The 72,089-nt window shown below is 35.9% G+C and overlaps 2 protein-coding genes across 2 annotated transcripts; one reads left to right on the forward strand and one right to left on the reverse strand.

Moving 5' to 3' along the window:
• The first annotated feature begins 32,649 nt into the window (after positions 1-32,649).
• Positions 32,650-41,951, forward strand: LOC131056577 (alpha-xylosidase 1). Its single transcript, XM_057990885.2, has 4 exons — positions 32,650-33,313; positions 34,090-34,748; positions 36,063-36,293; positions 40,125-41,951. Exons 1-4 carry the CDS (start codon positions 33,102-33,104, stop codon positions 41,771-41,773), a joined length of 2,751 nt encoding a protein of 916 aa, XP_057846868.1. The 5' UTR covers positions 32,650-33,101; the 3' UTR covers positions 41,774-41,951.
• An 800-nt stretch (positions 41,952-42,751) lies between these two features.
• Positions 42,752-44,914, reverse strand: LOC131056578 (uncharacterized). Its single transcript, XM_059212711.1, has 3 exons — positions 43,922-44,914; positions 43,419-43,827; positions 42,752-43,302 (listed from the first exon to the last, which is right to left on the reverse strand). Exons 1-3 carry the CDS (start codon positions 44,912-44,914, stop codon positions 42,752-42,754), a joined length of 1,953 nt encoding a protein of 650 aa, XP_059068694.1.
• Positions 44,915-72,089: the final 27,175 nt, after the last annotated feature.

Genomic DNA, 72,089 nt, shown 5'->3' on the forward strand with positions numbered 1-72,089 from the left:
TATTAATGAGCCAATGATTTGGTAGTAGAGAGCTTACGTAGATAAATTAGTTGAATGTGAGTTTGATATTAAGACCGTGGTAATGTGGTTGGAGCTGAGTTTGATTTTTATAATAAATATTTATTATTTATTAAATATTAAATATTAATGGCTAAGTGATTTGACGGTGAAGACATGGGAAAAGCAAGGATACAAACACAAGGATTCAAATGCAATATATAGACCCCTGTTTTTCTTTTTTGCATTGACTTGAAGTAGAGTACACCCAATGCTCCACTTGATATGCTCACTAGGATGTATCGATGATGGACATATGGTTGTTTAGTAAACTAGTAGCATGACTTTAAAATTAGGATGAGTGGTTAAGAAATGGCATGATGATAGCATATGGATAGATGATTAAAAGGATAACATGATAGTATGACAAAATGGAAGGGGAGGCCTCAAATTTATAGATTTTCATAATGAAAATCAATGGCTAAGATGCAATGTTTGATGGAGGGCTATGATTTGAGAAAGATGAAAGAATGGATTGAAGGTTTAGCCTTGTGGCAAGCATTGCAAGAAAGAGAGAGGTGTTATATGATATGTAAGAGCTAAGAATGCTCACACATGTGTGAACAAGATGGCATGTGCAAGGGATATGCTCACACATGTGGGTAAAGGAGGGAATAAGTCAAAAGGTCAAGGGGTGAGTTGGAGACTTAGCATGCCTCCAAGCTAGCATGCTCACACATGATATGGATAAAGTTAGTATGCTCATACATGCAAGAGAATGGGAGAGGTGAAGTGGAAGTCAAAGATGCTTCCAAAAGTACAGGGTCACACATAATTAAATACACAACGACCAATAATGATGTGGATTTAAATATTAGAGAAAATAATAGTAAGCCATAGTTAATTAAAATAATCATGGGTTGATTAATTAATTAAGTTAGGAGAATTGGGGACTAAGGCAAATTTATTTAATTGAATTAATCAACCTTAAGAAAGAAAATTAATAATGAATGGTGAAAGCAATTATTAATCAAGAGACTCAATGTGTCAAGTTCCTGCCAATAGTGTGGTTAGTTTAGAGTACATAAAAGTAGAGATGAAGATAGAGGGGGGAAGAAAGAGGGAGAGAAATAGATAGAGAGTAGAGAGAGGTAGATGGAGAGAGAGAGAGAGAGAGAGAGAGAGAGAGAGAGAGAGAGAGAGAGAGAGAGAGAGAGAGAGAGAGAGAGAGAGAGAGAGAGAGAGGAGAGGGGTAACTAATGACACTCTTTTAGCACAAACGATTCAATCTTTCTCACTCAATGTTACTTAGCATGAAATCACTTATACAGTTCATAGATTGTAGTCACTAACAAAACAATTTCGAATGTGTGTACACAATCTCTATCCAAGATTTTTGTTAATCTATATTTGAAACTTGCACATGAACAACTAAAGTAAAACTTTCAACAAACATAGATAGAGAAAAGACTAGGATAGATATATTGAGTAGGACCATACTCTTTTCAAGATTTCTATCAAACAAAACTACGCGACAATGTAGATGCAATCAAATGGTGTCAAGTTTCTATCAAATCTCAAGTTGCTCTTTTCTTTCACTATTACAATTAAAATGATTTTTTGAAAAATTATAAATCATTATTCATAGTAAAAAATTTCGAGAAGCATTAAAATTACAAAAACAATAAACAAGAAATAGTTTTTCTATATTGATTTCTTAATAAATTTGCACCTTACACATTTGTTGAATGCCCCCATCCCACCAAGATATTGTTGTATCAATGCACTAAATATTATTAAAAGAATTAATATTTAAAGATACATAATTTATTGGTAAAAAAAAATTGAAAATATATTTTAAAAAATATATATTTATAGATTTTTTAAATTTCTCTATTAAAAACTAAATAAAAAATAAATTAAAATCATAATTTTATTCAACATAAGCTAATAAAATATTTGAAAAAACATTGATATTACTATTTTAAAATATAAACATTAAAAAAATTTCTACATGTTTTTAAAAAATATTGTTTCCCTCAAATTACTTAAATCATGTCTTAAAATGGTTTCTATAACTACAAAATCTTTTTAAATATATTGAAATAAAGTTGAACAAAATTAATAAACAATTAACAACAACCAAGACTCCATTGACAATTAACAATAACAACAACAATAAATTATAAATGAGACAAAAGGAAAAACCAATTCATTTCCATATCTCACATCTAAATTTACAAAGATAATAAAATCATTATTTTTACGATTATAAAATTTTCATACATAAAATATATTAAAAAATAAATTGATATTATTAAAAAATTTAATTATTATCAAACAATTATTAATTTTTTCACATATTTATCACAAATAAAATTTTACCGATTACATAAATCCAACATCACAAAATATAAAACTCAAATAATAATGTAAACTTAACTTATATTCATTGTAAATTAATTTATTAAATATAAAAATATAAATATAAACCTAATCTAACTCTAAACTTTTGAAATATTATAAGATTTTCATCCTTAAAAAAAGGTGAGTTTTTCTAGAATTGATAACCCAGCTCAAGTTCTAATAGAAGGAAATATTATTTTCTCTTGGTTCCACATCTATCATGAAATGGCGATATCCTCAATTGAATATACTTATCAATGTAATTATCAAGTCAAGATTGTGATTTGATTTTATTGTTTTTCAATTGTATACTTATTGATTGTTCATTTATATAATGGTTCCAACATACTTGTTATATTGTTAATGGGGACCGCCATCTAAACAACCAATATAATTCTATTGAAGAATTTGGCATTTAGTAAATAGGCTTTGTAGTTATTTTGATCATGTTTCAATTTGGTGTGGGAAAATAAAAATCTACTAATCACATTGAAGGCGTGAAATTGCAGAGTGTAATTATCGTGTACATTGCTTGTTATCATTGTTGAATTATCGATGCACATTATTTTATGACTATATAAAATACGAAATGATTAGCAACAACCTTTTGATTTTACATTTATGTATAAAAAAAGGAAAATAATATTTTAAAATCATTTAAAATAAATATTAAACATAGACATCAAAATTTTGGTTCAATTTATTAAATTCTATTCAATGATTGGTTAAACAAATGGAAAAATGAAATTCAATGAATGCAATAGCATCTTGTCATGGCAAGAATTAATAATGATTTATTTAATTAATTTGCAAGAAACCTAATATGATGAATTGGTGGTAAATTTTGGGGGTATACATTTTGCCCCTCTTTGACATGTTGTCATCGCTAGTAGAAGTGGTGTCATATCAAAGAAGATAAAAACATATTGGTTATAAATGAATGAAGTTGAGTGGTGAGATGCCCTAATCATTGGAAGGATGATGCTAGATAATGGGGGGGAGTTTAGTATGCCCCTTTGAGAGGATAGGCAAGTTTCAAGAACACTGATATGCTCTTGAAATATATGGGAGGACTAATGGAAAAGTGGTAGAGAAAGGCTTGAAAAGATAAGGATGGTAATGAACATGATAGTATAAGGTGGAAAGATTAAGGGGATGGATGGATGCGAGGTGAAGGGATGATGAGAGTCATGTTGCATAGGTGTAAGAAACCTTTCAAGATTTGATATTTTACTTGAACTTATGCACTAAGGTATAAGGAAACAGGGTGACATTGTGCTAAGTACATGATCAAAAGGTCAAATGCAAGCATATCCCTTATGACACCAATATATGAAAGACCTTGATGTTCCCATGGAAATATGGTACAAATACTATGATAGATACCAATAATAAAGATACACACAAGTAACAAGCAAGCATGCACACGAAAAAAAAAGAAAACCAAGATTGTGCCCCTAGTCAAGCTAAAAATTGAATGATTGAATAACGAAATGATGATGATAAGGATACTAATGCCCCAATATTGTGTTTTTAACAATAAGAACAACATGAGGATTGAGAATGATTTATCCCTACGACACTAATTAGATTAAAGTGGATCAATGAATTATCAAGTGATTTGAGATCCAATTCAAAGGATGCTTTTGGATGATATGCTAGACTGTGTGAGTGGATTGCATAGATTAGTATTGGTTCCATTTGTTCGATTTGGATTGGAGGGATGTGGGGAGATAAATGGATTGGATGGGATGTCATTGCATGGAGGATTGAGAAGAGGTAATATGGTGAATATGATGGCGAGGATAGTGGAATGGATGTGAACCAATGATAAGGGGGAACCTAGACTCTAGACAAGAATGAAAGGATGGAGTGATTACTTAGATAAGATACATGGAAAATAAATGGATGGATTAGAAGGCGAGGATAAGAGATAGAAGAATATTTAGGATGGAGGATAAGAGGGTGGAGGAGTATTGGATGGAGGATAAGAGGATTGCAAATTATTTGGTGGAGGATTAAAATGGAGGGATGAGAGGATATATCTCCAATGGCTATGTTGCAAAGGAACAAGATGATCCATGCTAATTGTAATATAGTTGATGATTGTGTTGATAAATATGTGAATAAATCTTGCAAACATTACTTAAAACTTATGTGTTTGCAAATCTAAAGATAAATATTAACCACTTAAATGTGTGATTGCATAATCAATATAAACATAAAGCAACAATACCATATATACAACTAGATTTATGTGGAGAAAACCCTAAGGGAAAAAATTCCACCAGAGAAAGAGGTGAAAGTATATTATTAATCCAAGAAAATTATACAACAATACACTTCTCTTGAAACCACTACAAAATCCAACAACTCTAGATACATGCAATTCAAAAAATTGAACAAACTTGATGAAGACCCTCTCCAAGCCACTTGTTGTATACAAAAAATGAGTCCTTCAAGTGATATGAATCTCATAAGCTAAACCCAATGCCTCCACCTAGAAATCATCATTATGTAATAAAAAATAGCCACTTATAGATGCTCTTATATATTTCATAAGGCATCTCACCTACATGGGCACATAGGGACCAAAAATAGCAATATTTTGTCATAGATGTTGCCATTAAATCTTATTACATCTATCATAACTATAAAAAATGCTCTTCCATTAAATTTTATTACATCTATCATAACTATCAAAAATGCTTTTACAACATCTTACATGTGTCCAAATAACTAGAATTGGAAGATTCCAAAGGAGATGCCTAGGTATTTTGTCCTTTTCCTAAGGTCTACACACAAAAAGTAACTTTGTCTTTACATGAGTTCTTTACCGATGTTGGTAAATTGGTTTCATCTCTTATGGGTAAATTAGAAATAACATTAGAGGAATAAAAAATACAAGGATTCACAAGGTTGATGGCACCAAAATTCTAATAGAATGATGGTGGTAAAGGATGCATGAGATAGAAGGATGGCATTGGTGAGTTGTAGAGGAAGTAGGGTTTGCATTTTTTAAAACATGCATGGACATTTCACCCCTTGTCCTTATCAAGATCAAGACAAAAAAGGAGGATGAAATAAATAAAATGTTGGCAAGGAGATAGGATGAGGATATAATTGAGGATTTAATAGGATGAAGGGGATGAAGTTTGACCCTACATTTAGAGTGCAAGAGGATGGAGAATAAAACATAATGCATGTTTGCCAAATTTTTATCACAATACTTGGCCAAGATGCCATGAGAAGTCGTTTTCACCATTAGATGGATTGTTTCTCTTTACTTGTTTAATTTATTTTTTTTTAGATGGATGGAGAAGGATGACAATACAAATGTAAATGGATGAGTGTGAAAGATAGGGATATAGGATAAAGAGATGTAGAAAGTGTTAGAATTAAGGTGTCATCTACCTTGCAAATATTATGTCATTTTTATGGTTCCAACATCCTTGATACATGTCCCTAGGCCAATAAAACATTCTGAAAAATATTTAAATTTTATTCTTTTATTTTAAAATATATAATTAAATATGCCACATGCATGAAAAGAAGTCTAGAATAAATCCACCAAATACTATTATTATAAAAAGAATAAATTAATGTCATAGTCAACTACATCTATCATCATGCATAAAAAATCCATAAATTAATGTCAACTCTAGACCAGGCAAGTTATTGGCATTCATATTCCTTAACTCCTCAAAGTTGGTGAGCTTAAAAAATGCTAAGATCTTTATTCAAACTTTAATAGAAACAATTGGAAATAGTAATTACCACTTGGAAATGGTCACCTGCAATGGAAAACCCATTCTAGTTGTTGAAACATGAAGCGGAGGTCTCCCATCGTGTTTTCAGTAACATAGGTGTCTAATGATGATCACAAAATATTTAGTTTTTGTGGGACAAACTTAGATGCATCAATCATTTTTATTGTCTAGTTAGAGTGATTAGTTGAATTTGCATAAGTTATTTCAACATTGCACTTGGACGATTTGCCAAGCTAGTGAATTCTTTATGTACTTATGATTTTATTTGATTGATGTTTGTATGATGATCATCAATGTTGTCAACTTATAAACTTTTCCTTGTTAACCTTATTTTTTAAAATTTGATATTGATGGAAACTCATGGGAGTGAGGAGTGCTATTTAACACCATATAGTAGATTATTTTTTAACAAGGTACGCTCACAGTAGTATCTAGGCTATAACATAAAAGATAATGATTAAAACTACTTTATCTTTTATCATTGAAAATAACAGTGAAGAATCTTTGAATCTCATTATTTGGTAGATTAAATGTTAACTTAACTAATATGCTTCAAAACTCAAGCACACTCTTATTGATTATTTTATGCGTTTCTTGTTTACATTCTAGTAGATTAACAATTGTGTTAGATTAGGTTCAATATTATATTGAAAATGCTCTAGAAAGGCTTTAGCTAAGTATAAAGGAATATATAGAAGAATGTAATAAATAATTGTAGTGTCAAAAATTGTATACCTTTGCAATTTCATCTATATCTCGTATTCACTTTATTGTCCATTCCCTTAGCATTTGTGTAGGCTCATTTAAGCCCTTTCATCAAATTTTTCCCCTCTAAGAATGTTTAGAATTCCCTTTCAACAACTACCTTTATGTGTCACTTTCACGTTAACCTTATTATTTTATCATCTATTATCATTTTTTAACGTGATTTATCTAAATACTAACACATAGCTAAGTCTAAAAGAATTTAAAACCATGTAAATACAATCACCCAATATTTATGCACATAATTTGTCCTCATATTAATGATCTTAACATGCAATTTTGAATGAACATATGTGAATAAATGGAAAAGGTTGGGTGGTGAAGATCAAATGAGGAGGCTAGAAGTAGTCAAATGTGGAATGATAAACATGAAAGGCATACAAATAGGCAAAGGAGATGTGATCAAAAGAAAAGTGTGATGAGTAGCTATCCCAAAACTCAGGCACAAAGTCCCCACGTCTAGTGTAGAAGATGGGGGGGTAGAAGCTAAAATTTTAGAGATTATAAAGAAGAAAGACTTATCTGAACTGTTGTTCCCATATCTCAAGCCTCTAACGAAAAGGATATTGCAAATTTGTACATATCTGATAGAGTTGTAGAAGTTTTCGTAGAGAGCATCCCAACAATTATCCCAACAATTAAAGCAAAGAAAGAAAGGCATTACCATCAGGACTAGAAAGCAATGAGTAATGGGTCTGATGGGAGCTTGATTAGAAGCTTGGAACTTATACGAAATACTGATACAAACAGTCCTTTATGTCAAGTATGGTTTGTGCTTTTGTTGCTTATGCATTGGTCATTTTCTTTTTCACTTCAAGCATATAAGGAAAATTTGTTTCAACATATTATTCCACTTTAGCTTGATAGTAGATCATTCAGGCAAAAAATAAAGGCCTACTAGTCCCACCTTGACTCCCCAAGTGCAGGAGGAGTTGATAAACTTGAAGGAAGTGAGAAAAATCAAAGTCATTAGACATTATTAATGTGTGTCTAATCTTGTTTTGTTTGGTTGTTCATATAGCTAGCCCTTTCCAAGCTTGGACCATTTATTGTGTGAGTAATATGATCAAAATTAATGCTCATGATGGATGGCTTCTTAGGGTACAATCAAGTGGTTGTTAAGGAGCTAGAGAAAGATGAAATGACATTCACTACTACTTTGTGGGGTATGTATGTTTATGTGAAGATTTCGTTTGGATTGAAGAGTGCAGGTCAAAATTTCAAAGCAAAGGATATAACTTTTGCTAGTCTTATTGATTGGTTTAATGATGGTATATTAGGATGATTTGACTACATTTTTAAAGGAAATAGATGAACACTAAAAACATCTTGAATTGATTTTTAAGATATACTTAGAATATGAGATTTCTTTAAATTCTAAGAAGTGTCAATTCGATGTTGAGGAAGGAAAACTTCTAGGACACATTGTGTCAAAGGATGGGGTGAGAATAGGCCCTACTATAGTTAATGCCATTAGCCATAATCCTCAAACCAATTCAAATTTCAGGACCTAGGCCCACTTAGACATAAGCATATATGCAAAGCACTCAATTTTAGAAGGGCCCCTTTAAGAATATACAAATGTATACAAAGTGGTTAATTTTGGAAGGCCTCTTAAGAACATTAATGTGCATGTGAAGTGATCTAAATGAAAGGGAGAATTATAAGGTATGAATTTTTCTTAGCATTTCCCTCACTTTGTTGTTCATGAAAATCGAAACAAATAAGAATCCTAAAGTAGAATTGATAAAAGGATATAAATATTTGTAACTAAGTTATAATTGTAGACATATAAAAATGACCATATTCCTAAATGAATATTTTATGTTCATTTCTCTATTTGATTAAATCCAATTTAATTAAATTATCCACATTCTTCTATTTTATTAAATAAATTATTCAATTTATTTAAATAAATTCACTATACCATTTAATGAATAAATCATTTTATTCAATTAAAACCCCCCTATCCACTTTTAATTAAATTCAAATTTAATTAAATAGTTATCCCAAATTGAATAAATCAAATTTATTTAATTACAACCAAATTGAATTAAATCATTTAATTCAATTAAATCCTATTATCCCTCCATCCACTTGTAAAATCCCAAACCCCTTTCTAATCCCTTCTAGAATCTTCTAAACACTTCTAATTAACCTAACCCTCCTCTAAATTTTTTCACATCCCTAAGCAAAGGGAAGTCACTTCTCAAATGACTTAAAGTCTTTGATAACCATTAAAGGTTTTCAACCTTCAACCACCAAAACCCTTAAAGTCTTTGAAAACCATTGAAGGCTTCCAACCTTCAACCACTTAATCCCTAAAGTCTCCAATAACCATTAATGGTTAATTCAAACCCTCCCACATGGTTAAAACATTTGTTTTGACTCAACCTCTATCCAACCCAAGGGTCTCATCAGGCCATTAATGCTTTGACCATGATTATCTCTTAATCATTTGCACAAAGGTTTATCCTTGGATTAACTCTTAATCCAGTGGGTAAGCCTAACTTAGACTTGACCCTTAGCCTTTAGATAACCATGAGGTATTCTCAGGCCTTTAATGCCTCCAACCTCTTCTCTTAACCCAACCCTATGTTGACACTTGTCACCATTTCATTGGTGCCAATTGTGCACATGGATCCCCAACTTTCAAACCTGGCCCTTGATTAAACCATTCAATCTTGACCATCCATTGCCCTGTTTGTGCTATAAATAGAGCTCTCATTCCTCCATTCAAAACAATCATCTTTCAAATTTGAAGCATCACACTTATGCTCAAATTCTTTCAAGCTTTCATTTTATATATGCTCATCATTTAGCCTCTTTTAGATCATAAATTAGACTAATATTGCATGTTTAGAATAATTTCTTTATCATTTTAGTTCAATCATAGACTAAATATAGTATGCTAGGATAGTATTCATACTAATCTTGTCATCTTATAGTTAGTTTATTGCATTTTAGCATCATACATAGCTTCATATCTATTTCATACTAAATCAATCAAAAGCATCTCTCATTCTCATATTTGCCATCCCTAAACCATTTTGCTCAGTGATCTGAGAGCAAAAATGTTGGTTTGAGGGACATTGTGAGATAGAGAACCATGGGACCCTCCTTGGGAAGCTGAGTAACACTACGTTACTCCATAGCTTGCATCAAGAAGTCCTCTCTGTGTGTGTGGACTAGTAGTTTATAACATAATTTTCACATATTTAGTTTTATTCGCCCTCTTTTCCCGCATACATTTCTGGCACCCACCGTGGGGCTCGAACCCCAATAACACATCATTTTTTTAAAATTGATCATTTTTGCAAGTCCGTGGGAAACGAGAATCAGCGCGTCAAAAAGATAAATTAGCGCATCCGCCTAACAGTTTAGCGCTTCTAGCCTACTGTTTAGCGCGTGGGATGTCTGTCTTAGCGCGTGAACACTTTTCTTGAGCGCATGATCCTATTTAACAAATTTTCCTGTAGGTGTCGACGCGGGCAAAACACATAATAGCGCATATACCTAATAGATTAGCGCATCCGCTCAACCTTTTAGCACTTGTAATACATCTTCCAGCGCGTTTAATCCTAAAATTAGCGCATCAGATTCAAACTTTTCCAGCATAACTGACCGCGGGAAAAAGCAAAACACAGAGTAGCGCTTACGACACATCGAGTAGCGCATCTGGGTAGCAGAATAGCGCAGAGAAAAGAAACTATAGCGCATCTGGAGCATATTGTAGCGCGTACAGTTTGTTCTGTAGTGCATCACAGACAAAACAAAAAAAAAAAAAATTATTGTAACCAAATTAAAATTCTAGACTTGTAGAAGTCCCCCGAATCAACTGATCATCTTATCGTTTTGTTTATTTGCAGGGTTTTAACAGTTTCTTGCAGGTAAAGCGAGGAAATTTGCTTTTACAGCAAAACGATTTTCTTTTGTTGACCTTCAAAAACATCGAATTTGCTTTGTTGACTATTTCTTTTTCATAGATCAAACAATCATTGCTTTGGAAGATTAAAAAGAACATCATGTTTTTGTGGAGCAACATCTCTGCATAGATTTTAGCAAATCACTGCTTTAAAAAGATAAAATAAGACCTCATTGTTTGCTTTGTCTCGAAAGTGGAAGGTATATGCTCTCCCCTTAACTGGGTGATCAAAAAGCCAAACCACTCTTACGCTTTCAGTACTTCACGCATTTAAATCCTTTAGCAGGCCTGCCTTCCCGAAGAGTTGCAATCAACTCTTAAAGCCGTTTATGGCCGGTGTGAAGGGAACGACCTAAGTGGGAAACGACTTTGACGCCAAGAATTCCAACCCACTATAATCAAATGTGGAAAGTGACGAAAGTCCTTTTCAACGGTTGCGCGCAGTGATTAGCCTTCCCCCAGTATCCTCGAGATACGTAAAGCCTTTGTTCTAAAGGTTGGGAAGCCTCCTAAGGGAGTTTATCACTGACGGCCGAACGGGAAGCCTGATTACGAACCATAGAATTAGAAACTTTGAGCCGAGTCAGTAACCAAACATTGTAACATCATAGTGCAAGGGTGGGGAAGAATCCGCCCCCAAGATTACTCACCATATATCTCCCAAGATAACTACTCAATTGTGAAGCAATTCACTTTGGGTTAACTTCTGGCAAAAGACAAAAAAACGGGCGCCCCCTAGGGGTGACACGGCTGTTTGAGCTGATGGAGTATCGAGACTAGTGGGCTATGATGTTATTAATGACCCTTGAATAAAGAGTCTTTCTGAAGTGTTTTATTTTGTATCCAACCTGTTAAAACATTGGGGATTTGAACACATCCTCGCATAACATACACTTTCTGTTAGATTAGGCAAAATGACTGTACTTTGTGTGCCGTGCTTGCATTTTTTATTTCAGAAAATCATCCATCATACTTGAAAATTTTCTCAACAAAATTCAGAATCCTCACAAAAACACACAAAAAAAAAAGAAAAATCAGGGCCGTTTAGCGCATAAGAGCAACATCTTAGTGTGTGTAACAGTTCTATTAGCGCATTCAAACATAAAATTAGCGCGTACAACTAAAACAGTAGCGTTTCAATCCTAAGGCAAAACAGTGAACAATCCTTTAGCGCATCCAAACCACATTATAGCGCGTATCAGAAACATATTAGCGCGTAGGTATCCACAGTTAGCGCATAAAACAAAACAGTTAGCGCATATCAGGCCCAGTGTAGCGTGTCTATTTTTCGAAACAAATTCCACAACATTTTTCACAGTCCTAGTTTAGCGCGTGGCAGCTACATCTTAGCGCATGGAATATATATATTAGCGCATTTGTCAAAACAGTTAGTGCATCTAAAGCCCAGTATAGCGCGTAGCAAATTTCAACAGCGTGAGTTTTAGCGCGTGAGACAAACAGCTTAGCACGTGGAAACCATATTTTAGCGCATTAACCGAAACAGTTAGCGCTTGTCAATCCCAGTCTAGCGCGTGAATTTTTCACCCGCTAGAGCAAAAAATTTCCAAAAATAAAATTTTAGCGCGTAATTAGGGGCAGATTAGCGCGTGTGCTTATTAGTTTAGCGCATTAGGGAAATTCAGTAGCGCATTCAACTTCTGTTCTAGCGCGTGATCCAAAACCAGAAAACAAAGAGTTACAAACTGAAAAATTTTGAAAAATTCAAAAACATTTTAGAGGACCTTTTCGTCAAAAAATCATCTTCTATCAAACCAGAGTGACACAACCGTTAAAAACTTTTCTCAAGTTCAATTTGTGTCAAACAAAGTTGTCAGAATCTGAAAACGAATCAAGCAATAGAGGACGTCTCTCCTATCATAATCCGGAAAAATTTCATCATCAGTATCAATCAAATCCTTTAAACATCTTACGGATTTTATCTCCAAAACACTTGTCTAAAAATTTTCAAATTGTCAAATCCAGTTTCCAGACCGGGAAACTTCTTATCAATATCATTTGACACACTTTATCGTGAAGAGATATCTAAACCTTCATTCTGATAAAGTAAAATTTGAAATTTTCAAAACAAGAATCAACTAAATCCAAACAAATCAAAGGAAATCATTGATCACTCATGCATGACTAATCCTCTTATTCTGAGAAGAAAGAACCTCTATCGTAACATCACGTTGAAGAAACAACAACCTAGTTTTTCGAAATTCATCAAGCAAAACAAGTTTTTATACATCAATCGTCAACTCTTCAAATCTCATCAGGTATTTCTTCATCACATCAAACGTTATATCCAAAACAAATCTAGCGAATTTGACAAAGAACCCCTGAAAACAAGAGCATACTGTCAAAAGTCTGCTTTTAATCAAAAGATAAACCGAGGTGGGAAAATCAATCCAGCATTCTTACCCGATGAGTGCATCACATATAACACATCTCGACCAGAACCACCAACGCCCGAACAACACATCGAAGAGGCTTTTGTTCCTTTCATCACTGAAAGCTTCTACTAAAATGCTTGTTACTCGCTCTCAACGAGACAAACAAAGCGAGGCACACGCAGAATCAAGTATGAATCAAAGATTATCAAATCCTTTTGAAGTTCCACCCGTAGAAGAACCTGAAATTACCGACACCCTTCTTAGAGAATGTCAAGTAAATCCCGCCTTCCAAAAACTTGTCGAAAAGCTCATAGAAAATGACAAGGAAAAATATTTGTTGATGCTCACAAGCAAGGGCGTTAAACTTCCGGAAGATTTCGACCCAAATCTTTTTCAAACCGAATCCCGACAATATGCATCTCAAGAACAAAACCGAGAAGAAGAAACTCACATACCTGAACAACATAACTTTGAACAACACATTCCAGAACAACGCATACCAGAAATGCATATACCTGAACTAGAAACACCAGAGCAACATATACCATTTACCACTCCCTTTCAGCTGAGAACCAATACAAGGCAAGAACTTTTTCCTCGGCAAGACAATGCACCCTTGATTGCTCTTACTCAACAAATGCAAATGTTACAAAGGCAAATACAGGATATGCAACAAGGGACAACAGTGCGGTACTCTTTAAACGAAATCTGTCCTTATCCATTTGACAGAAGCTTGAACATGGTACCTTTTCCTCCAAACTCAGACGTTCCCAAATTTGATAAATATGATGGGAAAGGTGATCCTCGGGATCATGTTCGAGAATTTTGCACCATGAGTCTTGAATTTGCTCATGATGACACTTATCTAATGAGGTTGTTCCCAAGAAGCCTGGGAGGACAAACAATGGAATGGTTATCCAAGATTACACCACCTGTCAGATCGTTTGACGAATTGGTTAACAAATTCATCACCCACTATTCTTACAACATCCAAAATGCCATAACCATGCTAGATGTTTGCAACACCAAACAAAAGAACAATGAAACATTCATGTTGTTCCTTCAGCGTTGGCGACGCATGGTATCCAGATATCCTCGCAATATTCCTGAAAAGGAGAAAATGGAAATCTTCATTGATAACTTAAATGGCGAAATGAGTTACAGACTCAAACTTCAATGCATACCATCCTTTGCCAAATTGATTGAAAATGGCATTCAAGTAGAGGAAGCTTGTGTCAAAAAGGGAACACTCAAATTCTACAAGGAAGGAACAAATTCATCAAACTACAATAACCAAAACAACACCAACTTTGACAAATATAGATTTTGGACTCGAAACAAAAACGAAAGCAACAATGAACCACATGATCCTAAATCGAAACAACCAGTACTTGCATTATCTGGAAATCCTCAGAACACGAAAAATACTAAAAATGCTACTCCCAGTGCTAATACGTATGCGCAAAACACTAATCAAGGACAAATCAACACCAACAACACCAACGATAATCGAGACAAAAACATGAATCCAGGACCTAACAACAATCCACACAACAATACAAACAATTTCCAAAAGCGTATCTTCACACCACTGGGACAATCACTAGAATCCGCATTTAGAGAACTTTTGGCAAACAAGGTTCTTTCTTTACCACCACTCAACAATTATGAACCCCCAGTCAAACCACCTTGGTGGAATGATTCACACTATTGTGATTTCCATTGCAACAAGGGTCATAGAACAAACGAGTGCATGAGATTGAAACACATAATCCAGGACATGATTGATCGAGGTGACTTAACGGTAGATGGTCTCAAAACAAATAATGATCACGACACCTTCAAAAATCCTCTCCCAAATTACAACAAAGATGGAGCATCAACTTCAAATGATACACGCGGAGCTCGTATTAATCACATTTACGATAACACTATCAATCATATATCAGCTGAAGATCATCAAGTAAATGTCATCACCATCCGAGATCAGCGTGATCATGAATCTGTCAATGTAACAACCCGCACTCAGAAATATGTCTTGAAGGGATATACTGCACCTACAACCACCACACCTAAAATCCAATATGACTTGGTTAACCAACTACGCAAGACTCCAGCTCAAATATCTATCCTGGAATTATTAAAACTATCACCCAAGCACAAAGACATATTGGAGCAAGCATTATTGGAAACAAATGTACCTCAAAATCTGGATATAGACAGATTTCAAGCCATGGTCGCCCATATGACAGAATCTCATAACCTCACCTTCTCAGAGCACGACAATACCTCATTGAGTCATCCGCATAATACCCCTCTCCATATTGAAGTCATTGTTTGCAAACACCGAGTCAAGAGAGTCCTAATAGATGGAGGAGCCGACCTTAATATCTGTACTTTAAAACTTATCCGTGCATTAGGCTTCTCAGAAAAATCTATTGATCCTTGCAAAAAGATTACCATAAAAGCATATGATGATGAGGAACGCTCCTCTAAAGGCACAGTCATATTACCTATTCAAGTAGGCCCAGTACAAAAGGATACTATTTGTCAAGTCTTAGATATTGATCTAACCTACAATATTTTGTTAGGACGACCCTGGATACATGAAATGCAAGCAGTCCCTTCTACATATCACCAGTGTGTCAAGTTTCCTTATGATGGACAAGAAATCTCCATATCTGCTGATCATAATCCATTTCAACATTGCAATGCAATGGGGGCAGCCCAGGACAGTTTGGTTCCTCATAATAGAGAAAAGCAGCAATCTTCAACATCAGATCCATATACAGCAAAATCCAACTCCTTATGGGGAGACTTCAAGTAGAAAACACAAATCAAAGACCAAGGCATGGGAGAATACTTTTTGGAACCTTTATGTTTAGCAAAATTGCCCACCTCATCTAGATCGCATGGTTTGCCTACTACATCAACACAACTGGTTACTCAGCCCATCACTAAATTTGATGGTACTTTCATCCAATTGGGTACTCTAGCACATGAATCAGAAGACAAAGATATTCTTAGCTGGTTATACAAAGATGAAGAAGAAAATCATAGAGCAGCTGCTCTGGACATTGTGCTACCAACACACATGTATGGAAAAGGCTACTTAATCATGAAGCAAATGGGATATGACGGTAAAGGACCTATTGGCAAACGCAAAGAGGGAGTTACTGAACCTATCGATCTTCCTTCACAACCTAGCAGAAACAAAGTAGGATTGGGCTCTAAACTCACGTTCCTATTAAAGCGGCCACCTCACCTACCTATCAAACCTCAATGGAAGGAAAAGAAGAAGTACAAAGAAGAATCTTGGCAGGAAGCACTTTTTGAATCAGCAGAAACAATCCGCAAGGCACGGGAACGTCAAGATCAGAAGTTACATTAGGAAAAACTTCTAAGTCATAAGAAGGTCCTATCTGCAGCAGTAGCTCATATTCAAACACCAATATCTCAAGAACAAATCAGGACATCTTCAAATATCGTTATTACTCCCCGAAGAAGCACAGTCTATGAACAAATCCAGCAAGTAGAAGATGGATCTGATACAGAATCAACATAAAATATCAAAATAGTATCCATCATCAAAGATTTGTTTTCACTGTACAACACCCCTGTTTACAGCACAGATAGAATCTGGGATGATGCCTATGAAACAGATTCCAATGAATATGAATGGGGTACCTGCTCCAATGCTACTACTGATATCCTGGATGATACTGATTCTATATCCCTTTCTCAGGAAGAACATAACGCAGAGGATAGACCTCTTGAATTTGGACCACAACATATCTATGACGCTCCGGAAAGTGAACAGAAACATTATGAACAAATCTATGTGGAAGATGATACCATCGAGGACCTCGACGAAATCCTCAATTTCTTTAAACCAAAAACCCAGCACAATGAAAACTCTATCCTAACACTTACGGTAGCCGAACTTGATCCACCCAACGATTCCTTACCACTTGTCTTTCCTGACCTAATCGACTGGGACGAACCTGAAACAAGTGATATACCTATTTTCCCAGATGATGCATCTATTGTCCATTACCTATGTACCGTAAATCCGGAAACAGGCTCTATCAGTGAACGAAATAATGATATCTGTCAATCAGGGAGTGCCAAGTCTCTCAGTCGCAAAAATGCATCAAATAATGAATCTAATCTGAAAACCAGTCAATGGCAGCTCTAGATCATAAAAAAGTAAAAATAAAGGACGCATCGGAGGGTGAAAACCTTTTTAAGGCACCTAACGATGGGAGACTTGACACCCTTCCTAAGCACTTTCATGAGCGATCGCCCATATTGATTGAGCCCACTCAATCAATCAACATTGGTACCACAGAAGCAGCCAGAAATATACATCTTGCAGAATCTCTAACAAAGGAAGAAAGATTGCCATTCATCATCTTCTTTAAAGAACAGCAAATCAACTTTGCTTGGTCATATGCTGATATGTCCGGAGTAGATCCACACTTAGTCATGCATCACTTGTCCATCTCTACCAGAGTTAAGCCAGTCAAGCAAAAGCTACGAAAGATAAATCCACAGGTGGCACTCATGGTCAAAAGTGAACTAAAAAAATTATTAGACGTCGGATTCATCCGACCAATTGACTATGCAGAGTGGATATCCAATATTGTTCCAGTATCAAAACCGGATGGTAGTATCAGAATATGCACTGACTTCAGAGACGTTAACAAAGCTTGTCCAAAAGATGACTTTCCTCTGCCAAGTATCGACATAATTGTAGATCTCACAGCAGGCCATGCAATGCTCTCACTAATGGATGGTTTCTCAGGTTATAACCAAATTAAGATAGCTCCTGAAGATCAAGATAAAACAGCATTCACCTGTCCTTGGGGGACGTACTGTTGGAATGTCATGCCTTTTGGCTTGAAAAATATGGGAGCCACTTATCAAAGAGCAATGACAACCATCTTCCATGATATGATGCACACATTTATGGAAGACTATGTGGATGATTTACTAGCAAAATCCTTTACCAGAGCTGAACATCTCGACATCCTAACAAAGATCTTTGCTCGATTGCAAAAATTCCAAGTCCGACTCAACCCTAAGAAGTGTGTCTTCGGGGCTACATCAGACAAGTTACTAGGCTACATAGTATCAGCTAAAGGTATTGAAGTTGATCCAGCAAAGGTACAAGCCATCATGGAAATGCCATCACCACGAAATATCAGTCAACTCAGATCTCTACAAGGACGACTTTAATCAATCCGGCGATTCATCGCTCAGCTAGCAGATAAAAGTCTACCATTTAACCATTTGCTACACAAAAATGTACCATTCAAATGGGAGGCTAAGTGTGCAGAATCTTTTTATCAAATCAAACAGTACCTGATGAATCCACCAGTTCTAGTACCACCAGTTGCCGGAAAACCACTTATTCTATATATCTCAACAACAGATATTTCACTGGGGGCATTATTGGCACAAGAAGATCAACAAGGAAAGGAACGTGCCATATACTACATCAGTAGAACATTGAATGGCTATGAGCTCAACTATACATTTATTGAAAAGGCTTGCCTAACAGTAGTCTTTGCATCTCAGAAGTTCTGACATTACATGCTAGCACACACCATAAAGCTAGTTGCAAAAATTGATCCTCTCAAATATCTACTCAGCAAAGCCGCTCTTACAGGTCGATTGGCTAAATGGGTCATGATTCTCAGTGAATTCGACATCCAATACACAGAAAGACGAGCCATCAAAGGACAAGCAATTGCAGATCAGTTGGCCGAAGCACCGCTACCAGACAAACAAACCATGGAGGTTGAATTTCCAGACAGGGATGTACTCGCTCTTTCTACTAAACAATGGACCCTATACTTTGACGGATCCTATACTCAACATGGTTCAGGTGCTGGCATTCTGTTCATCACTCCTGAAGGACACACTATGCCAAAATCATACAGACTTATGTTTCCATGCACAAATAATGTGGCTGAATATGAAGCACTGGTCATCGGCATCAAAATGGCCGTAGAATGGAAAATCACAGAGTTAAAAGTCTATGGAAACTCACAACTGGTCATTAATCAAATTAATAACAACTATCAGACAAAGGACGACAAGCTACTACCTTACAAACGAATGGTGGATGACTTCAAACAGTATTTTGTGCACATCACCTTCGAGCAAATACCAAGGTTGAACAACAAAGCAGCCGATGCAATGGCTACAATCGCTTCGCTACTACAAATTTTTGAGCAACAGAATCGTTATGAGTTCCTGGTAGAGCAACTGTTCTCCCCCGCCTATGACCACTCCGAATCCCATGTTATCTATGCCTTGACTGGTTCCGATTCTCCGCTATATGGACCGATATACGACTACCTCAAGCATAATATCTTACCCATTGACCAATCCCGTAACCAAAAACGTAACTTTATCCGACAAGCTGCTCGTTATACCCTTACCGCTGATACTCTATATCGTCGAGGTCTCAATGGTACTCTTCTTCGTTGTCTTGATCGTAATGATTCCGATTCAGCTTTACACGAGCTTCATGAAGGTATTTGTGGCACACATTCAAGTGGCACTACTCTTGCTAAAAAGCTTCTAAGGATGGGATACTACTGGCCTACAATGGAGAAAGATTCATATCACTTTGCCAAGAAATGTCCTAAATGCCAAATCCATGGTAATCTGATACATGCACCAGCACAGGAACTACAGCCCTTTACAACATCATGGCCCTTTTGTCAGTGGGGACTGGACCTAGTTGGCAAAATTCATCTGTCCTCTTCAAATGGACACAAGTTCATTATAACAGCAACAGAATATTTTACCAAATGGATCGAAGCGGTTCCCATGACCACAGTGATCGAGAAACAAATTGCCTCTTTTATCCTGAATTATTTGATCTGCAGATATGGTATTCCAAGTTCAATCGTCACAGATAATGGACGACCCTTCAAAAATCAAGATGTCCAAGAACTATGTGAAAAATTCAAAATCCAACATCGGTTTTCTACGCCATACTACCCACAGGGAAATGGTCAAAGCAGAAGCATCTAACAAGACAATCCTAAAAATCCTCAAGAAAACAGTGAATGATGCAGGCAAAGATTGGCATGTACAACTCAATCCAGCACTTTGGGCATACAGGACCAGCATTCGCACACCTACAGGAGCAACACCATATTCATTGGTATATGGATCAGAGGCTATTTTACCCTTAGAGGTAGAAATTCCATCTCTTAGAGTCTCTTTGAAAGGTTTAATCCCCGATGAAGAGTATCGAGTTAACCGACTGCAAGAACTGGAACTATTAGATGAAAGACGCCAACATGCTTATACTCATCTCAAAGCATATCAACAACGCATGTGCAGGAGCTACAATCACAAGGTCATTCCTCGCAACTTCAAAGTTGGTGATCTAGTCCTCAAAGAAAATCCAAGAAATCAGCAAGATCGAGAAAAGAAAGGGAAATTTGAACCTAACTGGTTGGGTCCCTATGTCATCATATCAGTCTATGGATCAGGTGCCTATCAACTAACAAATTCTGAAGGAGATGTGCTCGATGATCCAATTAACAACATTCATCTGAAGAAGTACTATACTTAAGGTAGCCTAGTGCACGAAAAAAAAAAAAAAATCTAGAAAAAGCAAAAATACCAAGTACAATAAAAACAAACGGTGAAAACCTGGTAAACAGGCACCCTTATGAAAGACCGGCTTATCTATCTATATCCATGCCATTTTATCCATCAAAACACTATCGGCCATTGCCCGACACTTAGCATATCCCCATTTAGGACATACTTAGCATAGTCACTATCCTGGGTTATCCATCTGTATCTATTCTCTTACCGCATACCACCATGACTTGAAATCACTATATGTATTCACAATCAAGAGGCACACTCAGCTAGGGGCATGTAAATCGTATCAATTTTGCAAACATTCAAGACATCAAGACTAGATGCAAAACTCGACAGCATGACATCCAACAAACACAACTACGCTTCATCACAACAACCAAAACACAAACAATACACAAGAATCTCAAGGATGGATGATTTTCTGAAGTACTAAATGTTGCATTATAGCATCAATGTCTTGATTATTTTGCATTTTGAACTTTTTAAATTATTGGAATCTTCTCCTTATCTCATAAAAAGCTTCAAAGCTGGAGATCATGAGGAACTTCCAATATTTTTTTAGTCTTCTGTCTGGGAGGCGATCACTTGTACTGTGTGAATACATGCCTCGTGACGTGATCCATCGAATATCACTGAAGGCTTGATTCTACTTCACGCATACAAATGATCAAATCTTGTCTGTTTACGCAATACGCACTCAGGTCGTCCTGGTTCAATTATACCTTGACGCTTGTGCTCTCTTGCAAAATTAATTATCATGTAAATTTTTCTCAGGTCATTATGGTTCAATTATACCATTATGCTTGTATAAATTTTCAACATACCCAAAATCAATAAATGCTCCATGATGATATTTACAAAGAAAGCAAATAAATGGTTATATCGGATGGCAAATATCAAATGAGAGATGCTCCAAAAACAATTAGTTGCATATCATTTACAATTAGTTGCATATCATAGTTGCATATCATTTTACAATTAGTTGTATATCATTCTTATCTCATTCATTACATATCATTTTACATCATTATTACATCATTTTTTTACATCATATCATATTACAATTAGTCACATATTAAATCATACATCTCACAACATATCAAAGCATACATCCTGCATCATACATTACATCATCTATGTAAACATTACATCATCATATAAAAAGCAAGTAGCACACATAACAATGCATCCATAAACACATCCCATCGATCAAAAATGGTGTTGTATATATATATCTCAAAAATTATCCAAATCTACAAAATGTGCCTCAACACTATGTCCAGTACACAGTATACAAAAGATCCAAAAATACAACAGAGACACTGTCTCTCAAGTATGACTATCTCTGGACGGAGATGGTCTCACTCCAGCTGCACTCACCCCTGGATCTCCAGGGGGGTCCTGTCTAGCTCCAGATACGCTCGCCCCTGGATCTCCAGGAGGGTCCTGTCTTGCCGGCCTAGTCACTCCTCGGCTCTCAGATCGTGTCCCAGCAGTTCGAGATCGACTCGATCTCGACTGTGCAAAACTCTCTACACGTCGGTCTCTGGGAACTGCAGCCTCATAATGCCGCCTGTAATACTCAACCTCCTGTACTCTCCGTGTCAGCTCTCTCAGGGTGTCTCTCAAAGGACCACCCGCCGCTGCTCTTTGCACAGTCGCTAAAGCCTCCTTTGCTCGACCCCGCCACTCTATCTCCGTATCTCTCTCAACGGTCAACTGCGAAATCTATCGCTGATAGGTCAAAATCTGTGCCTGCAGCTGCTGCACAGTAATCTGTAGGGTCCGGATCTGTGCATCCTCTACATGACCTGACACTCGAACCCGCAATGGTCCCTGTGCTGGAGGAACCCCTCCCACTCGCCCTGTCCTTGGTACTGGAGTTGGGAGTATATCTACCCTCCTCCTCTGAGCTGGTCTCACCATCTCCTCCTCACCCCCCACTGCCGCCAAAACCTCTGTCACTCTCCCCTCTCTCCCGGCTCCAATGGCCAATCCTCCTCTCCCCCTCTCAATCCTACCTTGCCGTACCGCTCTCTGCACACCTCTGCCACCCTGCCTCCCCCTAGCTCCTTTACCTCCTCCATCATCTCCCCCCTCCTCTCCATCCGAATCAAATGCTGGCCTCATCTCCTCGGGATCTGAGATCCTCGCCACTGCCCGCGCAGTAAACAAACGGGCGAACTCCTCTGTCATCCCGACATCCTGTATCTTTGGGGCATAGTCCCAGACCTGTCCAGCTAACCCTGTAAAATCCTCTATGGCCACAACACTATCAATAGTCGGCCCCCAATCGGCCACATCCTGCTGCCGCCGTGCATACAAGCACGCTCCCTGTGGAATCCCTTGCTGCCTCCCGAACTGCCGCAAAACTCGGGTCACCAAAAACCGCTCAATGTCGAACGGAGTCCTCCCAATCAGATACCTTGTCATGAAAACGAACGACATCTCTATCCCATCCTCTGCCCACACCTCGCAACCTGTATACGGTCTCCAAGTGACTGTATCTATGTCATCAAAAACTCTCCTCCAGTGCTCTAGTTTGCCCAGCTTACGCTGGACAACTAGGCCTTTGTATCCATAGGCGTATGCTGCACCTACGGGTCTATCTCTGTCTGCCACTGGCCTCGCTACTGGGATGTGCTCTCAGCACCATACCTGTAATAGGGTCACACCCGCTGATAAGCTCCCATAACCGAGGTATACTACTTCATGCAGGCTCTGGTAAAGATGAGCCAACATCGCTGACCCCCACGCAAATCTCTGACCCTGTGTAACCATCTGCTCCAGGACCAGCCCCCATCCTGCTGAAAATCCCTTTGACCTGCGATCAGGACAAAGGAATCCCCCAATGAATCCTGCCAATACAGATGGCAGCGGTGCATAATCCAAATCCAAAAACTCCTGTCAGGGGATCTCATAGCCACAGACACTCTCATCATGAAATATACGGCGCAGTGCCTCTGTGCCGCCCTCCTCGGTCTGCTCATAAGGTAAAATGGCCCCTACCACAGGAATGCGCAAAATCCGGTAACAATCCTCCGGTGTCACGGTCATCTCTCCAGTGGCAAAATGAAAGGTGTTTGTGTTGCTATGCCACCTCTCTGCCAATGCTGTCAAAAATCCCCGGTTCACAGTGAACCGAGGCATATCCAGAAGCGAGGTCAATCCACATCTCTCTATAATATCCAAGTCTGCCTGTGACAGACGTGGTATCAGCGTCCATGGTCTCGTGAATCTCTCCCTCGACTGTACAATACCTAAACGCTCCTGTCGACAAACAAAAACAAATCCAATATCAGTTTCCACATCAACACAAAGATATCAAAAATCAAACTTACATCAACAACATGAAACAATTTGCTCATCTACAATCAAAGTTCAGCATCCTATCATTTCATAACAACTTGTAAAACAACTCAAGTTCTCAAAAACCATATCAAAACTTGTAAAACAACTCAAGTACCACAATCACATAAACTTGTAAAACAACTCAAGTTTCCCACCCATATCAGCTTGTAAAACAACTCAAGTTTCCAACCCATATCGGCTTGTAAGACAACTCAGACTTTTATACACATTGAACTTGAAACAGACAACGCAAATACATCATATTCTGATCAAAACAACAGCTTGATAATCTATACATAACTTGGAAAATTGCACATCAAAACAAGTTATACAAATACTCATCTTGGATAGATACATCACAACGCGACAGACACACAAAAACACAACTTTTCCAATTTGATCAAAAACTGCAAAATTTTTTTCGGATGCGCTAAAACAGACCTTCAATACGCTAAAACAAACCTACGCGCTAGGCTGCTTGTCCTACGCGCTAATCTATATGTCCTATGCGCTAGAATATATCTACGCGCTACTCTTTTTTTCCATTGCGCTACCTAATCTGTCCTATGCGCTAGCGTATATCTACGCGCTACTCTTTTCTTCCATTGCGCTACCTAATCTATCCTATGTGCTAGAACCTATCTACGCGCTACCATATCCCTCCTAGGCGCTACCCTTTTAGCCCTATGCGCTAGGTTAGTCCTACGCGCTAAACCCCTTTGCCTATGCGAACCCCGGTAGCTCCTATGCGCTCGGTCATACCTACGTGCTACCCAAGCCTTTGCATGTGCTATTTTATCTACATGCGCTAACCTACAAATCCTATGCGCCAACTAAGCATTTTCGGACGCAACTTCTAAATTTAAATCTGATGCACTAGTCTACACTTCGTATGCGCTACTGTTGACCCTAGACGCGCTAAAACGAACTATCTGAACTTTAAAATTCAAAAAAACACCTGAAAACGACAAAATGAAAAATCCAAAAGGGGTCAAAAATGTTGACTTACTGGTGGTCCACGCGCTACTGGTCTCCGATATCTCCGGACGCGCTCGAAACGGTGTCTGTGATAGGGAATAGGCATTTTCTCTCTAGAGCAAATTCTCTTTTCTTCAAAGTCAATAAAGCACAAATGACTTTAAATCAACCCCTTTTCCCCTTTTATAAGAGGAAAATGAAATTAGGGTTAGCCAACTGGACCTGTAATATGGTCGCGGTCTCCTCTATACCAAAACAATTGTAATTTATCGAGAGATGAATCAATTTACACACTTTCTACAAGCATGAAATCCTACACATCATACGAACTTCATCAATTTAAATCAAAAAATATTGATTCATCTCCCGAGGGGGCATCACCATCAAATTTCGAATCTGGGGCATCACATCAAATCTGGGGCACGACTGACAAATCAAAAGAGCGACACAACAAAAATTGCATTTGATCATAAATCATAATAGGACATCATTTTCTTTGAAATAACATGTGCACACATGTCACTTCAAAGAGGGGCAAAATGTAGACATATAAAAATGACCATATTCCTAAATGAATATTTTATGTTCATTTCTCTATTTGATTAAATCCAATTTAATTAAATTATCCACATTCTTCTATTTTATTAAATAAATTATTCAATTTATTTAAATAAATTCACTATACCATTTAATGAATAAATCATTTTATTCAATTAAAACCCCCCTATCCACTTTTAATTAAATTCAAATTTAATTAAATAGTTATCCCAAATTGAATAAATCAAATTTATTTAATTACAACCAAATTGAATTAAATCATTTAATTCAATTAAATCCTATTATCCCTCCATCCACTTGTAAAATCCCAAACCTCTTTCTAATCCCTTCTAGAATCTTCTAAACACTTCTAATTAACCTAACCCTCCTCTAAATTTTGTCACATCCCTAAGCAAAGGGAAGTCACTTCTCAAATGGCTTAAAGTCTTTGATAACCATTAAAGGTTTTCAACCTTCAACCACCAAAACCCTTAAAGTCTTTGAAAACCATTGAAGGCTTCCAACCTTCAACCACTTAATCCCTAAAGTCTCCAATAACCATTAATGGTTAATTCAAACCCTCCCACATGGTTAAAACATTTGTTTTGACTCAACCTCTATCCAACCCAAGGGTCTCATCAGGCCATTAATGCTTTGACCATGATTATCTCTTAATCATTTGCACAAAGGTTTATCCTTGGATTAACTCTTAATCCAGTGGGTAAGCCTAACTTAGACTTGACCCTTAGCCTTTAGATAACCATGAGGTCTTCTCAGGCCTTTAATGTCTCCAACCTCTTCTCTTAACCCAACCCTATGTTGACACTTGTCACCATTTCATTGGTGCCAATTGTGCACATGGATCCCCAACTTTCAAACCTGGCCCTTGATTAAACCATTCAATCTTGACCATCCATTGCCCTGTTTGTGCTATAAATAGAGCTCTCATTCCTCCATTCAAAACAATCATCTTTCAAATTTGAAGCATCACACTTATGCTCAAATTCTTTCAAGCTTTCATTTTATATATGCTCATCATTTAGCCTCTTTTAGATCATAAATTAGACTAATATTGTATGTTTAGAATAATTTCTTTATCATTTTAGTTCAATCATAGACTAAATATAGTATGCTAGGATAGTATTCATACTAATCTTGTCATCTTATAGTTAGTTTATTGCATTTTAGCATCATACATAGCTTCATATCTATTTCATACTAAATCAATCAAAAGCATCTCTCGTTCTCATATTTGTCATCCCTAAACCATTTTGCTCAGTGATCTGAGAGCAAAAATGTTGGTTTGAGGGACATTGTGAGATAAAGAACCATGGGACCCTCCTTGGGAAGCTGAGTAACACTACGTTACTCCATAGCTTGCATCAAGAAGTCCTATGTGTGTGTGTGGACTAGTAGTTTATAACATAATTTTCAGATGAATGCTGTTAATTGGATCATCGAGCACATCTCCTTCAGAATTTGTTAGTTGATAGGCACCTGATCCATAGACTGATATGATGACATAAGGACCCAACCAGTTAGGTTCAAATTTCCCTTTCTTTTCTCGATCCTGCTGATTTCTTAGATTTTCTTTGAGGACTAGATCACCAACTTTGATTGTTCAGTTAAGATTGGCCGGTGCATAAACTATGGCGGCAGGTTGGGAGGAGCGATAAAGAAAGCTACCCGGGGGTGAAGGATGGAGAAGGTGGTGGCTGGCCTAGCTTTATTTCTTTCCTGTCGACAACCGGCTATAGCTTTACCATCTCCTGCTTTACCATCTCCTTCATTGGATTGACAACCGGAAGGAAGTAGCCACCATAGCAGTTGATCCAGTTGTTGGACTATAATTTCCAATAGCCCTCCTCCTAAATTCAAAAGCATCTAACAAGACAATCCTAAAAATCCTCAAGAAAACAGTGAATGATGCAGGCAAAGATTGGCATGTACAACTCAATCCAGCACTTTGGGCATACAGGACCAGCATTCGCACACCTACAGGAGTACTATACTTAAGGAGAAGATTCCAATAATTTAAAAAGTTCAAAATGCAAAATAATCAACCTCTTTTCCCGTATACAATAATCAACGCATATGAACCCAAAATGAAATTCATAATGATATGCCCCCTCAATTTTTGTTTGGATCATAACTGAGTGCACATGAAATGAGGAAAGAAAAATATTAGGTGAGAAAACTAAGCATGATAATAACAATCGAACTATGATCAAGCATGGTAGATTGATATGTAAACATGTTATAATATAATTATATGATCTAGCAAGAAATGCACATAGAAGGCACTTATGTGTGGCTAATGTGTACTGGATATGTAGATGAAGGTTGCCTCCACTTTTGACATAATTAGAGCAATCTTGAATGCAATAACATAAAAAAAAAAAAAAAAAACATAAAAAAAAAACAAAAAAAAAAACAACGTGCCAAAGATCAAATGAAAGCATATATCGTACATGAAATAAAATGTAACTAATATAGCTTAAAATGTTGTAAGTGCTGAGAAAGTAATAGCCAATAATATCATCATAATTGGGGGGTAATGGATCTATTTGAATTGTATCATAAGATGAATCACATACATCAATGCTCCCATGGAGGTATCATCTTATTTAATATCTTCATTTATAATATGATCATGAGATGTAGCTTGAATTCTCACTAGCATTAAAATAACTCATTGTTCATTGCATCATGTTGAGGTGTGAAAGATGTACTTCTATACTCAATATTATCATCCACACATGTGATCACATATTTGCCAATAAGCTCATGAAGTTTGTCTTTTAGTGTGATGCATCTACATGTACTAGTGGATGTGTCTAATGGAAATAAAATAAATATTTAGTTTTAGTGGGACAAACTTAGATGCATCGATTATTCTTATAGTCTAGGTAGAGTCATAAGTTGATTTTGTATTTAGTTGTTTCAATATTGCACATGGAGGATTTGCCAAGCTAATGATTTCTCTATGTACTTGTGGTTTTATTTGATTAATGTTTGTATGATGATCATCAATGTTGTCAACTTATAAATCTATCCTCATTTAATCCCATTTTAAAAATTTGATATCTATGGAAACTCATGGGAGTGATGAGTTCTATTAACACCATATAATGTAGAAGATTATTTTTAACAAGGGACACTCACAATGGTATAGGCTGTAATATAAAAGATAATCATTAAAACTACTTTCTCTTTTATCATTGAAAGCAATCAATTAGTGAAGAATCTTTGAAGCTCGCTATTTTATAGATTAAATGTTAGCTTAACCACTATGCTTCAAAAGTTAACCACATTCTCATTGATTATTTCATGTGTTTGTTGTTTACATTCTAGTAGATTGACAATTGTGTTCTTAGCCTCAATATTACATTGAAAATGCTCCAAAAAGGCATTTTTTAAGTCTAAAAGAATGGATAGGAGGAGGAAACTAATAAAACCATATGTATAGTCACTCAATATTTGTGCACATAATTTATCCTTGTAGTAATAATATTAACATGTAGTTTTGAATTAACATATGTGAATAAATGAGCCATTTTTGCAAATATGCATTGTAAAACTAGATGCCATAAATCCATCGATGAAGGACATACAATATATCACGTGCTAGGGAATTATGTAATATCTCACTTGTGAAATCCTTCTTCGGTGATGCAGAGCATCCAAGGAACTCAACCAATAGGGGAGATCTTTCTCCCATCTCACCTATACAATAAGGTGATAACCCTCTAAAACCTCACAAGACTCCTCACAAGGTACAATACATCAAAACCTTACTCATGCTTCTTAGCCCTCATCCATTCATTGGAACATGTTCAATTAACCCTCACCAACATGTATGAACCCAAATCAAAACCCCAACACTCAAACACCATATCCTTCCTACTAGTTACTCACTCAACACCTTACCCATTTAGGTCTCCAAACTCCATTCCCAACATACAATGGATACTCCAACCACATTTACCCCTTGGAAACCCCTAGAAGGGTTCCTCAACATCCACTAAAGGTTTTCAAATCACCCAACCACCCAACATGGTTACCCTTCGTTCACAATCAACACACTGCTTATTAGGACAATCAAACGTACTTTGGGACAATCATGTAGTAGATAGGGACACTCATGTTTGAATGGAATATTCCTTTCTTACCTCTTTTCAAATACAAACTATGATGATGGGGATCCATCCTACCACACCCTTGACACTCAAACCTACACCAAATCCACTTCTAAACATGTAAATGCAGTAATTTTCAACACATTGCCAAATTGTGACAACCAAATCAAAGGGTCAAGACAGTCATAAACTCCCATGGATTAATTGCCTTCCTTGTTCATAACACACTTGGATCTTGTCAAGGGGTCCTTCACGCAACCCTCTCTTCATTTGTAAACCTTCCAAATACCTTTGTTTCCTTTACACCATCCAAACTCATGCACACGCTGTGCTCTCAGACCGAGATAGTCAATTTCAGTCCTTTTCCATCATGATTGCATGTGTCAATTTCTTCATGGGTCCTTGCAAGACTTAAACATTAGAAAGCACATATATACAAAACATTTCCACCCATTGGAGTGGTTTATTTGACGTGAAAGAAAAATAAAAGCATTTTTTAACAGTCTCGGTTTACCCTAGATGAGGGTTTAGATTGATTTTACAAGATTTGAGATATCTTTCTAAAAACTCAACGAAGCTGAATGATACAAAAGCCAAATCAGAGGTAGTTCATCCCTCTCTCATCTCCAATGGACAATCAGTGCAAAATGAATGAATTTCTCAATGAAAATGCCTCTTATTAGACTGTCATGGTGGAAGAACTTAGAAAAAGTGTAGGGAACAATGAGATTCTTATTGATTTTTGATAGTTGTATACACACACACCCATCCAACTCCCAAATAAACATGGGAAAGGCTATTTAAATGCCTCCAATGCCTCCCAATTGAAATAACCAACTTTTAAATGTGTATTATTAAATAACACCTAATTACCTATAAGATGCACAAAAAGTTGCTTGAGCAATTTTTGACAACATTGACAATTTTGCTCCAAATTGTGATCCATGACTCCTATGACTCTTTTATGATCCAAATAGGTCCAAATAGACCACAAATACCCTTAGACACCATCAAACATCATATTTGACCTATTGAGACACATTTTCCACATTAGGCCAATTTCATCAATATGTGCCAACTTGGTCCCCATTAGGACTCAACAAACAAACCATTGGCCTCAATGACCTTATTACAACTTTCACACTTCAAAACACAAAAGATTCAAAATTTGCCTCAAAGAGGCTTGATGGTAGCCTAGGTGCTCCTACGCCATTTGGATACTTTTGTAAATCATTAATAATATTCTCTAAATTTTTCAATTCACTTTTAATGGTGGCTAATTAGTGGAAAAGGTTGGGTGGTGAAGATCAAATAACAAGGTTAGAAGTAGTCAAATGCAGAATGATACCTACATGAAATGCATACAAGTAGACAAAGGAGATGTAATAGAAACACATGGGATATATGTGGTCAAAGGAGAAGTGTAAGTGGGTTGACACATGCATAATAGGACTAGATTTAAGCAAACTTTAGAAGTAGGAATGTGGAGAGTAAAAATGGAGAGTGATTTTAAACTCAAAGAAAAATTAAAGAAATTACAAATAGAGTTGAAAGCTTGAGAAAAAAAAAATCATCAGTTCTTCATACAATTTACCAGTATACCATTTTTATTCTATATTTTTCCTTTCTTTTTCAAAATTTATATATTAAATATATTATCTTCTACTCTTTCAATTCCATTAGCATATTGCAATTATCAATAAAAAGATAATAATTTTAAAAAATTGATATTCTTGAATTATACCCATCTCTTTTTTTAATAATTATAACTACAACTATTAATATAGACAAAAAGTAATAAAATAATTCATATAATTGTTTAATTAATATTATTTGTCTCATCATTAATTTTTTCTAAATTACTCTTTATATTGACAATTTTTTTACAATAAAACAATCTATAATATTAGGGAAAAGTATCTAGTAGCCCCCATGTTCTAATAAACGTTTCACTCCTTGCATGCCTAACCTTCAATTACTATCTTTAAGAATAATCAATACATGGTAATTGAAAACCCATTAAAATATTTCACATTCATAAATAGTCGTTCACTCGTGCACCCAAAAGTTAAAATTTGAATGTTTAATTAGAGGGCTTGTGCAACTTTTTTGGGTCCATAGGGGAAGCATATCTATGACCATTATAACTAACTTTGTGCATCCACATATCCTAAACGGTACATTGGATTTCGACAATTTTCTTTTCGTTGTTTCCATATGTGACTTAACTTTTAGTAGTAACGATGCACGTTGTGGGATCCGTTATGTGTGCAAGGATCAAAAAGTGGTCATTTCAAAGTGTTACTTGATATCTTCTTAAAAATGCCCTAATAACCGTGCACTAGAACCACCTAAAAAATGACCAATACTTGTGCACAAATTTCCATGCTATGGATACTCTAACTACTTTAAGTAAAGTGGACAATTAATGGTACATATGACATTTATTAATGAACTTTTAGTTATCATTCTTTTGATTTCTTTAAAATTAATAATTTAAAGATCGACTAAACAAATATTGATTCGTAATTGAAACATGAACGATGAATGATACTCTTCCTCTACTAGAAATAAAACATCAAATTCAGTTGCACAAATGCATGATCCATTCACGAGAGCGTATCCCTAAACTCAGGCACAAAGACCCCACATCTAATGCAGCGGATGAGGGCTAGAAGCTAAACTTTTGGAAATTAGAAAAGACGAAACACTTATCTGAACTGATGTGTTCCACACCTAAAGAAAGAGCAGCTTGCAAAGGAGAATCCAAATGTGCACGTATCTGATAGAGTTGTAGAAGTTTTCGTGGAGTATCCAAACAAATCTCCGAACAATTAAAGCGAACAAACCAAGTCATTGGTCATCGGGACAATGAAGCCAGCGAGTAAAAACAACATAGGGAAAGATCTTAAAAGCAAGTTTTATCATCCTAACAGGAAACTAGCGAGTAAAAACAAGCCAAGGAAAAAGATTTTAAGCAATTCTTTACGACTTGGAAAGTCTTTTGGGTCCATATCTCAGCTATGGGCATCCGCATAGAAGTGTGGACGAAACCTTATCCTCGTTGGCCCACAATAGTCCGACAAGCTCACGTGTCAGGGTCTTAGATTAATCATCATTTTACTGTAAATCCCAATTTCTTAATCTCCCTGATTCGCCATTAATTCTTATATATAGGAGGCAGGGTACTGCAGCAGAGATGGCTACATTCACCACAATGGTTCACCTGGTTGCATTCTTGGTGTTTTTTCACAGCCTTTGGGCTGTGGGTTACTGTCAGGAGGTTGGCCATGGTTACCGTCTTTCTTCTATCGGTAATGGGCCTGATGGGAGCATGATTGGAAGCTTGGAACTCATACGAAATACTGATACATACGGTCCTGATATTCCTACACTTCGACTCTATGTCAAGTATGGTTTGCGCCTTTGTTGCTTATGCATTGGTTTTTTTGGGGTTTTCCCTTCAACTTCAAATATGTTTTGGGTTTCATCTCCATGTTATGAAAGTGATCGTTTCATCTGAGTTTTGATTGTTTGTTGTTTGGGTGTTCTGATATTTGGCTTTTCATGTGTCTAGTCTGCCGAAGTTTTGTTCAGGATTTGATTCATTGTTTTTTGTTTGTAGCTACTAACCACCGTGGTTTAGGGATGTTCTGTTATGCATTGGGTTTATAAAAGGTTTTCTTTATCCTTATTTGGAAACTTGTGGAAATGTGTTTTGGTTTGTTATGCATAGGAATCCGGATGCAGGTGGATTACTGGTATAATTAGTTAGATGGATATACCATTTTGGGTTGAGGATTTCAATGATTTGGGTACGATGGATTATCCCCTGATTTACTTTTACAGTGAATCTGATTTGGGCGGTTTTGATGTTTCGGGTCTGTTTGATCGATTTACTTGTAAATGTATTGGGTATATGTGGTGACATCTTTATCTAGTTAAGTCAGTTAAGACTAACATGCTGAGAGATGGTTCAAGGCGGAGTTATAGATGTGAATGGGATGTACTTCATGATCACTAGCAAATTTTTGCTACTGCCATTTTGATCAATATGCTGAGGAATCCCCTCTTTGCACTAACTTAAACTGTATCTGGCCTTGAGTCTTATCTGCTTCTTATCTGAAATCTTTCTGTTAATCCTTTTGGGTTGAGCAAAGGACTGATGAAGTGAGATTGTAATGCAGGCATGAGACGGGGGACCGGGTAAGAGTTCAGATAACCGATGCAGAGAAGAAGAGATGGGAAGTTCCTTATGACCTCCTTCCTAGATCACAAGCACCTGCTCTAGGAGCAAGCCAGATTTCCAAAACAACTAACCCAGTGTATGAATTCTCTGAGTTCTCAGGCAATGAGTTGATCTTCTCCTGCACAATTAACCCATTTGGATTTGCTATCAAGCGCAAATCCAATGGAGAAGTCCTGTTCAACTCCTCGTATGGCAGCTTGGTTTTCAAGGATCAGTACTTGGAAATCAGCACTATACTTCCCACATCAGCTTCATTGTATGGGCTGGGAGAGAGCACACAGCCCAATGGGGTTAAGATTGTTCCAAATGAAGCTTATACTCTTTACACAACTGACATTGCTGCCTATAATTTAAATACAGATTTGTATGGCTCCCATCCTTTTTACTTGGATTTAAGAAAGGGAGGTTTGGCTCATGGAGTTCTATTGTTGAACAGCAATGGGATGGATGTTTTTTATACTGGTAGTAAGCTGACATATAAGATTATTGGGGGTTTGCTGGACTTCTACTTTTTTGCAGGTTCGGCTCCATTAGAGGTGGTTCAGCAGTTCACTGAGCTCATAGGACGTCCAGTTGCAATGCCTTATTGGGCTTATGGTATGTCCGTACATGCCCTGCTCTCATTGTATTGTATTGGGTTCCAAATATTTAACATATTCTGCAAATCATCTACAATAGTAAAAGTATTAGGTGACTGAATTGTTTGTTTGTTTGTTTACCATTGGAATGTAGTAATTCTGATTTTGGGTTAAATATATTTTGGATTCTGTGTTTTAGGAGATCTGGTAGGTATGTTGGATTTTATCATTTCTTTAATATTTCAAGTGGGATACAGGGATTTGATTTTCCCTTGGCTTCAGGTTTGCAGATTTGTTTAGAATAGATAATGAGATCCCATTTCTAGTATCGAGATGTAGGGAATGTGTTAATGTGAAGTAGGTTTTATATGTGGCATTTTTATATTTTTCCTTTCTCTATGCTTTTGTGCAGATCTAATTAGAATAATGAACAAAATATTTTATTGATTTTCTTTGCCTGACTGAAGCAGTTCAAATACTGATTCATAGGTTTCATTTTGAAATTTCTATTTAATCAGATTCTTAGTCATGTGGCTGTTTATCTGTGATAAACAATGAAAATAGTAGAACTTTCAGTGCAATAGTAAGCTTTCTTTTGGGCTTAGAAGTTGCATTTCAGTAAAACTACCTAAAATGTTGGGGATGTTGGGGATTAGGGAAAGCTGAAGTTGAGAAGGAGGGAGTTATATTGATTGGATGGTTTTACTTTTGGAGGGAGTTATATTGATTGGGTAGTTTTACTTTTGCAAAAAGAATCCGACAGAACCAGCTTTGGGTTGGGAGATCTGGCTTATCCAGTCAAATTGGATCCAAGGATACTGTTACCTTGTTAAAGGAATGTGTCAGAGTATGTATTTGGCTTTATGTTGGGGCTCTGTCATTTCAGCGGTCCATCCCCCAGTAGCCCTGCACCACGCAGGCTCTGCCTGATCTTCGTATCCTTTTGCCTCATATGGTCCCTGCATCACGTTACATTTATGAGGTCTTTAGAAAGACCTATATCAGCCATTCCAAGCTATGGTGAGAAAAAATATAGTTGAAGTTTAGAGCTAATTTTGTTTATCCAAAGATCTTAAATCATCAAATTTTGATGATTTTTTTTTTTTTTTTTTCCATTGTCATATGACTTTATATTTATTGTTCTTACTTCTAAAGAGTATCTAGTGCTCATCCCCTAATCTTTAACCAAAATTTGAGAATTCCTTAAACCTAGTGAATTGGAGTGGCTTTAAATTTGACAGTCACCACATGAGCAGAGCTTTGTTGAATAAGGGTTAATGTTGGAATGGCTTTAGTTATGTTATTAGTAAATGATTTTAATGGGTGTTTGCAGGTTTTCACCAGTGCAGATGGGGATACAAGAATGTCTCCGATGTAGCAAACGTGGTGAGCAATTATAAAAAATCAAAAATTCCTCTGGATGTTATATGGAATGATGACGACCACATGGATGCGGCCAAAGATTTTACTCTCGATCCAGTCAATTATCCTGAAAATAAGCTGCGTCCGTTCCTCGATCAAATTCACGCAGATGGTCTTCATTATGTTGTTCTCATCGACCCCGGTATGCCATCTCTACCCCACATTTTTTCGTACAACGTTTTTTAGTTATGGCAGGCGATTATAACTGAATAAAATTTATTTATATCTGATGTCAGTTATTTTTAATGTGGATTTAAAGATTTGTATCTTTCAAGAGCAAATTCTTTTAATCGAGAGAGTTTATGAAGTCCAATTTTATAGTTGCGCGAAATAATGCATATAATTTTTTTTAGGAAGACATTTTCGCCGAGATTTGATTGCAGAAAAATAAAAAGTGTTGACAGAGGCAGATTTCATTAGGAAACTGACGTTTGTGGTCATTATATTTATTTAACGTACAAGAGAGGCAATGATATTTAATTCTATGGTAGAGGGTGTTTTAATGTGAGTTTAGGGAATGGGATTTCGGTGAAGGTGAGGTAGAGATGATTATCCGTATCAAGGTATCATTATCTTTTATATATTATAAATATATTATAATAGATGTTTGGTACATTTATCAATGTATCATTATCCTTTATATATTATAAATATATTATAATAAATATTTGGTACATTTTAGGTATTCAATAGCCATTTCAGTGGGATTTGAATCTTGATAGGAAAAACCACAACATAACTATCACATCATGCCACTATTGACAATCAATATTATTAGGACATTTGATTATTATTATTATTTTTAAATTTATAAATAATAATTAGATTATAAAAAAGATAATAATTTAATAAATTTTTTTTATTATTATATATTAATTAGATTATAGAAAAAAGGGATTCTTGGCTTTGATTCATAGTGTCAATTTAGGTAACTAGGTTTGTAATGCAAGGTGAGAGGATCTAGTAGCCATACACATTAGTTTTGTGCACCTCAAGTTCTTAAATAGTATATTGAATTCCAACCAAAGTGTCTTCACATGTCATCAAGAGCTTAAAGCTATTGTTTAGTGTTTTACTTAGTAATGTCTTTATTGAGTTGTCAAAAAAAGCTCAAAAAAAGGCTAGATTGTACATGCAAATTAAAGCATGTATTATTGTTTGCCTTATATGTCACCACATACTATCATTATTTTTTTGATGTGACTCGAACATACTTCAATTATCATGTAACTTTGAATTCAATTGTGTAAGATAGCTTTTGCATCTGAAATTGTTGCATGAAAATTGTTAAAATTTGATCTTCAATAAAATAATGATCTTGTATTAAATTTTTACTACTGATCCACACGAATGAGCAATGACCTTAAATGTATGACACCACTATAATGACTATTGATTTAAACTCATCTACTAGAAACAAGCAATTCTATCATCATTCCATAGGACGCGTCTATTCTGGCTCCAAAACGACAGTATGGATTGACTAACACGCGTGTTAGTCGCATGTTTTACACCTGTCGATTTTGCAATTAATGGCTGCGACTGACTAACCTGTCGCTAACATGTTGTACGAAAGGTCCGTTTTGAAACCAAAATAGACTCAACCCATTCGACAATCATTAAATGTAAAATTTTAAATATTTATAAAATTATAAAATAATGGCCCCATACTTTTAATGTCAAAATCTAGATTCATTTTCATAGGTCTTGTGGGAAACTCATCTACACCAACGCCTTCCCTTAGGCAAAAAGTACTTTTCTCAGGCAGCCCATATGCCCTAAAAAATTGATTGTCCGACTAAAAATTAACTACTACCATACGGTACTGCAAAAAATGTGTGCACAGTTTTCCCGCGTTAAAATAGTGGCTCGATTTGTAGTGTGCCTATCATTGCACGCTCCTCGTTGACGATTTTTTTGAAAAATGTTCCTTCGATACCCTGTTTCTTCCTCTTAAGTCTGACCGGAGGATACAAAGCATGACAAATAAAAAAATATCATCGTTAGCCTTGAAAAATCTTGTGACAATGTGGGCCCCTCTGTCGTCTAGTGCGGTAGCTTTATTTGCGACGAATATGGGGCAACCATTTGGTCATGCTTTTTGTGTTTGGCCCCACTCCCCACCCAAGCATGTGACAATATTTGGGTCGTTATCAGTTTGATTGTTTTGATTCATATAAATGTAAAAGACGAACGATAGCAAAATTGTCATTTGGAGAAAGGTGACAAGCGCAAATTAAGCGGAAGTAATGGAGTTCACATGCATCATATTATTATTGCCGGCTACGACCAATTTCAATGTCGACGCGTCTTAGTCCTGGTCGTCTATGCAAACAAAAATCGTCTCACACGTACATTTCTTGCACGTTGCTTTCAAATTAAAGGAATTAGGATTCTTTTATCTTTTCATTTAATTTAAAAAAAATTATATAAGTGAGAGGATCTAGTAGTTGTACATCTTAATTTTATGCTTCTCAAAATCTTATATGGAAATTTCAAATCACTCTCAATTTTTTTACATCAGCGTACTTGGCAAGACCCTTGCTTATAACTAAGGTTTCAGGGCCACATCATCAAGTATGGTGCCACATCAGCATGTTTTTTGCCAAGGTGTCCAAAACAACCCCTCAAAAAAGAGAGACCAATAGATGTGCAAAAGAGGCCCCTATACTTGTGCAATTGATGCGGCATCACGTGATTGGTTGCTTTTTACAACCAATGGTACATTTCATATCAATAACAATTTTAAAGTTACAACTATTGATACAATGTATTATAATTATTAATATATAAACACACAAAAAGTAATATTTTATGTTTCAAACAATAGTTTTTATTTGTACTATTATTGGAGCAAAAAATATCAACAACCCTCACAGCAATCCATACATTCTCAAGTGTTGGTGCTCTTCCACTAATGTAAAGTTGCAATTGATTATTGACTATTGAAAGTAGGTAATATTTAAGTAGTGTTTTTAGTAGAAGCCATTTTAAAATAAATTAGTTTAATAGGTTAATATAGGGGAAGTGTACTTTTAGTGGTTATAGCTAACTTTGTGCATCTATAGATCTTAAACAACACATCAGATTTTCACGATTTTTTCATTGTTGTCTCCATATGCAACTTAACTGCTTATAGCTAAGGTTCTGGCTTTTGGGTAATAAGACACATGTTGTGGGGATCACTTATGTGCATAAGGGTCAAAAAGTACACATTTCAAAGTATCGCTTAATGCTTTATTTAAAGATGTTCCACTGACTGTCCACTCAAAATTGCCAGTATTTGTGGACAAATGTCCCAGTAGTTGTGCATAAATATCTTGACAATGGTGCACAAATGAACCAATTATGAATCAAAAAAGTGATCAGCTATTGATACATGTGCAACTTATTAATGATCATTTTTGATGTGATTTTGACATTTGTTAAGTTTCAACTATGCTAAAGCGTGGTCCTAAGAAAATACCATATGATCAAAAAAGCTATTTTGACATTTGTTAATCTTGGGATGCTATTTTTTATTGTTATCTGTACATGTGTATAGTTGCATATTAGAAAGTGTGGTCCTAAGAAAATACCATTGGAAGCCTATTATGTACAGTGAGAGTTCTAACAAACAATAAAACACAAAAGAGTATATTCCAAACACGATTTGCGAAGGTCTTAGCATTTCAAACATTAAAATCACAAAAATGTCTGATTGGTGTGAGGCCATAAGAGTAGGACAATTTATTTGATTATATAATTCAGATTTTATATATTTAAATATGTGTGATTCAAAATAAAAAATATATATATATTTTTTTAACATATGTCGTATTTATGATTTATCATAAGAAAATAGAAAGTCAGAGAAGAAAAGAAAAGCTGATTTAAAATTGCTTTGACAAATGCATTTTCCCATTATATGAATTAATTCGATTTGATAAAAACTAATATGAACAAATCTGGTTTGTGGTCGTTTCTGGTGCAGGGATCAATGTAAATGAAACCTACGGTGTCTTTCAGCGAGGAATGGCAGCAGACGTGTTCATAAAGCATGATGGACAACCTTTCATGGGTCAAGTATGGCCGGGTGCCGTCTATTTTCCAGACTTCCTAAATCCCAGAGCAGTTTCTTTCTGGGCAGACGAAATCTCGCGTTTCCACAAAATGGTTCCTGTAGATGGCCTCTGGATCGACATGAACGAGGTCTCCAACTTCTGTTCCGGAAAATGCACCATCCCAAAGAACAAACCTTGTCCGGGCCCTCAAGGATGGTTATGTTGCCTGGACTGTATCAACATCACTAACACACGCTGGGACGATCCCCCTTACAAGATCAATTGCTCAGGGAAGAGTGCCCCATTGGGCTATAACACCATTGCAACCAGCTCTGTTCACTACAATGGCGTCCTAGAGTATAATGCCCACAGCCTCTATGGTTTCTCACAGGCCATTGCCACACATGGTGCTCTCAAGAACTTGCTCAACAAGCGCCCATTTGTGCTTACTCGATCCACCTTTGTGGGCTCAGGGTCATATGGGGCTCATTGGACAGGAGACAACAAGGCTACTTGGGAGGATCTAAGTCGCTCAATCTCCACAATCCTAAACTTTGGGATGTTTGGGATGCCAATGGTGGGTTCAGACATTTGTGGGTTTTATCCAGATGAAACTGGAGGCACTGGTGAGGAGCTCTGTGGGCGTTGGATTCAATTGGGGGCTTTTTATCCTTTTAGTAGAGATCATTCTAATCAGGCCAGCAAGCGGCAAGAGCTTTACTTGTGGGACTCTGTAGCCAAATCAGCCCGCAAAGCTCTGGGCCTGCGCTACCGCCTTTTGCCCTATTTTTATACTCTGGGCTATGATGCCCATGTGACCGGGGCTCCCATTGCCAGACCCCTGTTTTTCTCTTTCCCAGAGGATGAAACTACATATGGTATAGGCACTCAGATGATGGTGGGGCCTGGAGTTCTTGTGTCCCCTGTGTTGCACAATTTGACTACCAAGGTGAATGCCTATTTCCCCAAGGGAAGTTGGTATAGCTTGAATGATATGTCCCTGGCCTTGATGTCCAAGGGAGAGTATATCACACTGGATGCTCCTATTGATACTATTAATGTTCATGTCTATGAGGGTTTGGTTTTGCCCATGCAACAAGGTGGGTATACTACTAAGGAGGCTATGAAGACTCCTTTTACTTTGGTGGTTGCATTTCCATTGGGATTTGAGTCTAATGGCGGAAATGCGCAAGGGGAGTTGTATCTTGATGGAGGTGAGGATTTGGATATGAAGTTGGAAAATGGAAAGTCGACTTATGTGAAGTTGTATGGTGAGTCTGATGGGAAGAAAGTTAGAATTTGGACAAAGGTGCAGATGGGGCAATTTGCTTTGGAGGAAGGGTGGACTGTGGAGAAGATTATGGTGTTGGGACATTCTTCTTCAACTCATTCTTCTCCATCAGTTATTGAGCTCAATGGAAAGCTTTATTCTTCATCAACATTTGGATTTACTTATTCCACATCAAGTAAAAAAGGCAGCAACCATATCGAAAACAATGCTCTAGAATTGAGTGGATTAGCTCTTCCTATAGGAAAAGAATTTGATTTGTCCTGGACTGTTACTTCTAGTAACAAATAGAACTCTTATTCGGCAAGACATTAACTTGCTGATTGATACCACTCATTAAGACATCTACAATGTAATGGCTTCAAAGTTATGATTGATGGAAGATTGCAGCCTTGTATCCAATAATTCCTTCTCACAGGAATAAGTCCATATCATTACTTATCTAAAATCATCAATAATTATAAATGCACATGTCTGTAACCCCAAAAATATCTACATGTTTCAATGCATAAGATATCCTCTGCTGAATATTTTTCACTCAAGACATGCCTGCACAATTCAAATTAATTAATTGCAAATGTTAAATGCTGACTATGAATAAAAACTAATGGGATATAGGCTTCAAATTTGCCATAATTTGTCATACAATTGATACAACATTCAAACAAAAACAACTGTAGTAAAGGCTAGAAATTTGTTGTTCAAATACAGCAAAATATAAAGAGATAGATTGACTGGGAATTCTATGGCCATTTTGTGGAAACTACGCTATTCTGTGTTGATTGCAGTGTGCCAATAAAATAGTTATAAAATTACTAGTAGGTTTTATACTTTATTCTGTGTTGATTACAGTGTGTCAAACTGGTTATTCATGTCAAAGATGTAAATATTTTAATCGGCAATAAATTTTTTGGCCGAAAATTTAAGAAAAATCGAGGAAAAATCGGCAAAATTATCGAACATTTGAAAATATATAATTTTTTTAAAATATTCTAAAAAAACACATGTATACATTAAATTTATAGAACACAATAACATATTACTGGTTTCCATCATATATAAATCATAGTTTGAAACTTTGAGTCAAATACATACCATATGGCATATAGCAAAGTGATATATTATAGATATACCAAAAAAACAAGTTCAAGTTCTAAATAGTAAATACGATTGAGTCAAATCCATATTGTAGAGCCTAGACCACAAAACAAATCAATGAAGTTTGAATACATATCAAGTTCAGGGTTTCATATCATTGAAAACTGGAAATCATAGATTGCGTTTGAGACTAAAGCTCAAAAAACTCTGTTGCCGCTGAGTGGGTGCTAAAGTAGATGGTGTTGCAGCAGTAGCAGCAGCTGCTGCAATATCCTCAACCGGTGATGAATCCACCTCATTTGGATCAACAAACTCATCTCCCACCTCCTCACGTTCTGCCACTTCTGTCGCCCATTCAGTTGCCTCCCTCTCCATCTCATCTAACTGAGCGTCAGTGATAAATGCATCCACATCAATGTCATCAGTAGCACCATCAGGTTCAACAATCCAATCCGCCGTGTATGGATCAATCTCATTAATGTCAAGTGTGTCATATGAATTGTTCCCTTGTACCCTCTTTTCATGCAGTCGAAGGTTGTACCGCACATATACAAAGTCATTCAAGCGCTTCTGAGTCAACCTATTGCGCTTTTTTGTGCGAATGGCTTCAAAGACACTCCAATTGCGCTCACAACCAGAAGCACTACAAGGCTGAGATAATATGCGGATTGCAAGCTTTTGAAGATTAAGCGTTGTAGCACCATAATCTTCCCACCACAGATCTGCAAGCATACAAATTGGCATTTATAACTTGGTAAATATTTTTATAAACTTAAAGATTGAAATAAATGGTAAAGTTAAACCGTAAAATAGATTTAAGAGCATATTTTTTTTTTACCTGGCAGCAGGGTGTCTCTCTTACGAATACCAATAGGTGAAGAAAACAATGGCCCATCTTCCTTCTTGTACCTCTGCAACTCATCAACAATGAGGTCTTGAATATTTTCATCAGGAACCAACCTCTGAATACATGTGTCAAGGCCAAGTTGAACCTCCTCATCTATTTTGAAATTGCGGGAGTAAAAGAACTTGGGGTTCAAATAGTAGGCAGCAACATGGATATGTTGGTGGAGTTGTCGGTTCCACCTTCGATCAATTATGCACCATATGGGTTCATATTTGGTCCTGTCTGACCCATACAAGTGCTGAATTACCTCTTTGGCCTTATCCATGACCTCATATAGATACCTTATGGGGTTTTTATCCTCATCCACCATCCGTAGAACCCTCACCAACGGCTTTGACAACTAGACATGACAAATTTAACAAAAATCAGCAATGTGTAATATTAGAAAATTAAAAAATATATCATCAATTGAAATTTGAACTTTGAACACTTACATTGATGATCTCCTCCATGCTTTTGGCAAATCTATCATCAAAAACGGCCTTCACGACCTTCTCTGCTTCAGGCTTCCTACAGTAAGGGTTCTGCAACCATCTTTCACTCACAAACATCCTCTCTAGGTTGGGCAATGCACATAATAAGCTCTGTAAGTTGAGGAAATTTGTGGCAAAACGTGTGACTCCTGAACGCACAAGATCCTTACCATCAGTGTGTTGTCTCATAAGCTCCAAGATCCATGTGTGCTTGTAGATGTACTTTGTGATTTCTCTTCCATCTTCAATCACATTCTTCACCCAACTAAGTTTCCCTATGTCCTCGAGGAGTAAATCAAGGCAATGAGCAACACAAGGGCTCCAAAATAATGACGGATGCCTAGCCTGTAGAAGTTTATCGATTGCCACATATGCAACTACATTATCAGTCACAACCTGAACAACATTCTGCACTCCCACTTCGGTCACCACCTCATCCAACATGTTGCACAAGGTTTCTGCATTCTTCACTTGATTTGAGGCATCAATCGATTTTAAAAAAACCAACGGTCCCCCTGAAGCAACTAGAAAGTTTATGAGTGTCCTATTCCTACTATCCGTCCACCCATCAGATAAAATGGTGCAGCCATTCCTTTCCCAATTCCTCCTTTGTTGTTCCACCAGCTGATGTGTGTTTTGGACCTCATCTTGCAATAGTGGCCCACTCAACTCATAACGACTTGGGGACTTGAACCCCTTACCAGAAATGGTCAATCCACTAACCATTTGCTCCCAATATGGACTCTCAATAATACTAAATGGAATATTGTTGTAAATCCAAAATCTAGCCACTGTCGCTCTTGTCTGCTGATGCACTTCCTTATTCCATGAAGTACCTAACAATCCAGGTTGTGCACCAAGAGTGTTACGAGGAATGAAAAAAACAAATGTATTGCTGCCCACCCCAAAATTTTCCGACTCTGTAGAATTGATATTCCTCGTTGGGGCTGTCATTTTCTTTGATGTCCTCTTTTTTTCTGCTTTCTTTTGCTCAAATTCTGAAAGTTTTGCTTTTGCCTCCCTTTGAACCTCTTTAGGACAATTGTCACATACCGTAATATTTTGTCCACTGATGGACAATTGTCACATACCGTAATATTTTGTCCACTGATCTGTGCAAGGTGAATTTGAGTCGGTATATTCCACCGGTCATAGTTTTCCTGCAATGGTTACAAATAACCTCTCCTACCACTGCACTTGGTGTGCCATTTTTTCACATAGGATCCCTCTTTCTATCACCACCTCTAGTTGTAGAAGCCATTGTCTTTTATAAAAAATCGAAAGAAACCTAGCAAAAGAGACCAAACATGGATCAATATATGCCATTAAGAAAAAAATGTTGGTCTTTCTTTAGCTGATATTGGAATGGAATGAAAAGTCTAGACTCTACACATTACAGACATTCTGAAATATATAGTTATTGAGAAGAAACTAGCAAACAATCTGTTTTAGTTTGTTTTTAACAACAATTACAAATTTACAACATCTTCAAAAGACAATTATTCTTAATTTCCTACATTTTCACGGTTCACCTTTATTCCCGAATCCTTGGTTTAGTTCATAGGCATTGGTTCTTAAATTGTGGCTTTGGGTCTAACTTCTAGCATAAATTTTTAATCTTGTGTTCTTGAAGAAAAAAGGAAATGAAAATGTGAAATATGAGTTATATTGCATGATTTACAAGGTTTACTGTTGTGTAATATAAAATTATAAATCACAAGGTTTATTGTAAATCATGTAATATAAATCGAAGGTTATGTGAAACAGGAGTTGTGTAATTCTAAATTCTAATTACTAATTACTAATTATAATATATTGTTTACAAGGTTTTGAACTTTTGATTGTGTTTAGTGTTTACTGTTTTATTATAATATACTGTTTAGTGTTTACAAGGTTTTGAACTTTTGATTGGTTGTGTTTACTTTTGAATATATCTCCTTCAGCGTACAAGGGAAGGAGATTTTATCGTTCATAGTTCACACTTCACAAATTACCTAATTTTTATTTTAATTGATTGCAAACTAATATATGATAATTTATTAATTATTAATGATAATAGATATATCATTTTTTTAAAAATTCTGTAAAATATAGCTAAACAGTCTCAAAGCAAAATATTACACAACTGTGTGATATAGACTCAGTTGATAATGATAATAGATATATCATTTTTTTTTTAAATTCTGTAAAATATAGCTCAACTGTGTGATATAGACTCAGTTATCAAAAGTTAAAAGTGAAACTTTAGAAGACATGGCGTAATATTTGTTGATGTTCAACTTTACAATGGCAAATCGAGCCAAACCTAGAAGTCGCGACTGCAAGGGATGTCAGGCATCAATCGTTGGGGAGGAGGGAAGTCGTGGAGCCGGAAGTCAAGCCGCAGTCGCGTGTTTTCTGAGGCCGAAAGAAAACCCTTTTCTCTTCATTCCGCACGACCCTTTTTACCTTTTAGGGTTCGTGGCCTTTTTTTTAAATTCTTTTTTCTTTATGCCAATTGCCGAGTTTCTAGGTTTTAATCACGATTTTTTGCGAATAAATCGCATGCGATTTAAATGACGATTAAATTGTTCTGCCAAATGACTCGTGATAAATTGCGATTTGCATGATATTTTGGCAATATTTACATCCTTGATTCATGCCATGTATCCAGTTAAAAAATATGTACAACCCTATTAGAGATGTCAAAGAGAGGAGGAAGTAATCAAAATGCTTATGACAAAATTATATATGTGAACTACTGTCCTTTGTAATGTATGAATAATCTTGATCTTTGCGATGAGTTGGCCCCTAATGTCTCATGAGAGTCTTTAACAAAGTTTAATTAATTATGATGGCTATTTTTTCAATTTATAGTAAAGATCAATTTCTAATAGGACAATTATAGTAAAGAAAATGGTATGTTTCAAATGTTGTTTAGATATTGTCATGGATTGTAATCAATTTTGATGGTCTTGATAAGAAAATTGTGGATGTTTCATGATGAACCCGATAATCAAATCCTTGTTCTTTGTTAGAGAAAGGATTGGTGACATTGTCAAATGCAAATAGAGGTATCCCTAATGATCCCAATCACAACATGTATATGAGTACAAGTAATCCCTTTATTCTCACATTTCTATGATCGCCTTACTCAAGTAGTCAACTTGTATAAGATAACCAATTTCCCCAAATAATAATTAGATACAATACTTGAAACTTACTCACATATGAATGATATTTGATGGCTAACTACTCCATTAGTTTCTTCTATGTATAACCTACACTATAGAAGTATAAAATTATCATCTCAAACATTAATATTACTAGGTATGTATATGTGTTATGATCTTTGCTTCTTGTGCAATTGGCGAAAGCTTGCCTAATATCACATAATTGTTGTACTAATAATCTTTTTCTTATAGATTCTTCAAATAAATGCCAATTTACACAAAAAATAGTACCAAGGAGGGGTATTCTCTAGTAATTCCATCTATTGATGTTCTAAATGGTCGTAATCATTAGGTGCATTATTTTATTATTTTCCTTTTATGACCTAGGGGTATCCCTGCGTCTCATCCCATCGATTCCTACTAGACCTTCCTTTGGGCTTATTTTTAATCCCAAGTTGGGGGTGCCAATGAGGCGAGATGAGGCGAGATTAGTCCCCTAGGGATGGGTGTGGCAACTTGCAAGCCACACCCGTCGGGTTAGCTCGGCCAACGAGAACCCAATGCCTTAACACAACCTTACAGATCGCTTGGGCTACAAGTTACCCCTACATTGTTTTATTTTCTTGCATTTATTGTATTAATTTATGCATTTACGATAGGATAAGCTTGCTTAAGTACATTGTGTTTGTCTTTTTGTGCTTTCATTGAAGCTTCTTGACTTTGGGTGGCTATCTACATAGCCAAATCTTATATGGTAGCAAAGCCTATGAGATTGATTCTTGTTAGCCTTCTTAGAGATCTAGGTTACAAATCTTGTACTTTCTTGAAAGTTGAGTACAATTTTATTTTGCATTGAACGATGACCTAGAGAATCATAACAAGATTTATAGAAACACCAGATTTTGGGGAGTTTCTCTTGTGGCTCTATTTTGCAAGTTATTTTCATAGATTCTTGGAGCAATTATGAGCTTATAGTTGAGTCCAAGGCATCCACAAAAGTTAGCTTTTTATCTTGTGCTTGCTCCATGTAGCAAGTACTTGACCTTTCAAAGTACTTTAGGTCAAATCTAACCTTGTTGTTGCATCCAGAAGGCCCCAAAACTTAGAAATTGACTACAAAATTCATCCAAATCAAACAACTTGGCTTAGAGCTACATAATGGCATATTCTACATGATTGTGTAGTGTTAGTGTCATTGCATATATTGGGATCAAACTCTTGGTACAAAGGTATATTTGATGTTTTAAAGGTTTTATTTAAATTTTTCTATATTGTTTGGTCATAGGTTGTACTAGTTAATCTAGACATTAGTAGGGTACTCAATACCCATTGATCTTACTATAGGGCACTAGATGGCATAATAACTTGTTACTATCCATAATCCAATGTTGACGGTAATTAAAAACCATCAACAATCTAAAGCCACCACTAACAAGAATCTCTGCTATGAAACAAATCTTTAATATTGACATCCAATTTATCATGTGCCAATTGTAATGCCCCTCCCTCGGTCAAACTCTGTTTAAGCTAGCTTGACTTTGGTTGAATTCTTATATGGCTTATATGATTGGATGATACTCTCTAATGTGATTATTTTTATCGTGGTTCTAGAATACGATGTTAGATAATATGTTTAAGTACTGACCTTGGATTGACATATCTACTTTAAGTATGGGTTATATCTTGTGATCGTCTTGTATGAGTTCGAGTTTGTATGGGGTGCGAGGGGATGATCTACCATCACCCACTTTGGAGGGATGGAATGTCACGACTCTCCTCCACTAGTGTGCCTATTCATTTTAGATGTATATGTGTGCGTTTTCTTTGTGATGCAACTGCAAGTACCGAGCATCAACTCCACCCAAATCTTTGGGTTTGAGCGTGCTCTATTACCCAATGGTAAAGTGGAAAATCGGAGTTATCAGTTAGACCCTTGTGTGACCACCATTCCTACGGGACAAGATCCTTGTCAGGTATCCTTGTACTTTAGTTGTTTGGTTGAGTCAATGTTAATCATGTTGGTCTTTCGTGTTGTTAGTCTTAGTCTGTTACCCTCGCGTCTAGTTTGAGGATTAAACAAAAAAAGACAATGAAAAAGTGAATTATTTTTTTATTTTTTAAAAAAGGATTACATTACACATGCATAGAGATACACACATCAAGATGAATAATGACACACATTTAACATCTAGCAACCATCCTCAAGGCCCCATAACGATGCAACACAAGGTTGAACATCATCCTTAACCCAACAAGGAACTACTATACAAGTAACAACATTGCTCAATTACATAGGTACAAGATACATATTACATTGTTGAAGATTATACAAAAGAACACCAAATACATTACAATGGATCTTCAACATACAAATCTCCAAGAGTCCCATGATGGGATGAATACATGAATCTGGTACAATAATAACAGTCTTCAATCTTTTCACGAGCCTCCTCGAACATGTTGCCGAAAGAGCCAAAACCCAATGGGTGTGAATAACACTCCACCCAACCACGTGGTACCAATAAACATACAAAGGTACCAATCAAGAACCACAAAAGAATCCACAAAGCTATACTCACAAGAGACTCATAGGAGAATCCACAAAACATAGTACACAAGGGCTCACAAGAGAATTCAACAATACATAATCCACAAGAGACTCACAACAGTAATGTCAAAGGAGACACCAAAGTCAATAACCCACTTCTAGAGGCCCATAACAATCCACAAAAGGATAAACCAACATAAGTTAACCAGTCGCTTCTGGAGTTCCATAAAACAATCAACAAAAGGAATCAAAAGATGCAAGTTACCACTAGGTAGCAATAGGGAAGAGTGTCATCACTAGGTTGTCATGAGTTACCCTGGTAGGTCTTCACTAGGTCCTGACCCCCATCCTGGGTTACCCTAGTAACCTCTCACGACCCCAGGCCCCCATACAAACACTAGTGGACCACACCCACCTTTCAGATGAACAAGATTGGTGGAAGCCATTATAGGCCCTTCTCTACTTGCCTCAGCTCTATACAAGCACCTGAGTGTAAGAGAGGCAAGAAGAATTAATCTTTATTAATGTTATCTAGCTACCCACCCAAGTTCATTATTTTAAGTTTTCACTTGACTACAAAACTCTCATTGAGTTACCCTGGTGACCACTTTGGGTCTCGACCCCCAATGAAAGCCACTCCCCCTACATTGCACCTAGGAATCCAAGCAACTCCAAGGATCAAACTGGATGACACGGGATGGCAAAACACCAACATACTATAGCAATTTTTGCCTCTCTTGCTAGAATAAGATAACAACATGCAGTATCCAAAGTAGGCTAGTAAATATCATCTAGCACCATAAACATGCAAGACTTGAACAATTGCCAACAAAGGGACAACATGACTATACAATAAGGAAACCATAAAATCCCTTCCTAAGCCTCTGGAATACAAACACTTTACCCACACATCTAAGTATCCCACAATGAAAGACAAGTCCCAAAAGCAAAAACAAGGTCTCATGAAGCCAAAAACAAGAGCGTACATTCAAATCTGCCAGTGAGACCAAAATATACACTTGTACAACAAATAGATCCAAATCAACATAGATTCCATTAAACCATAAGCTCAATTTATTGACATCATAATATTACACAAATATTGTAAACCATTCCTACAAATTTGTTTTCATTATATCTGGTCAATTGCATATTAAATGAAGATTACCCAAGTTCATATGAAAGCATATGCGGATTAATAATCCTAAGCAGAACTCAACCACATGATTGATTATTTATATGAACAACATATGGTTATACCTAGAAACATTACTTTTCTTGAAAGTATACCTAATTTCCAAATAAATCTATGTTGACAAAAGGCATATATTTATTTTGCAAAACGTATCTCCTTAGCTAAATCTAATAACATTAATCTAAATACATCTAAATTCATCTTTTATGACTATCTAACTATATTTATCCAAATTATACTCTTTTATCAAAGTTACTATCCTATCAAATTAAACTATATTTACCAATTGGATATATATTGTGTGGGGGAAAAAGTGACACTAAGCAAACATGCCCTAATCTCACCTTTTGGCACACATTTGTGGAATACGAAAGAGCCTAGAGGTATCACACAATTGGCTACTTCTTTTTGTGGAAGAGAGAGCCACGGGCTACCTATTAGGATTTCTATTCCTTTGTTGCAAATGATAGATAAAATGATGCAAGTTCAACTATTAACCCTAAAGTGTAAGTATGAACTAATAACAAGATTCCAGAATTGAGATTAAACAATGGAAAGCTATAAACACAAGGATAAAAGGAGAATGCAGATGTGTACCCGGAGCTAAAATATGAGTGGAAATGTTCGGGACGGGGGCGCGAGCGCCACTGTCCTGATTCTGCACCTGAAACTGTTGTTTTGCAACCTGAAAAGCTGTCAGAAAAATGCTGAAACTGTTGTTTGACAGACGGACCAGGGCGCCCAGCGCCCCTGTCCTGGCAGGACCAGGGCACCCCACGCCCCTGTCCTGGTCGTTTGCTTTGCAATTTGGTGTGAAGTTCAGTCTCCATCTGCTTCCGTCGGATCTGCAACTTGTGGCATCGTCCAAATCCCGAAACCTGCACTTATATCTGAAAAGGTATGGTGGGCGGCTATATAGGGTTTTGCCTTAGTCAAACCCCCGCTTTGGTGGTTTCCACCTCCATGAATAGCCAAGTTGTATTGTAAAAGTAATGTGTGTGCAGACCTTGTGTGTGTGCAAGATCCTAAAATGCAAGTAAGCAAACTAGAGCAACCTAGAAAGTAAACCCTAATTGCTTGTACATGATAATGTAAATGCTCCGAATCAAGATGCAAAGTGATCTAAAGCATGAATACAAATGATATAATGAGGCTTATGCAAAGACATGAAAACAACATGAAATCATACCCAACCCCAAGGGAGGGGTACAAGCCAATCTTCAGTCGGTGATCCCTTATTGCTCTTCAATGTCTTCAAAGCCCTAAATGGATGAATGAAATTGATGAATGCTTGATGGATGGATGTTGAATGTTGTTGAAATCTTCAAAGATCTGCTCTTTTGCTGCATAGAGGGTCCTTGAGAACCAAAATTCGGATCCTTTCAAATGAAGAAAGAGAGCTCTTATATATGAAACCCTAGGTCTTAATTCCAACTTTTGGCCGACCTAGAGATTGAATCTCCCGCCAATTTCTTGGGGTTAAGCTTTATTTTATGATTGGATCGTGCTCCTAAAATTTCGGGAAAAATGTCCGGGACCGTGTGCACGCCGGGCGCCATGGTCCCGACAACTTTTCACCAAATTTTCAGGGCCGTCAGATATGATGATTTTAGAGCGAATCCCGAAGTTACAGGTGATTTCGAGATGTTTTGACCCCCGAAATCAAGCCCCCAAGTTCAAAGTAGGACCTAATTAGGGTTTTTGATTAAATGATGTATTGAAGGAATAAAATGAAAGGCGCACACTTTAATGAAAGGGCCCAACTTTATGATGTGGATGATGATGAAATAGAACCTTAGACTTAATTAAATTAATTAATTAAGTGCTAAAGGGGAAATGCAATGCAAAATGCAAAATGCACCAAGGCGGGTGCTAAACTAGGTGTGAAATTGTACCACCCTAGCAAGTGCGTACAATTTACGACGCTACATTTAGCCCCCACTTTAGCGGTCATATGAACACCACGTGCATATGCAAGCTAAAGTATAGAAAAGTAAACATTATTTGAAAAAGGATATATCCATAAGTTGTCGGACAAAGCCCCCAGCGGTATCTGCAGTACACAGTTAGGAACCACAACCTACAAAACCACATGTTAGATCACAAAATCACCTAATGCTTACTAAGGAAGGTGATGAAAATTCGAGGGTAGCTATATGCCCCCCCCTGTTTCGGCTTGCTAATTTTAGTGAGTTGAAATAGGGTATCATGTTTACCACTTCGAATTGTTAAAGAATATTGATGACAAATGCTCACAAGAAGATTTGATATGAGATCAAAAACTAATGGAGAGTCATTCGGTAAGAAAGAGGACTAACTCTCAATTCCAACACAACAAAGAGTGTGAGGATTTAAGAGTTCTCTAACACAAGATGAAGGATGTAAATGGAAACAAAATGCAAAGAGAAGAAAAGAAAGGAAAAAAGCATGAATACACACATTGGTGATCCATGAAAAGAATAGTGAGAGAGAAAACATGGACTTCTCGCCCCTCGATCTTGTCTAGGTGATCCATGGGAAAAAGGACATGGAAAACTAGCCCCTAGAGTCTGTCTAGGTGATCCATGTAAGGGAGGAGAGTGAGAAAGCCTAGCCTTATGCCGCTAGTTCCACTCAACCTCGTGCATGTGTGTGTAAGGGAGGTTAGAAGCACCTCATAGGAGTCTATGCCCGAGTATGCTACAACCTGTATATGTATAGTACAAAAGCATGACATCTCGCTCTAAGAGTCTGTGCTCTGGTTCCGAGAATAATCACCTTGCATAAAAGAAAAATGGAGACACCTCGCTATAAGAGTTTGTGCTCTGGTTCTGAGAATGACCCATTGCTCAAAAAGTGTAATGTTTATGTCATAAGCAAAGTAGAACAAGGATACCTACCTTCATCACAAAAGAAGATACCCCAAAAATGCAACAATGTCATAGATCCAAGCAAGAGAGTTTTGCACTCTTTAAGCAAGGATAAGATAGTTGAAAAAGGGATATCTTGTATTATGTGTAAAGGAGATCCTTAGAGGAGAAGAGATCTTTGTACAAAAGACACCTATCCCCGAGAGGAATTGTCTTAGACAAATATAACATCTTCTAGAATAAGACAAAGAAGAGAATAAGAATGCAATACTTCCTTCTTTTGCGAGGTGAAAGTGATTCTTAATGAAGGATGACGCTCTTTTTAACCCAATTGGGAGAGTGAATTCATTATGGATGTATTTTACCAAGTGCAAAAGAGGTTGTAGTCAAGGACTTACACCTCTTGTAAGAGAGTATCCTTGAACAAACAACCACAAATGCATACAAGGAAAAACATCAAGTAATAAAGTTCACACCATCCATGAAATAGGAAAAAGTGGATCCTTAGATAAAAATAAGAAAAGATCATTGCCTCCCAAGGATAAGGTCAATGAGAAGGACTTACAAAATCTTCTAGGGAGAAATTTAGACATAAGCAAAATGTACTACATACTCACATGAGTTCATGCAAGCAAGACATTAGTGTATGTAAAATGCTCCTCACAAGAAGTGGGTAGGATAAGAAAGAGAATACACATCTTCTCTCATATCTAGGAAAAGAGGATTCTAAAGAAAAGATGATCAATATTTCCACACTATTACCCCTTAGGAACATAGAAAAATTAGGCTATTATATTGCTTCAAAAATATGATTGCACTTGAAATTGTACCATCATGAATGACAATGAGCCCCCAGTAAATGAGCTACCAATGTCACATAATGGTGAGCAACATAATAGCCATTAATGTTATTTAAAGACATGATAGATTGAATGAGGTATTTGAATATGACATGCTAAATGCTCAACTATAAGTGAGATCAAAAACATGTATAAAATGATAAAAATTGAGGAAGAAAAGTCACAAGAAATCTTAGAAGAAGGATGAGTGTAATTTATTAGAGCCTTATCCTTGGAGGAAAGGACTTTATGATGAATAGGAGATAAAGATTCATAAGTGGATTTAGAAATTTGAGGGGAGTCATAAAGAGATTTGTTCATCGCCAAGATTTCCTTATGAGGGGAATGAGAGTTGATAGAAGTAGAAGATGATTTAGTTGGAGTGAGATCATCATCACTACTAAATATAGCATTCACATTGAGAGATGGTATTTTAGATGCTTTGGTGGGCTTAGAAAGATTATATCCAAGTCCAAATGAATATTCATGCATGTTATGTTCTAAAGGAACTTTAATTCCTTGTTCATTTGCGCCACAACCATTTCCACTATAGCCACTCTTAGCCAAAATATGGAAACCACGACCATAACGATTAGCCATTTCAGAAAGAAAAGGTGGTTTTTCATAAGACAAAGAATCAAATTCTTCAGAATTAGAGGTGTGAGGAGAAGAAGTTTGAGAAGCGGCCACAAAATTATTTCTCATAGGTTCAGGTAAGACTGATTGATCTCTAGTTTCTTCCTTCTTTTTAACTTTAAGCTCTCTAGGAGGAACCCTATACTCACCTACAAAGGTGGGATTAAAATCAAGAGATCCCCAATCATCTTATGCGAGAACCTTCTCAGGATCAAAAGCCTTTTCATGTGTAGATTCAAGTTGAGAAGAATCTTCTTCAGGAACTTCAGACTCATCCAAAGAATTTTGATTATCAGAGGGTAATGATTCATCCATAGGTATTTTGTTTAACGAGTCATCACTAGAAGAGGAAGGCTTAGAAGAACTCCCTTTGGAAGTAGATGTTTGCAAACAAGCTTGAAAATTAGTATCACCTATCAAGGTATATGTCTTATTATTATAAATAAATTTAACTTGTCTATGCAATGTAGAGGGGACAGCTTGCATACTGTGAATCCAAGGTCTCCCTAATAACAAGTTGTATGTTAGATTTCCCGACATAACATGGATAGGAGTAGGCAAAGTAACAGGTCCCACTGTGATGGGTAAGGTGATAATACCTAATGAAGACTTAGCCACATTATCAAAGCCTCGAATGGGACGAGAGTCAGGCTCAATAAGGGATGTATCCACATTCATCTTATGCAATAGATTAATGCTACATACATTAAGGCCAGAACCATTATCTACTAGTGTTTGTCTTATAGCAGTGTCATTTATGATAACCACAATCATCAAGGGATCATATTGATGTTGAATTTCACTAGTAGGCAACTCATCTTGAGTAAACACAATTTGAGCTTTAGGATTCATCACAGAGTTAACCAAAGACACTATATTACTAGATGTATTAGGTGGAGGAACATTCAAATCTTTCAAGGCATCTTGTAACATTCCATGATGAGCGAAAGAAGTTTGGATCAAATCCCAAAGGGATATCTTAGCAGGGGTAGCTTTAAGTTGTTCTATGAGATCATATTCCTTACCAAGAACTTGTGAAATATGAGGAGCTTGAGGAAGAATAGGTTGGGAAGGAGGAAGTGAAGTTGGGATAACTGGAGGAGAATTAGGTTGCCTATTGTTTCTAGTATTATAGGTATGAGCAACCGCATTATAACTCTCTCTAGTCAGTTGCTTAGCATACTCATAAGGGCTCTTAGTAGAATAACCTCCTTGCACAGTAATAATAGGTTTCTTAGGAGTGCAAAAAGAATCATTAGCATAACCACCTTGAACCACTAAGATAGGCTTATTTAAAGGTTGAGAATTTTGAGAAGGACAAGCACCTTGGACAGTGAAGAGAGGTTTGTTAGGTGTTTCATTCACATGTATCAAATTGATTGAGGATGGTTTAGAGGAATGAACAAAAGTGTTGGAAGAATTATTGATAGTCTTCTCTTGCACTAAAATCTCATCACGGATTAAATCAATTTTAGGAGAGAGACAAGGGGTAGGCATTGATGTTCTAGTAGGAAAAGTAATACTAGGAAAGGTCATATCATCCTCTATCATCAAAGGATCTACATGGGGAATAAACTCTCTAGGAGAAGGATCAACATTACTCTCTAAAGTCTCACTTTTGAGATGGAGATCTTTGAAAGAGATGTTAACCATCTTGTTTTTAACTAGGGTTTCCTTACGAGTATAACCAAGTTGAGGAGAGGGAGATGCTTTATTTTTAGAGGGAGAATAATTGAGATTCAAGGAAGGTGAGAAACTGTCAAGGGAGTTTTCAATCTTGATTTCATCCCCTTTGGCTAGGGTTCTCTCATGGGGTAGAGAATAATCTACACCTTCTTCTAATGGTTCATCCCAAATAGTGAGGTTGTTGAAAGGAATGTTTGAAGTATTGTCGATTTCGGGAGAGGAGATAACATTGTTTATTAATTCCTCATCCTTAGGAGGGAGAGCATCAATAGATATGTTAAACTCATCCTCTTTCTTCAAAATATGTTCAATATGATCTTTAGGGGAGAGAGAATTAAGGAAATTTCTTATTATTTCATCTTCTTTCTCTAAGGGATGCTTATGGGTAAGACAAACTTTAGGAGAAGGGTAAGCATTTATCATTAATTCATCATCTCTAGTGGGAATTTTGTTGGAAAAGGAAATGCCATCACTAGGAAATGTAGGGATAATGTCATCTTCTTGCACAAAAGGATCCTCATGAAGGGAGTGTTTTTTAGGAGGAACATGAACATATTTCTCCAAAGATTCATGCTTAGGAAGGAGATCTTTGAAAGAAGTGTTCATAACCTCTTGTTGCACTAACATGCCCCCATTGGAAGGACCAACTTTAGGAGAAAATAAGTCAATATCCATCAATACCTTTTCACTTAGAGAGGCATCATGTAGGGAAGGTGAAGTAACATTAAGAAAGGTGTTTATGATATCATTCTCTTCCTCTAGGATAGCTAAATAGGAAGGGCACATTTTAGGAGAATTGTCAAGATCACTCTTAAAGTCTTCATCCTTAGAGCATGGGTGTGTCTCAAAGGGATCGGTAGCAACTCTTTTAGGCACTAAAATGTTGTTATAGATGGGGGGAGGTTCTTTAGGAGAAGGAAAAATTGAAACAAGGGAAGCTAACCCATTATCACATCTATGAAATGAATGCATCATGACATCAATTTTCCTCTTTCAAATGATAACACATGCAAAATAGAAGGAAATGTTTAATTTTAACCAATGCAAGCACTTAGAATGTAGATTTAGAAAATGAAATTTATGATTCAAATGAGTTCCTAAATCAGATTTGAAATTATTGATCCCAATAAAGCTATCCACAAGTTCAACTTTGAATCGAAAAATTAGGATTTTAGCAAAAATTTCCTCTAAATTTTTGAATCTTACAAGAAATTAAAACTTGTAAATACAAATTTGAATTTGAAATAGCATAAACACTCAAATTTGAAAACATAAATCAGAATTAGAGAAGATTGGAGTTCATGTCGGGTTCACCAAAATGTGTGGGGGAAAAAGTGACACTAAGCAAACATGCCCTAATCTCACCTTTTGGCACACATTTGTGGAATACGAAAGAGCCTAGAGGTATCACACAATTGGCTACTTCTTTTTGTGGAAGAGAGAGCCACGGGCTACCTATTAGGATTTCTATTCCTTTGTTGCAAATGATAGATAAAATGATGCAAGTTCAACTATTAACCCTAAAGTGTAAGTATGAACTAATAACAAGATTGTAGAATTGAGATTAAACAATGGAAAGCTGTAAACACAAGGATAAAAGGAGAATGCAGATGTGTACCTGGAGCTAAAATCTGAGTGGAAATGTTCGGGACGGGGGCGCGGGCGCCACTGTCCTGATTCTGCACCTGAAACTGTTGTTTTGCAACCTGAAAAGCTATAAGAAAAATGCTGAAACTGCTGTCTGATAGAAGAACCAGGGCGCCCAGCGCCCCTGTCCCAGGGACTAGGGCGCCTAGCGCCCCTATCCTGGCAGGACCAGGGTGCCCCACGCCCCTGTCCTGGTCTTTTGCTCTACAATTTGGTGTGAAGTTCAGTCTCCGTCTGCTTCCGTCGGATCTGCAACTTGCGGCATTGTCCGAATCCCGAAACCTGCACTTATATCTGCGAAGGTATGGTGGGCGGCTATATAGGGTTTTGCCTTAGTCAAACCCCCACTTTGGTGGTTTCCACCTCCACGAATAGCCAAGTTGTATTGTAAAAACGCAAGTAAGCAAACTAGAGCAACCTAGAAAGTAAACCCTAATTGCTTGTACATGATAATGTAAATGCTCCGAATCAAGATGCAAAGTGATCTAAAGCATGAATACAAATGATATAATGAGGCTTATGCAAAGACATGAAAACAACATGAAATCATACCCAACCCCAAGGGAGGGGTACAAGCCAATCTTCAGTCGGTGATCCCTTATTGCTCTTCAATGTCTTCAAAGCCCTAAATGGATGAATGAAATTGATGAATGCTTGATGGATGGATGTTGAATGTTGTTGAAGTCTTCAAAGATCTGCTCTTTTAATGCATAAAGGGTCCTTGAGAACCAAAATTCGGATCCTTTCAAATGAAGAAAGAGAGCTCTTATATATGAAACCCTAGGTCTTAATTCCAACTTTTGGCCGACCTAGAGATTGAATCTCCCACCAATTTCTTGGGGTTAAGCTTTATTTTATGATTGGATCGCGCTCCTAAAATTTCGGGAAAAATGTCTGGGACCATGTGAACACCGGGCGCCATGGTCTCAACAACTTTTCACCAAATTTTCAGGGCCGTCAGATATGATGATTTTAGAGCGAATCCCGAAGTTACAGGTGATTTCGAGATGTTTTGACCCCCGAAATCAAGCCCCCAAGTTCAAAGTAGGACCTAATTAGGGTTTTTGATTAAATGATGTATTGAAGGAATAAAATGAAAGGGGCACACTTTAATGAAAGGGGCCAACTTTATGATGTGGATGATGATGAAATAGAACCTTAGACTTAATTAAATCAATTAATTAAGTGCTAAAGGGGAAATGCAATGCAAAATGCAAAATGCGCCAAGGCGGGTGCTAAACTAGGTGTGAAATTGTACCACCCTAGCAAGTGCGTACAATTTAGGACGCTACATATATATTAAAAAAAAATCCCAAACATTTACCAAGTTTCTTTTTAATCAAATCGCAAACTGTATAAATTATTTTATATGCAGAAGGGATGGGTGTCGAGTGGTGATTACCACTGTGGACCCCCACGACAGTGGTGGTTCTCCCACCACCGTGTGTGCCCACGATGGGTGGGGAGATACCCCAACCTCCATGGTGCCCAGTGTATGCGGGAAAAGCGGGTCGATATAACTCAATATGTGAAAAATGTTCCAGAAAGACTTGTCCACACACACACAGAGGACTTCTTGGTGCAAGCTATGGAGTAATGAAGTATTACTCAGCTTCCCAAGGTGGGTCCCATGGTTCTCTATCTTACAATGTCCCTCAAACCAACGTTTTTGCTCTTAGATCACTGAGCAAAATGGTTTAGGGATGGCAAATGCAAGAATGAGGGATGCTTTGATATATTTTAGTATGAGATGCATCCTAAGCTATGCATGATTCTAGAAATGCAATAAACTAGATTATAAGATGATAGGGTTAGTATAAATACTATCCTAACATGATATATTAGTCTATGATTGAGCTAAAATGATAAAGAAATTATTCTAAACATGCATATTTAGACTAATTCCTGATTTAAAAGAGGCTAAAATGATGAGCATAAAAATGATATATGAAAGCTTGAATGTATTTGAGCATAAGTATGATACTACAAATTTGAAGGATGTTTCAAATGGAGGAATGAGAGCTCTATTTATAGCAAAAACAGGGCAATGGATGGTCAGGATTGAAAGAGTTGATCAAGGGTTGAGTTTGAAAGTTGGGGATCCATGTTTGCAATTTGCACCAATGAAATGGTGACAAGTGTCAACATAGGGTTGGGTTGAGAGAAGGGGTTGGAGACATTAAATGCCTGAGAAGACCTTAAGGTTATCTAGAAGGTAAGGGTCAAGCTTAAGTTAAGATTACCCATTGGATTAAGAGTTAATCCAAGGATAAATCCTTGTGCAAATGATTAAGAGATAATCATGGTCAAAGCATTTAAAGGCCTGATGAGACCTTTGGGTTGGGTGAAGGTTGAGTTAAAACAAATTCTTTAACCATGTAAGAGGGTTTGAGTTAACCATTAATGGTTATGAAGACTTTGGGGAATTAAGTGGTTGAAGGCTTGAAGCCTTTAATGGTTATCAAAGACTTTGAGGAATTTAGTGGTTGAAGGTTGGAAGCCTTTAATGGTTATCAAAGACTTTGAGGGTTTGAGAAGTGACGTCCCCTTGCTTAGGGATGTGACAAAGTTTAGAAGATGGGTTAGGCTAATTAGAAGCGATTAGAAGAGTCTAGAAGGGATTAGAAAGGGGTTTAGGAAGGCAAGTGGGAGATGTAGGATTTTGCAAGTGGATGGAGGGATAATAGGATTTAATTGAAATAAAGAATTTCATTCAATTTGGTTGCAATTAAATAAATTAGATTTATTCAATTTAGGATAATTATTTAATTAAATTTGAATTTAATTAAAAGTGGATAGGGGGAATTTAATTGAATAAAATGGTTTATTCATTAAATGGGTATAGTGAATTTAATTTAAATAAATTGAGTAATTTACTTAATTGAATAGAGGAATGTGGATAATTTAATTAAATTGGATTTAATTAAATAGAGAAATGAACATAAAATATTCATTTAGGAATATGGTCATTTTTATACGTCTACACCTGCGACACCCCGAAATAAGGTATTGGCAAAACTAACTAAAATTGCAGGATAAAAACAAACAAACCCGCATACAGATAAAAATCACGGGTTACATTATTGTTATTTGTTGTAATAAAGAAAGAATATATATATATATATATATATATATATATATATATATATATATATATATATATATATCAAGCAACTGATAGGGGAACACAAAAAAATATTCTGGAGGAATTGTTTTTTTAACTTTTCAAATCATAAATCCAATGCCAGAAAAAGATCTAATCCCCAATTTTATTTAAAAGAAATTTTAGATCATACAAGAATTACAAAAAAAAATATAAAGGAAAATTTTAGATTTCCCAACAAACATTTTATTTAACCTAGATCATAGATAATTTTAATAACCCCCAAAATCACCTTATCAGACAATCCAAAAATGCAAATTAACATTAATTTCTGAAAGCCAAATTTATATCATCACAGTAAATTAAACATGCAGATTTTAATTCAGATTAAGAAGAGAATTTGTCATGCAAAAAGAAAAGAACCAAAAACCTACCTCTTTACGCAATCTAGTAAACAAAACAGAGGTAGAAAACAATAATCGCCAAGCGCCAATCCGAAAAGCTTCAACAAAAAACTTAAAACAAAAAAACTCCCAGTTCCTTTTCTCTGAACCCTCCTATCAATTTCTCCAATTCGTTTTTCCCAATCCCAATTTTCCCAAATTCCTCTACAAAACCCCCATAACAAGAATTTTTTTCCTACGCACATAAACTTCACGGGAAGAGCTCTCCTATTTTCCCCAAAAGAAGCATTAAAACAATTCCCCAAATGTAACTCCCAAACCGCATGCAAGATTCCAATTAATTAAATTTATTTTTGTACTCCCATACTAGCAATTTTGAATTAAAATAAATAAATATTAATTTGCCTTTTAAAATAAAATTCCAATAATAAGTAACTAATTCCCTTTTAAATAATTATTTTCAAAATGGAATCGATTAAATCACTTAACTAATGCAGTTACTTAATATAATATTAAGCACTTTTCAATGTTATCAATTAATTAATTAATTATTAAAGCTTTATTACCACTAATAAGCAAATATTAATATTTTCTTGCTGAAATATATATAATACCATCAAACAAGACACGAGGGTAACAGACTGAGACTAACAACACGAAAGACCAACATGGTTAACATTGACTCAACTGAACAACCAAGGTACAAGGATACCTAGCAAGGATCTCGTCTCGTAGGAACGGTGGTCACACAAGGGTATGACTGATAACTCTGATTTTCCACTTTACCATTGGGTAAAAGATCACGCTCAAACCCGAAGATTCGGGTGGAGCCGATGCTCGGTACTTGCAGTTGCATCACAAAGAAAAACACACACATATACATCTAACATGAACATGCACACTGGTAGAGGAGAGTTGTGCCATTCCATGTCCCTCTGAAGTGGGTGATGGAAGATCATCCCCTCACACCCCATACAGACTTGAACTCATACAAGAAGACGATCACAAGATATAACTCATACATAAAATAGATATGTCAGTCCAAGGTCGGTTTTCAATCATATTATCTAACATCATATTCTAAAACTACGATAAAAATCATCACATTAGAGAGTATCATCCAATCATATAGGCCACACAATAATTCAACCAAAGTCAAGCTAGGTTAAACAAAGTTTGACCAAGGGAGGGGCATTACACCAGTAGGTAGTCTTCGAAGACAAGAAAATGAAATAAGACAATAAACATAAAGATAAAGCAAATCGACAATACCTTATACCTTAATGTCACAACCCTCATTTATCACTTTTTAATTTAAATACAATTCTATTATATTTTTGGTTAAGCTATTTAAAATGATTGAATAAATAATATAAAAGAATAATAATAAGCACACACACACACACACTTGGAGAATATAATTCAAAAGGCTTTATTTATTTTTATTTTTACTCCCAATTATGGCACATGTTGTAGGAGGAATTAGAAGCTTCTAGAGGAATCTCCACCACCTTGCATGTAACTCCCCCACTAAGTTTTTAATCAATTTGCATGAGTCCAATATTGGAAAAAGAATCTCTTTTTTTAATTAAATTCTCTAAATAGTGGAATTGAGGGATTTTTCTTATAAAATTGTATGCAAGTTTCAAAGAAGGGAGTTGATTATGTTTTGAAGAAAATTTCCCAAGTTTTTAGTAGTAGGATCTTCTTGGTAGTCTCATTTTCGTTGTAGGATTTGTTAAGTTATTGTTTGAAAGATTTCTCTCAAGTGGCAAGGAAGGATCTAAGGAGGATAGCTAGAAGGTTGGATTCAACATCGAATTTCGATAAGCCAGGTTCTCCTCTTGTTATTTCACATTCCCATATGAGAAAATGGTATTATCCAAAAATATAGCTTCTAGATCTTCCTTTATAAAATTTTCTTTTGTGATAATATTGAAAAGATAGCTTATTTATTTGTTTAATTTTTCCTTAGAGAAGAAATATCAGATCTTGCTTGCATGTGAAAGATAGCTTTATTATTTGTTTTAGAAAATATCAGATCTTGCTTTTCTTCTCTCTATTTCATTTACTGGATTGGAAATTTAAATGTAATTCTTTTCTTACATTAAAAATCTTACTTCCCTACGAACAGAAAATGCGTGATAATAAGATATAAATCTCATGTATTCATTTCTCTCTGAAAATAATCCTCTGTGTTATTCATCTCTGTGAATAATTCCTTATTCTCATTTGATTTCATGAATATTTTTATCTAGTTATATACTTCTCTCTGTGAATATTAGTTGAAATGGAGGAATATACTTCTCTGTGAATAATCCTCTATGTTATTTGTCTCTGTGAGTAATTCCTTATTCTCATTTGATTTCATGAATATTTTTATCTGGTTGTACACTTCTCTCTGTGAATATTAGTTGCAATGGAGGAATATATTTCTCTGTGAATAATCCTCTGCTGAAATCTAATTATCTGTTTATTTGCTGAAGCAAATCTCTCTCTGTTTTTATTTCCTGTGAAATCAATTTCTAATTATCTGTTTATTTGCTGAAGCAAATCCCTCTTTGTTTTTATTTCCCGTGAAATCATTTTTTAATTATCTGTTTATTGCTGAAGCAAATCTCTCTCTATTTTTATTTCCTGTGAAATCAATTTCTAATTATCTGTTTTATTTGCTGAAGCAAATCTCTCTATTTTCATTTCCTGTGAAGTCAATTTAAAACAATTACCTACCTCTGCGATAACTTGATTATCTATTTTATTCATGTTCTTATTTTCATAAATACTCTTTTTGTTTATATATATCATTAAATAATTGGGAATGTAAACTATATATATATATAATTATTTCAAATGATAAAATATATTAAATGTTGCAAAGTGATTATATTTTAGCAAACGACATGTTCTCAAAAATTGTTTCAAAAAAAATATCGGGCGACATGCATGGGGGAGGCGGTTATTGTAAGCGCCGGGTAAGTGGTACCCTCCACTTCCCCTGCGATCACTGTCATGGCAGTGGCCGCAGGGTAGTGGAGGGGACCACGAGGTTCCCTCATCACTGCGGGCCTGCTTCTGCAGACCCGCAATGGTGATGGGACCCGTGGGCCCCACTACCCACTAACCCTTAAACAAAAAAATTCGCCTATCTTTCCCTTTTTTTTATATTTATTTTTTTTAGGTTTTTTTTTATAAATATAAATGTATAAATTGCAATTTAGAAATTTTTAATTTTTTTTTCCTTAGTATAAACTTTAAGTTATTAAATTTAACTTAGAAAAATTTATAGATATTGGGGATTATTGTGTAATAAATTCATAATTAATTTATCTATAGTAAATTTTATAATTGTAAATTATATTATATCAAATGTTATAATTAGAATCATTCAATCTATTAAGATCCATTGGGGCACTTAGTTGACATATAACAATTAATTCATATTAATATAATTCAAACCAAATGTCTAAGCGAGTTGCTATTTTTGGGACCAGTGACTCTACAAGTGATTTTTCTCATGGTATAAATAAACACATTTCTCAACCTTGCACGTAACTTACGCTATCCTTGCTTCATGCAAATTACTTATACTTTATTTGCATTTATTAATGACAAAGTTACATTTTCTTCATCTTCATGCAAGTCACACATTTAATTATTAATATGCAAGTTTCATAATTGTCATTTTTACGCAAGTTATATTTCAAGTTTTGAATAATAAATAAGTTAGTTATGGTTTTTATTCTACGTGATTCATCAAGTAATTATTTCAATTAATTAAATTATACACATTCAATTAGTAATTGTTTTCAAGTATGATGTTTTCATAGCTCTTAGTTAGAAAACTAAATAAAGGAAGATGGAAACCAAAACCTAGCAGCGTTTGGTATATACAGTGCCTCTGGGTCATGCTTACGGGTAATAACGTCGTGTTGAACTACTGCACTTAACGCCTAATAAAGTTGCATCAACGACGTCTGTGGCATCGCCCCTATAAATCATCGGGGAGTAATAAGGGACACTTGGAAGTTAAAATCCAAGGGGCGGGTAATCCCTCTTGGATCAATAATCTAACAAGATAATCCTTAAATGATTTTACATCCGTTGAGTTAAACCATAGTGAACCCCCTTTAGGGTTGATTAAGTAAAATGCTTTTATGAAATTGATTTGATCTTGAAGAGATATTGGTGATTGACAATTTGGTCAAGGGTGACGCTTATGATAGGTGTTAGGATGTAGTTGTTGTAGGCCACAAACAATAGGCCATCTTGAGCCTTTGTTTAAGTGCTACCATCGTGGGTAGCAACCACAGAGAAACTGTCTAGGACATTGACCCTAGAAAGGGTTGTGTGCCCACTAATTAGTTTACATCAAACCATAGAGTAGAAAATAGAACTACATACTTTACGCCTTGATCTTGTGCCAAAACGGGTATGTAGGCAGTCTTGGGACAGAGTTGTCCCCAGTACTCAGGCGTTCGTGGGTGGGGTCTAGGCTTGGTAAGGAAGCATTGAGTAGAATCCTAATTTGAAAGATAAGTATAATAAAATGGAAAAAGTAATTCAATGCATACTCGGAAGGAATCCCGTATGGATTCGCTTGACTTCTTGAGGCTTTAAGCCAAATTCCAAGGCGAAATTCAAGCTTGTATTATGTTATTTAATTACTCCTAAGGACGACAACCTCGGTGCACTTCTATTAGAAGAGTGTAGTACTTAGTGAGTGGCTCAGGACCCGAATGGTGCCGATGAGTCTAAGTCTCTGGCTAGAGCACCTCCTATCTCGATTGGATAGATGCCTACCCGGTATGGGTAGATGCCTATCCCGTATTGGATAGATGAAATCTTATGTCCCGTATGGACCGATGCCTAACCCGTATGGTTAGATGCTCATCCCGGATGGATGAATGCCTAATCCAAATGGATGGATGCCCAGAGTATGCAATTGAATCAAACACAATGATTAAATTAAACAAAAAAAAAGAATGGTCAATTCTGTTGGGTTAATTAAGGTGGGTTATTACACTTAAATCAACTTATTTCCCAGCTAGAGTGAAAGTATGTAATGTCCCATTTCTGAAATAAAATTTAATAATAAATAATAATAATACAACTAAAATATAACAAATAAAAAAATACAATACAATACAATTAAAAGTTAAGTTTAATCAATGGTCAAGAGGCATGCAACAATAGATATATAAGGGAGAAGAGTTCAATTAAAAGGGGATATGGAGGAAGGAAGAAATGATGGAGCTTGGGAATCAAGGAAGTATTAATGGAAGAAGAAAGGAATGAGAAGAAAATAAGGAAGTGACTCTTTTAAAGGGCATAAATGATGAAGGGTTGTAACTCTTTCAAAGGGTGGTAATTGCGAAAGGTTTTGAATTTTTCAAAGGGTAGAAATGATAAAGGGTCACACTCTTTCAAAGGGAAGTAATTGTGAAAGGTTGCGACTCTTTCAAAGGGTAGAAATTATTAAGGATTGTACTCTTTCAAAGGGTGGTAATTGTGAAAATTTGTGAGGATTGCAAAGCACGAACATGATGAAGAGGTGTGACTCTCCCTCACATTGGAAGATATAAAGGGGATAAGGTTTCATTCGAGGAGGACATGCAAGAGGGATCAATTTGGAAAATAATTTATTACTCTTAGAGGGAGACAATGGAGGGTGGTGATTCAAGTCTTATGAAAGGTGGTGACCATTTCACCAATGGATTATAGAAGAGATCATTCCAATCATTCAAGGATCACTTATCAATAATAACTTATAGATCCACAAATCAATCATTAATTATCAAATCAAGCAGACAATCAATTAGTAAACCACTCTACCAAATCAACATTCATTCAATCATCATTCACCAATATATCAAACCAGCATTCATTACATCACCACTCATCAATCATCTAATCAACAATCACTTAATCATCACTCACCAATACATGAAATCGTACAATCAAAGTAATTCATTCATTCAATCAAGCAATCAATCATATAAATATTGATCATTCAACAACAATCGAATGATCAAGTTTGGTTTGAATAGAATCTAGAAAAGGTACAATGATCTAACATGTTAAGGAAAGCAATTGATATGCAATATGTAAAGACGTAAATCGAGCTAACTTCAATAATAGCCGAAATACTCTTTATTCTTAAATAAACACATAGATCAATTAATAAGTCTATTTCATTCCAAATTTCCATCCATAGCTTCATTTAATCATTCCATTTAAATCGTAATAAACACGAAATTTCTATAAAAGATAAAGATTCTTTATTCCATAAATCGATAAAAGTAGTATCTCAATCATTCAATACTTACGCATTTCAAGTTGTCGTAAGTTCAATAAAAAAATAATACAAAGTAAAGGGTGAGATGTGTCCGTTGATTTGCAACCCAAGCTATCGCCAATGCAATCTTTAGCATGAAGACAAGAACAAGATTCAAGCGCTTTTTCCGCCCAACCTTGAAGCTTACGCCTCCCCAAAATTCTTGGTCAATCAAGAATACCCGACCCTGCACAAATTGTTTTAACCAAAGAATTCGAAAAGCAAGAGGGAATCTGCTGCATGCCTAGATGATACAAGCATTTTCATTTTTCTAATTCTTTCAAAAAACAAGCATTCACTATCAATCAAGGATATGGTAGAGAGCATAAAATAAAGAATTCCATCTATTTCTATGGATAATTCAAATAATTACTCGGTCGAGTATAATGCCATGCACAACAAAAATAAATAGTTGGAAAAAGCAACTATTCTCTCTAAGAATCCATATTCGGCACCCGTCCCGGAAGTTAACTTTCTATACACAAGCCTATGCATAGCTTGGTTCCCATAAGAATCTTTTAACTAACTGATATAACATCTTTCCTATCACTTTCGTAAATTAAACACTATTTCCTTACTTTCTCATAAATGAATACAATCTTTCGTAATTTGAAAAGCAATTATAATTTCATCAACATCATTCGAATAAATACAAAGTAAGAAGACAATATTTCGCCTTTCAATTCTAGCTTCCTATTTCTTGTAAGATAAAATACAATGCTAAAGAAGACAATCTTTCATTAAATAAAATTTGAAAGAATCAATCTTTTATTACTACCAATCCTATCTGACAGGAAGCAATCTTTCATGGATAAACAAATATACATCTGAAAGAAAACAATCTTTCCCTTCTATCTTTCAAGCAGTTTAAAGACAGGAATTAAATATTAAGGTGGTGTAAAACATGTACGTATCTTTACATAGAATTTGAATAGAATGAGCACACATTCTTTTATTCAATTATCAAAACATTTAAATAACTTAATCATTAACGTGCATTCCATTTCTTATGGTTTAGAATTCTAAGTTTATATCGCCTAACCTTTCTATATTCCCATGTGTTTTGGTTCATTTACCTCTTTTCTCAAACACCACTATTTATAAATCATAATCCTAATATCTCATCTTTTTCGTAGTTCAATTCCAGAGTTTCTCTTTCTATCCTCTGACTCTGTTTCTAGAGGATTGGGTGATCTAATTTCTAAGAGTTTCACTAAGTTTTATCAACCAACTTTCATAAAATATATCATTAATGCATCTATATTTGCATGATCGTAATTTAAATAGTTATAAATTGATTGATATTGTGACTCTAACTCTTCCATTAGAATATTTCATAAATATAAATCTAGATCATTCTTAATCTCTTAAATCCTTTCAACAAAACATACTAGATTTGAGCCTACCTCAAGAAGCACGATCCATGGCTATTACGATCCTTGATAACTTCAATTTGTCTACAATATGTCTGGATTTCAATGCTTTCCTCTTCGGCGCTCTTTTATCTCACGAGCTCTCTATTCCTAGTCCATATCCTTTCTATATTCTGGAAATTCCTCTGATAATAATAAAGTAATTAACACTCATTCACGAGTGTAACTTTCCAAGTTTGACACTAAATTGGAGATGCTCATCATTGATCTTTTACGACTCGGTCGTAAACACATCAAAATATCCATTATTCTATTTTCTCTAATCTCCTAATCTTTTCTCTCTATTCTTTCTAATCTTTTCTTCTCGTTATTCCTCTCTCATGTGTCTTTCCTTGTGTGTTCATCTTTCTATTCTACATCTCTATTAATCCTAAAATCTCCTATGATCTCTCCCAAATTAGAGGCTCAGTTATGGTGGTTGATTTGAAGTCTTCTTTTGCATACGTTGAGTCTTCCATTTAACTCTCTCTCTCAAGTCTACACGTCTAACAGAGATGGCAATTCTAGTTATATTTTCTGCAGTTTGAAGTGCATGAATCGACTATGCATCAACTTCCTATCGTTGGCTTTCCTAATTCCATGGCACACGTGCCTGATAATTCATTTCTCTCTACAGTTATATGCCACAGATCGTGGATTATATTCCTAAGCTAACTGAGGAACTAGCAGTCGATGTCTTTCTTCGTGAAATGAGGGAGTTATTTGTGATGAGGAGTGTCTGTTGGTTGATGAGTCTGCAGTTACGTGGACTACTTCCTTGTACATCTACCGACTTCCTCTTCTACATCATCGGGTAGCATGCAATGTAAACACTTAAGTGTTTGTTATGTGCATGATCATTGCCTTCGCTGCTAAGTCTCCAAGTCTGCGTTAGTTGGTAGCCTACGTGCCTAGTCGGCCACCCTTAACTTGCGACATAGTTGGTGTTTGCAACGTGGAGTATCACACATCAGTTTATTTAATTAAGAGGTGGAGTGGTCGGTGTTTATCGCCATGTGGGGTAGTTGTAAAAAAAAAGGGAGGAGGGGTGATCGGTGGTAATACCGACCCCTCCCTTTAATTAAGGGGGGTGGTTGATATTACTATCGACCACCCTCATTATTGTTTAAAACTTCAACCCGCCACTCATCATTATTTCTAATTTTTAGTTTTTTATTTTATTTATATTTATATATATAAATAATGACTTTTCATTAATATATATATTAAACATTAAACTCTTACAAATTCTTTAATAACCATTTTCTATAATTAAATATATATATATATATATATATATATATATATATATATATATATATATATATATATATATATATATATATATATATATATATATATTTTGGATATTCATTAAATAACTTAATTTCATAAATTTGTTTATATAAACAATAATTACATATGTATTTATAAGAACATGATCGAATTATTAGAACTCATATACATTGTAGAATGAATGAATATATATATATATATATATATATATATATATATATATATATATATATATATATATATATATATATGCATGTTCGATGGAATTGTAGTTATCTAACTACCATGCATTTTAAACTTATATTAATATAAACAAAACAATCATTAATAAAATTACACTTTCTTATACAAAAGACAATAAATCATTCTATATAAGGTACGTTAAGTCGTTAAATCCCTAACTCTTTTCCAAATTATTTAACTTATGAATAATCATATTAAGAGTAATCAATATAATTACACATAAACCATAATTACGTACGTGTATACACACACACACATATGATTGAGTCCAAGTTATTGGAACTAATATACATAAAATACGTATAGTTATATTATACTTTTGAAAACCAAACATTAAATATAGTTTCAATAAATTACATACTTCTACACAAAGGACATTAAATCATAGAGTCACTATTTATGTTCAAATTATTAGCAAATTTTCACTCTTCATAGACAAATTAAACATAACATTTGCCATTACTCACAAAATTTCATTCATGACTCAAAATCATTCATCAATGCAGACATATGTATAACTTCACTAATGTGGTGTGTGAGATTCCCTTAGTCTACCGAAGTCATTAGTTAAAAACAACTCTACCGAAGTCATGTTCTCACCTTCAACTTTGTTCACCTGTCCCTACATCACTTGCACTCAATAATTCATCAGCAATGACAATCCCAACAAAAATTATTACTGATCATTCAATTGTATATAAATCATTTTAGTACATTCGATCTCCTATCTTATTTCATTAACAGTTCTATTTTCATTTCATTTCAATTTCATTTGAAAAATAAAC

Source organism: Cryptomeria japonica, chromosome 2, assembly GCF_030272615.1.
Source record: "Cryptomeria japonica chromosome 2, Sugi_1.0, whole genome shotgun sequence".
Lineage (NCBI taxonomy): Eukaryota > Viridiplantae > Streptophyta > Pinopsida > Cupressales > Cupressaceae > Cryptomeria > Cryptomeria japonica.

Excerpts from the sequence above, each read along its gene's own strand:
- LOC131056577 (XM_057990885.2), top strand. The coding sequence starts at position 33,102 with ATGGCTACATTCACCACAATGGTTCACCTGGTTGCATTCTTGGTGTTT. Across the intron at positions 34,749-36,062 it reads AATGCCTTATTGGGCTTATG|GTTTTCACCAGTGCAGATGG; the intron begins GTATGTCCGTAC and ends GGGTGTTTGCAG. Across the intron at positions 36,294-40,124 it reads TGTTGTTCTCATCGACCCCG|GGATCAATGTAAATGAAACC; the intron begins GTATGCCATCTC and ends TTTCTGGTGCAG.
- LOC131056578 (XM_059212711.1), bottom strand. The coding sequence starts at position 44,914 with ATGACAGCCCCAACGAGGAATATCAATTCTACAGAGTCGGAAAATTTT. Across the intron at positions 43,828-43,921 it reads GCATGGAGGAGATCATCAAT|TTGTCAAAGCCGTTGGTGAG; the intron begins GTAAGTGTTCAA and ends TGTCATGTCTAG. Across the intron at positions 43,303-43,418 it reads GAGAGACACCCTGCTGCCAG|ATCTGTGGTGGGAAGATTAT; the intron begins GTAAAAAAAAAA and ends GTATGCTTGCAG.